The 71489-nt window shown below is 43.4% G+C and overlaps 2 protein-coding genes across 9 annotated transcripts; both read right to left on the reverse strand.

Moving 5' to 3' along the window:
* Window positions 1-8918: 8918 nt before the first annotated feature.
* FLCN (folliculin) lies at window positions 8919-28262 on the reverse strand. 6 transcript variants are annotated; one of them, XM_082706849.1, is made up of 13 exons: window positions 27657-28234; window positions 26466-26625; window positions 22883-23155; window positions 21355-21501; window positions 19442-19663; window positions 18048-18208; window positions 16639-16730; window positions 14902-15092; window positions 13301-13414; window positions 12373-12496; window positions 11294-11425; window positions 11084-11189; window positions 8919-10202 (listed from the first exon to the last, which is right to left on the reverse strand). In XM_082706849.1, the coding sequence occupies exons 3-13, from the start codon at window positions 23129-23131 to the stop codon at window positions 10001-10003; spliced, it is 1740 nt and encodes a 579-aa protein (XP_082562975.1). In that variant the 5' UTR covers window positions 23132-23155; window positions 26466-26625; window positions 27657-28234; the 3' UTR covers window positions 8919-10000. The 6 variants fall into 6 exon arrangements, with proteins under 6 accessions (XP_082562975.1, XP_082562976.1, XP_082562974.1 ...); XM_082706850.1 differs by having other exon boundaries at window positions 27781-28018; XM_082706848.1 differs by lacking the exon at window positions 26466-26625 and having other exon boundaries at window positions 27781-28262.
* Window positions 28263-32550: 4288 nt separating this feature from the next.
* On the reverse strand, window positions 32551-58318 carry COPS3 (COP9 signalosome subunit 3). 3 transcript variants are annotated; one of them, XM_082706853.1, is made up of 12 exons: window positions 58134-58318; window positions 54657-54786; window positions 52558-52670; window positions 52415-52464; window positions 50163-50255; window positions 48465-48644; window positions 44575-44715; window positions 42722-42895; window positions 40717-40803; window positions 34469-34582; window positions 33190-33270; window positions 32551-32877 (listed from the first exon to the last, which is right to left on the reverse strand). In XM_082706853.1, exons 1-12 carry the CDS (start codon window positions 58186-58188, stop codon window positions 32824-32826), a joined length of 1272 nt encoding a protein of 423 aa, XP_082562979.1. In that variant the 5' UTR covers window positions 58189-58318; the 3' UTR covers window positions 32551-32823. The 3 variants fall into 3 exon arrangements, with proteins under 3 accessions (XP_082562979.1, XP_082562980.1, XP_082562981.1); XM_082706854.1 differs by lacking the exon at window positions 54657-54786 and having other exon boundaries at window positions 58134-58300; XM_082706855.1 differs by lacking the exons at window positions 52558-52670; window positions 54657-54786; window positions 58134-58318 and having other exon boundaries at window positions 50163-50323; window positions 52415-52436.
* Between the last annotated feature and the right edge of the window lie 13171 nt (window positions 58319-71489).

Genomic DNA, 71489 nt, shown 5'->3' on the forward strand with positions numbered 1-71489 from the left:
GTCTCTCTCCATCAAAAAAATAAATAAAATCTTTAAAAAAATATATTAACCTACAGATCCAAGAAGTTTAACAAACTACATGTAGCTCAAATGCAAAAAGACCCCAGAAAGAAGGTGAAAATATTAAAAGCAGAAGAGAAGGGGTGCCTGGGTGGCTCAGTCAATTAGGCGACTGACTCTGGATTTCGTTTGGCTCAGGTCATTGATTTCAGAGTGGTGGGATCAAGCCCCATGTCGGGCTCCATGCTGGCTGCAGATCCTGCTTAGAATCCTCTCTCCCTTTGCCCTCTCAACATCTCTCTCTCTCTCAAAATACTTCTACTACTACTACTAATAATAATTAAAAAAAATTTAAAGCACAAAAGAAAAGCAAGTCATGTATGGGAAAAGAACAAGGACCGCATTAGCACAAGCAATTCACATTTGACCAGTTATCAGAAACCATGGAGGAGAGAATGCAGCGAAGTGATACATTCAGAGTGCGTGAAGAAAGACAAAAAACTATCAACCAAGAATTCTAAGCCAGTGAAAATATTCTTCAAAAATGAAGGTGAAATAAAACCATTCCCAGGTAAAAAGGGAGAGAATTCCTTCCCAGCAGGCATGCCCTCCCCAAACCACTGAAGATCTCCTTCAGGCTAAGGGAAGAGGACACCCGCTGGAGCTTAGACCCACAGGAAGAAATGGGGGAACTGGGAATGGTGAAGATAAATGATTGTGATTTGTGTCTTATCTTTTCTTCTCTTATTTTCTTTTTAGCACACAAAATAATTTAAACAATAATTATAGCACTGTATTGTTTGGTTAATGTATACAGATGTAATACATATGATAATAATAGCACAAAGCAGGGAGGAGGAAATGGAGCTGTACTGGAGTAAAGTTGCTATATTTTTCAGAATTAAATCAGCATTAACCTGCAGTAGCTCGTGATAAAAAAGAAATTTCAAGATGTTATTTGTCCGAGAGAGAGAGAGAGAGAGAGAGAGCACAAGCAGGGGGAGCGGCAGACAGAGGGAGAGGCAGGATCTCCACCGAGCAGGGAGCCCAGTGTGGCACTCGATCCCAGGACCCCGGGATCATGACCTGAGCCAAAGGCAGAGGCTTTAACCCACTGAGCCACCCAGGCACCCCTAAGTTGTGATAAATTAAAAGATGCATATTTTAATCCCCAGAGCAACTTAAATAAATAAGTGAACAAACAAATGAATAATAAAACTTTAAAAAAGAGGTTTAAAATAAGAAATTAAAATTATGTACTAAAAATATTCTTTACTCATTCAACAAAAAAATGAGGACATTAAAAACAGGAGCAAAAAGACATGAGACACAGTATAAATATAATTATGCCACTGATTTGTACTCTTCTAAATAGTTTAAATGGCAAATTTTAGGTTACATATGTAACCACAGTAAAAACATTTTTAAGTCTTGAGGCGCCTGGGTGGGTCAGTCGTTAAGCATCTGCTTCTGCTCAGGTCATGATCCCGGGGTCCTGGGATCGAGTGCCACACTGGGCTCCCTGCTCGGTGGAGATCCTGCCTCTCCCTCTGTCTGCCGCTCCCCCTGCTTGTGCTCTCTCTCTCTCTCTCTCTCTCTCTCTCTCTGCCAAATAATAAAAAATAGATAAATCTAAAAAAAAAGATTTTTAAGTCTTAAATATTTTCTGTATGTCATATAGAAACATATAGGCATACAGAAATGGACATAATAAGAGATACAGAAAACAGCAAAATGGCAGCTGTGCATCTAACCACATCAAGGATTCCATTACATGAGGGTAGACCCAGAACTCCAAATCAAAAAGCAGAGAGTATCAGACACACTAAAAAGGCAAGCTCATACATATGCTGTCCACAAGAGACACACTGGAGACTCAAAGACACGAACAGGTTCAAAGTAAGAAGATGGGAAAATATGCACCACTCAGATGGCAACCATGAGAAGTGGACCCGCCATATTGACAGCAGATAAAACAGACTCTAAAACAGTATCCAAAATAAAAAGATAAGACACTAATTTTAGCAGGAGTTAAAAAGAGGTGTTAAATACTACTAGTATTTAATGGGACGTTCTTTTTTTGTTTGTTTTTAAGAGTTTTTATTTATTCATTTGACAGACAGAGATCACAAGTAAGCAGAGAGGCAGGCAGAGAGAGAGGAGGAAGCAGGCTCCCCACTTAGCAGACAGCCTGATGTGAGGCTCGATCCCAGGACCCTGGGATCATGACCTGACCCCAAAGCAGAGGCTTTAACCCACTGAGCCACCCAGGTGCCCCTGATTATGTTATCTTTGTAGTAAGTTTTGAAATCAGGAAGTGTGAGTCCTCTAGCTGTGTTCTTTTTCAGGACTGTTTTGGCTATTTGGAGCCCCTTGAAATTCCATATAAGTTTTTGGATGGGTTTTCCTATTTCTGCAAAGAAAGAAAAAAAAACACAAACAAAAAAAACCCCACAACACATTTTTGGGATTTTTATATGGATTGCATCGGATCTGTAGATTGCTTTGGGTAAAATTGACATTTTAACAATATTAAATCTTCCAACCCATGAACTTATTTATGTCTTCTTTAATTTCTTTTCAATTTCTTGTAGTTTTCATTTTACAGGTTGTCACTTCCTTGGTTAATTCTTAAATATTTTATTCTTTTTGATTTTATTATAAATGGAATTGTTTTTGTAATGCCATTTTCAAGTTGTTCATTGTGTAGAGAAATGCAGCTGTTTATTGTGTGTTGATTTTGTATCCCACAACTTTGCCGAAATCCCTTATTAGATCTAACAGCTTTTTCGTGGAGTCTTTAGGGTTATCTCTATATAAGAGCATTTCATCTGCAAAGAGAAATAGTTTTACTACTTCCTTTCCAATTTGGATGCTTTTTCTTTTTCTTGCTTAATTATTCTGGCTAAAACTTCCAGTACTGTGTAAAAGTGGGTATCCTTGCCCTGGTCCTAATCTTAGAGGAAAAGCTTTCAATCTTTCACGAGTGAGTATTAGGTGTGCTGCAGGTTTTTCATATAGAGGTTTTATTGTATATTATTTATAATATATATTACACATGATTTTGTATTTATTACATAATTATATTTTATTCCTATTTTGTTGAGTGTTTTTTTTATCATCAGTGTTAAATTTTGTCAAATGCTTTTTTTGCATCAGTTGAGATGAGTGTGGTTTTCTCCTTTCATCTTTTTTTTTTTTAAGATTCTTTATTTATTTGACAGAGAGAGATTACAAGTAGGCAGAGAGGCAGGCAGAGAGAGAGGGGAAAACAGGTTCCCTGCTGAGCAGAGAGCCCAATGTGGGGCTTGATCCCAGTACCCTGGGATCATGACCTGAGCCGAAGGCAGAGGTTTTAATCCACTGAGCTACCCACCCAGGTGCCCTCCCCTTTCATCTAATTGACATGGCATATTATGCTGATTGTCTTATGTTGAACCATCCTCACATCTCAAGAATAAATCCCACGTGGCCATGATGTACAGTCCTTTTATTATGCTATTTGTTAGTATTTTGTTGAAGATTCTTGCATCACTGTGTAGAAGGGATATTCATCTGTCGTTTTCTTGTAGCTTTCTTGTCGTTTTCTTGTTTTCCTGGCTTTGGTGTTGGGATTATGGTGGCTCAGAATCCACTAGGAAGTATTCTCTCCTCTTCAAGTTATTGGAAAGTTTGAAAAGATGTGGTATTAGTTGTTCCAGTGTTTTGTAGAATTCACCAGTAAAAAGCAGGACTTTCTTTCTTGGGAGATTTTTTATTATTATTATTACTGATTCACTCTCCTTACTAGTTATAGGTCTATTTGTATTTTCTGTTCTTCATGACTTTGTCTTGGTAGGTTTGTGTTTCCAGGAATTTGTCCATTTCATCTAGGTTATTCAATTTGTTGGCACACAGTTGTTCATAATGCTCTCTTATAATCATTTTAATTTTATTATTTATTATTTATATATATATATATATTCTTTGTTAGAGGGAGTAATGTCACTTTATTTTTAGATATGTATGTTATTATTTATTAGAATAGGTATAATGTCACTTTCACTTCTGATTTTAGTAATTTGAGTCTTCTCTTTATAATTCATCTAGCTAAAGGCTGGTCCATTTTGTTAATCTTTTTGAAGAAACAAATTTTGGTTTCATTAATTTCTCTATTGTCTCTCTATGCTCTATTTCATTGATCTCTGCTTTTTTTTTTTTTAATCCAGAGGCCAGAGTGAGGGAAAAAGAAAGACACAATAAGGAAGAAACAGTCTGATCTTTCTTATTCAGGTTTCAGCTTCCCTGTGAAGTGGGCCTTCCTGCAGCTTCCAATTCAATATCACATTGTTCTCTCATTGCTCTCTCTTGTTCTAGTCACAGTGAATAGTCTCACTTGTCTAAGTTGTTTGTTGTTCAACTTTCTCACAAGATGTTAAGTTTCAAAAGAGCAGGGAGCTGTATATCTAGTCCCAGAATAACGTGTGGTGTTCTTAGGCACTCAAAAATATTGTTGAATGGAGGAATTCAATCAACAAGAAAAAAGAAAGGAAAAGAAGAAGAAGGAAGTAAATAGTGTCACACATAAAAAAAAAGGACAGGAATCGAGAATAATAAACCACTGACTCAGATGTCACTCAAGGCACCAAACCCTCAGCTGTCCCAGAAATCATTCCTTACCAAACAGTTCAAAAAGAACGTTTTGAAAGAACTATGCTTACTACGTAGTCTATGCATTGCAAAATCTTGTTGGATTGAAAGTCAGAACATCAATTGCATTTTACACATAGCGCTATTTTAACTGAAAAGGGGTAGAAGAGACACAACACTTTTTTGTTTTTAGATCTTTGTTTTGCTTTGTTTTAATGTAAGCAGTTTTATCTACAAATTTCCCCAGGACTGCTTTGCTGCATCCCATGTTTTGGTATATCGTGTCTTCATTTTCATTCACCTCTGAGTATTTTCTAATTTCCCTTATGAATTCTTCTTTGTCCACTGATTGTTTAAAAGCACGTTGTTTTGGGGCGCCTGGGTGGTTCAGTAATTTGTTTCCAAGTCTTGATCTTAGCTCAGGTTTTGATTTCTGGGCCAAAAGTTCAAGCCTGTCAGGTTCCGTGCTCAGTGGGGAGTCTGCTTAAAGATTCTCTCCCTCTGCCCCTCCCCCACTTGTGTGCTCTCTGAAATAAAATCTTTCAAAAACGAAAAGCATGTTGTTTAACTTCCACAATTTTGTGAATTTTCCCGTTTCATCTTACTGGCTTCTAACTTCATCCCACTGTGGTCAGAGAAGATACTCTATATCTTTAAAAATCTACCGAGCTTTAATTTGTGACATCACATATGGTCTACCCTGGCAAATTACCCAAGTGTCCTTGAGAAGAGCATTATGTGCCACTGTTGTTGGGTGGAGTGCTCTGTGTCTGTCTGTTAGATCTGGCTGGTTCATTGTGCTTGGCCCTCTAGTTCCTTATCTTCTGTCTCATTCTATTCATTACTGAGTAGAGTATTTAAATCTTTTATTATAGAATGGTCTATTCATCCCTTCAATTCCACTTTTTTAAAAGATTTATTTATTTGATAGACAGAGAGCACAAGTAGGCAGAGAGGCAGCCAGAGAGAGAGAGGGGGAAGCAGGTTCCCCGCCAAGCAGAAAGCCCAATGCGGGGCTTGATCCCAGGACCCCGGGATCATGAGCTGAGCCAAAGGCAGAGGCTTTAACCCACTAAGCCACCCAGGCGCCCCCAATTCCATTTTTTTACTTCATATATTTTAATTGTCTGTTGTGTAAATGTTTGTCATTGTCATATCTTCTTGCCATATTGAGACTTTTATTAATATAAACAACCCTTCTTTGTCTCTTGCAGACTTTTGTGATTCAAAGTCTATTTTACTTTGTATTAGTATAACCACTCCTGCTCTCTTTTGGTTATTTGCATGGAATACCCTTTCCCCCCTTTCACTTTCAACTGTGTTCTTGGATCTCAAATGAGTTTTCTGTAGAGGGCATTGAATTGAATCATGTGTTTTTATCCATTCTTCTAACCTCTGTCTTTTGATTGGAGGGTTTAATCCATTTACCTTGATTACTAACAAGGAGGTGCTAACTTCTGTTATTGTGCTGTTTTCTATACATCTTATAGGTTTTTTTTTTTAAAGATTTATTTATTTGACAGAGATCACAAGTAGGCAGAGAGGCAGGCAGAGAGAGAGAGGGGAGGAAGCAGGCTTCCCGTTGAGTAGAGAGCCCGATACTCGATCCCAGGACCCTGGGATCATGACCTGAGCCAAAGGCAGAGGCTTTAACCCACTGAGCCACCCAGGCGCCCCCATCTTATAGGTGTTTTTTTTTTTTTCTCATTTCCTATACTCCTGTCTTCTTTCAATGCTTTTTTTTTTTTTTTGTAGTGAAATGCTTAAATTCCTTTTTAATTTCCGTTTGTATATAGACTATAGCTATTTTTTCTGTGGTTGCTCTGGGGACTACATTTAACATCCTAAAGTTAGAATGCTCTAATGTGAATTTATAGCAGATTAACTTCAATAACATACAAAAACTTGACTCATTTCCCACTCCTTTTGGTTGCTGATGTCACAAAATTACATCTTTATACACTGTGTACTTCAAAATATAAACTAATAATTCTTCTAAATGCATTAGTCTCCTACATTATGTTGAAAAAAAGATCTGGAATTACAAACTAAACTTAAAATAATACTAACTTTTGGGGCGCCTGGGTGGCTCAGTGGGTTAAAGCCTCTGCCTTTGGCTTCGGTCGTGGTCCCATGGTGGTGGAATCCAGCCCCGCATCGGGCTCTCTGCTCAGAGAGGAGCCTGCTTCCCCCACCACTCTCTCTGCCTCTCTCTGCCTACTTGTGATCTGTCAAATAAATAAAATCTTTAAAAAAATAAAAAATGGAAAAGTTATAATACTAACTTTTACATTACTAATGACTTTTTCTTTAAAAATCATTAGTCATGTTATTAGTAATACTAATTGATTTAGTATTGATTTAGAAAGTATTACTAAGTCATTAATAAGTCTTATTAATCTAAATTAATAAGTGGAAAACAAGGAGTACAGTTATAAGCAATTGCTACAATACTAGCTTTCATAACTGCCCAGGTTCTACGATTATTGAGATCTTTATTTCTCCACATGGCTTTGAGGTGCTGATGGTATCCTGTCATTTCACCTTCCAGGACTCCTGTGAGCATTTCCTGCAGGGCAGGTCTAAGTGGTCACAAACAGTTCCCTTTTATCTGGGGATATCTTGATTTCTACCCCATTTTGAACAGTTTTGCTGGATACATGATTCTTGGTTAATAGGGTTTGTTGTTGTTGTTTGCTTTAGCGCTTTACATACAATGGCAATGCTGTCCTCTGGCCTCCAACATTTCTGATGAGAAATCTCTATGTATTCTGACAATCTTCTGTGAGGGATGATTTGCTTCTCTCTTGTTGCTTTCAAGATTTGCTCTTGTCTTTTGGAAGTTTGATTAGAATGTTTTCACTGTGTCACTGAGTTCATTTTACTTGGGAGTTTCTGAGCTTCTTGTATATTTATGTTCCTGCTTTCACCAAATTTGGGTAGTTTGTTAGCCATTCTTTCTTTGAATGTTCTCTGCCCCTTTCTCTCCTGGGACTTCTGAAATGTACATGTTGATCCTTTTGATGGTGCCCCATAGTTCTCTTAGGTTCTGTTCACTTTTCTTCAGTTTTTCTTCTTCAGTTTTTCTGTTAGGTGTCAGTGATGTCCACTGTCTTATCTTCATGTTCACTGACTCTTTCTTCTACCTGCTCATATTGGCCTTTGAGCCACTCTTATGAATTCCTCATTTTAGTTGTAGTTTTCAGCTCTGGATTTTGTTTCTTTTTATTTCCATTTTGTTCACACATTTTCTTGGCTTTTTTCACATTTTCCTTTAGTTTTGTGAGCATTTTTAAGACAGTTGTTTTAAAGTCTTTGTTCAGTATATCTGCCATCTTTCAGGGACAGATTCTGTGGATTTCTTTTCTTTTTGAATGGGACATATTTTCTTTTTCTTTCTATTTATTTGAGAGAGGGAGAGATCACAAGTAGGCAGAGCAGCAGGCAGAGACAGAGTGGGGAAAGCAGGCTCCCCACCAACACAGAGCCCGAGGCAGACCCCGAGATCATGACCTCAGCTGAAAGCAAGGGCTTAACTGACTGAGCCACCCAGGTGCCCCACTTTCCTTTATCTGGCTTGTGATTTTTTGCTGAACAGTGGACATTTAAATCTAATAATGTGATAACTGAAAATTAGATATTCCTCCTTCCCCAAGGTTCCCTGTTTTTTGTCTTTTATTTTTATGGTTGTAAGCTTTCTCTTTGCCAAGGATCAGACTGAGGTATAAACTTAGATTTTTCTCAGGTCTTTTCTGAGCCTTTGCTTGCACATGCAGTTTCTAATTTCCCCTGTACATGCACTTGTTTTTGAATGCTGTTGCTTTTTTGTCTGAATTTCCTGAAAGGGGAAAGACACACGCACAACTGAAGGAAGGGGAAGGGCATTGGACCATTAAGTCTCCAGGCAGCCAGAGCGGGAGGGGCTTGCAACAATGACTGCCATGATCAGAAGCAGCAACCAGTGATCAGAGCACAGATAGCCCCACAACTGTAGTCTAGGGTTCTTTCCACCCACCACAGCTCCCATACGGTATATGCAGCCTGCTCCAGGAATGCCAGCACACCTGCTGGGTGGCTGGGTGGGGGACAGGTAGTGCTTCTGTGCTCTGAGCTGAAATTGATCAGAAGTAACCACAATGTACAGTCTAAGTCTCTTAGAATTTACAACCCTTTAGCAGACCTCAGTTTCAAAATAGTTCTATCACCAGTGTTATTTTAGTCATAATATTTTGTGACTGAACCCTCAAAAATTCTAGGTTATCAAATCAATAAAACCATGTAGTCAACAGTTTATAAAAATACATCTTTATTGTGTTTCAATGTTCCTGCATGATAGATACCCAGTCATATAAACTTAGTTTCCATGTTAAATATAAGTTAAGCAAATACACACACACACACACACACAAATTATAAACAAATCAGCAAAATTGCTGGAAAAATCCCTCCAAGCCATGAATCCTTATTAAAAGTGCACATTGGGATGATTAAACTATCTTAAGTCACCATACTCTGAGAATTGTTACCTGTAGCCAAATCTAAATGTTTAAAGAAGCAATAAAGGGCAAAGTGACTTGGAATAAAACTACAGTTGGTTTCTAAACTTCACGTCCAGTGAGTCAGGAAGTCAAATGGCTCCATCTGACATTTCAGCAAAGTATCATCTTTGTGTAAAAAAGATCAGGGGCCTGTCTGCAAGCCACAGGGAAATGTCAAAACAACCACAGGAGAGCATGGCCAGAAGACTTCGTAGTCACATGGTTCCAGAACATGAATCCCAAAGATGAGGCAGCATCTACTCCACCCCAGAAGCCACCCCAGCTCAAAACCAGACTGCTAACAATGACTACATGAAAATTCACAACTGCAGCAAAACATACACGCATTCATATTATAAAACCTGGAAAAGTCTTGAATTTCAGAATAGAAAGATTCAAACATGAACCTTGAGAGGTTTGTTACTGCGACCAAAATACCCAGGTTGGGACTGGCCTGGCATGTTTCCCTGTAAATTTTGAGATCTAAATCCTTGAGAGCCGTAAGATGCATGTTCTCCTCAGTCTTCTCTCTCAGGGTGCTCAAACACAGGGGACCCACTGTCCCACGTTTCCCACAGCCCCTTTCAGGGTTAGAACAATTCAAATAGCTTCTGGAAGGGTGCTGAAAACTACACCAGGTCCTAATCCCACACAGAGGGCAAAGTCTGGCCCCAAAAGTTTCCATTGCTCGCTAGGAAAGGGCTCCATGCCGGCAGTTCAGAGACGAAAGCAGTCTGTGACTGCCATCAGAGACCCGTCCGTGAGCTCAGCGGCAAAGATGGCCATCAGCACTTCTCCGAAGGTGAACATGGGATCAGATTCGCACCGTGGGGTCAATTACGAGGCTCTGAGGCTGTGGGGCTGCGGACTGTGGACATGAGGTGCGACTTGTAGGTTTTGCTCAGGCCCGTCATCCAGAACTTAAGCAGCTTGACATTGTCTTCCTCAGATGCTCCGAGAATAGTCAGGAGCTTCTGCGTATCCTCTTTGGGTCGACTGTCCACCTTGGTGAATTTGAAAAGGACCTTCACTTTGCTGAAAAAAACCAAAAACACAACTCTCAGACGCCACAGCAAAATCACCACAGTTCAGGTAGCGAGGCCTGAGGGCTTCAAGACCAGCACATGGAGTGGCCACTCACAGCTGTGTGCTCCAGGACTTCTCCCTGGCCCAGCAGTTCTAACCCCACGCCATAAGGCCGCTGCCTCAAAATGGGGGACCCATTTTCTTTCAATTCATTTAAGGACTTTGTTGCTCCTCAGCTTCACTGTATTGCTGGGAATCAGGACAATGTCTGACTGAACTGCATTAAAAATTACTAACAAATTTTATTAAGAAAATAAAGTAACTAGTTAACTTTAATAGAAAAGAAACATCTGTTATCTGGCTTTGGGTTTTTTTAAAAGATTTTATTTACTTGAAAGAGAAAGAGAGAGAGAGAGAGAGAGATGGAAACAGAGCATGAGTGGGAGTGGAGAGAGAAGGAGGAGAGGGAGAAGCAGCTCCCCGCTGAGCAGGGAGCCCAACATGAGACTCGATCCCAGGACCCTGAGATCATGACCTGAGCCAAAGGCAGACACGTAACCAACCACAGCCACCCAGGTGGCCCTGGCTTTCAGATTTTTGAAGTTAATTAAGCAGCAAAAAATAACTGCTTCTCTTGGAAGCAGGTGTCACAGGCATCTCATGCAGGAACATCGTGAGGACTAGAAGTGCTGACCTTGCACAAAGTCACTCAGCGGCCAAGATACTACTTGAACCCATGCTCTTAACCTCTGTTCTACCCCATTTCTCAGGGAGGCCACAGCCTTTTTCTGAAAATAGCTCCTGGTTCTTGCCAGCCGAACCCAACGCTCTCGGCTGGCCAGCACCCCCGTGGGGAAACAGACTCCAGGGGCCAGTGTGGGTGTGCTTACTTCATCCACTCCTCCTTGAGGCAGACAAGGCACTGGTCCACCACGCCCACAGACAGGTTCTGGTTGGTCAAAGCGGCTTCCATCTTATTCAGGATGGTGGGGCCAACTGGGAACAAGGGCGGGTCGTCAGCATGGGGTTGCGAGAGGCAGTCTCAGCGCTCTCATCCCCACTCACTGTGCTGAAAGGCCGGCCGGCCCGGCGGCACCCACCTCGGTCCGCAGCTACGGGACTTCCACTGGTCACAACAAACTCGTACTTGCTGAGGGACTGGTCCCCCTCGCAGCCAGCTGGGTGGAGGCCAGACCGGGGGGCTGCGTGGGCCTCGACGACGACAGCAAACTCTGCAGCAACACAAAGTGCAGGTGCTGGAAGCGTGCCTGTGCCCCGCAGGGACCTGCTTCCCGCTGCTGCCCTTCCCATCAAAGAGCGGAAACCCACCTCTCTCATGCTTGGCCACATCTTGCAGTATGTTTGTCAGTGGAGTTAAGGATTAATTCTTGCCTCAGTTAATGTATTACATTTCAGTAACTAATTATATATCTGAACTCACTTAATGCCAAACAGCCCCGTGACAGAACTCCCAGTGTCAGTCTCATTTTATGACAGGGAAAGAGACTGCTAAGCGCTTCCCGCACACCGCCAATACCCCGGTTAAGAATTTCAAGCTCATCTTCAAAACCGGGAGGCTGTGTTCCAAAAAAAGGTGCGCATCTCTGGGACTCAGGATCCAGCCTGGGACACTGAACGGAATGGCAGCTCGGGACTGCTGAGCCCCCAACGCTCTGACAGTCTACTTTCTGGCCATCTCTCAGAGTGAGCTTGGAGAAGCCACTGGCTAGCCAGGGGAGGCTGGGATTCACACCGAGGCTGACTCCTGAACTCCTCAAACTAAAAGAAAAGGATGCTCATCAGATTCCTGGCTCTCACTGGTGAATGTCAAGGCTGGATAGGATTTAAGGCACATGTAAGAAAACAGTCGCCTTCCTAATCTTGTCATCACCGGCTCAGCTCAGCATAATAACACGACAAACCTCTGACACCCATCTGTGCTGTTTCCACTCCGTGACTCTAATCTGCCTTCCACCGAGAACCACACCCAGTAGGCTACCCTCAGAGGCTGTTCTGTCCAACCCTCACCCGTTTTAAAGACAGAAAACAGAGGCCCGAAGCCACTAGGAAAACTGGTCCTCCTGCTTGAGCAGACAGCGTCCTCAGATCCATGGCTAGGACGCAGTTCCACTTCTGAGCCCAGAAGTGCAGGGCTCGGTCCGACAGGAGAGGGACGTACCTGAGGACAGCACGTGGGCGGGGATCTGCACGTGAGGGCTGAGCCCCAGGAAGTTGCAGCGGTAGGCCTCCTCGTACTGGTTGCTATAAGGGATGACGCGGACACAGCCCACTGGCAGCATCGTCTAGAGAGGACACAGTAACACAGACCTGCACCAGCTGAACATCCCCTGCCCGAATCCATCACCCACACCCCACATGCCCTCCGCAGCTCGGGCCAAGCCTCTTTCTTCCCAGAAGGCATTCCCGATCATGTGGCGCTACTGGGGTGTCTCTCGCGTGGCCCCAGATCCTAACCTGGCAATTGGTCATACGGGACTTGCGCTACCTCTTGCTTTGTGGTGTTAATCTATTATTCTTTGACTTCTGAGATGTCTGTCTCTTCCCTCACCCCACAAAGAGATTATAAACTTTTTGAGGGATTCTGGCATATTCACTTTGTGCCCTCGGCAGACCTAGGCAGATATCAGGCATGAATGAGGTTTCTGAGGACATAAACATCATCAGCCAGGCCTGGGCCTTGGCACCCACAACCCGTCTGAGGTGCAGACAGCATGGCAGATACGCTCCCACCTGACTCATCAGGAATGTTCTGTGCACAGGGACGTGTGCTGACCAAAAGCTGCTTTTAGGGCAGCTGTGAACCATGCAACGGCTTCTTAGAGGGATCTGGGGGTGAGGGCAGGGGAGTGATCACTCTACCAAGGCAGCACAGACTCCTTCCACTGGAAATAAGTGCCACTGATGACTGCCACTTTCAACAGTGCAGAAAAAGCACGGATCTCAGATTCAGGCATGCACGTCTGGGCTGAGCCATCCCTGCATCCTAACATGAAACCCACCGTCGGGATTTTAAAAAAAGAAAAACAAAAAATCACCAGACAGACACTGTCCCACTACAAAACACTTACAAGAAAAACTACTCTTACCCGAAGAACCTCAAAAGCTGACTGGACAAGGTCTGCGTCTCTGCTTTTCCATATCACTTGATTCCCCATGAGAACATGCCAGGCCAACATGCGAAAAGACTGCGCACCCAGAACCTGAAAAACACAGTTCAGTGCGTTCTGCCCTGAATTTTCTTTTGTGCAACTGAAGTTATCTGTGTGTTCTCTTTGTGATGAAGGAAGATGGGTCGCGAGAGGGAAGGACCAGCTGACTTGCCCATGGTCAGGAGGAGGAAGGCGGAGGTCTGGATGAGCCCCTGGCAGCCCGATCCCAAGGCCCTGGCACACTGTAAGATCCCAATTTTATTTTTAAGAACTCAAAGCAGAGAACATGTTAGCAATCTGTAACATTCACTTTTTCTCTCATTACTTTGCTAAATCATTTCCAAGTTTGGGACAAGCAGCATGGCACTTCAGGACCCAGGATGGACCGGGGCTCTCCCACAGAACTCCAGTACACACCACCACCAGAAATACCACACAGATGCACCATCAACCCAGTATCTGCAGCCCCAACTCTCTAACGGTGTCCTTGATTGCTGTTTTCTTTCAATCCAGGAGTCACCTGAGGACCAACAACTGTTTCATTTATTCTGCTGTCCGTCCTATTTGATGCTAGAACAGTCCCTCTCTCCACCTGACTTTTTATAACTTCTCTGACACTGGTGTTTCTGAAGAGTTCAGTCTGTTATTCTATGACTTATAATGTGGCTTAAAAAAAAAAAAGGGACGCTAGAAATATACTTTACAAAACTCCTATAGTTTCAAAACACTCCCACCTCCCATGGGACTGAAATTCCTTCTAACTTTAATCCACACAAGCAACAGACAAGGATGACCTTAGCCAAATACATGATTTTGGTAGGTCAATGTTCCTCATTCAGAAGGCCCACAGAACATCTGCCGTTTAATCAGTCTTTACACCATTTTTCAAAAAGAAAATAACTATCTTTTGTTAAAACTCATGTGCATTGTAAAAATAGTCACAGAGAAACAGGAAAAGGGACTGCCCTTGTAATCTTATCTTCTCGTCTGACCAAATATAACCAGGGCCTACACTGTTGTGTGAGACTCATGTCTCCAATCCGCATGTATACAAACATGCGTACCAGCCTACATGATACAGTGGATGTTTTCCTCTCTGTACTCAAGGACACACCACTGTTTGGGTGCAATTCCTATGGTTGGACATCAGATTCTCCCCAATCTACTGTACGAAGGGCCAGCATTTCCAGTCTGCTAAGCGTCCGATGCTGCATGCAAAGCAGAAGTGCTCTGAGCAGTGCTTCCTTTAAAAGGTTCCGGCGTGACAAGATCAGAGAAAGGACCATGAGAAGCCAACCATGCGGGCTTTCTGTAAAACAGACACCTAGTCATCAGTAGAAGGGGAGCACTGTGCCTGGGGCCAAGGCAACCCAGCTGTCTTTGGCCAGCCACTGAGGGTTTCTGGTTATTCCTAACCAGTCAGTCCCCACTGGGTCTGAACGTCATGGGCCTAAAGGACAAAGTGTACTGGATGAGAAGGTGGGGACTGGGCTATTCTCTAGAGTTTCTGAAGGTGGGTCCATCCCTTGGTCACCTACCTGCCTCATATGCCGAAGGGACTTAAAGACGGACAACTTCCGGGGCTGCCAGTTTCCACAGTCCGAGAGCAAGGACAAATCTGTCGGGCACTTGGTCAGCTCCCGCCCTTCAGCACCCTCTGACAGGACAGGGGCTTTCTCCTCCTCTTCAGCCTCAGAGTTGTCCCAGCTTTCAGATTCCTCTTCCAAGTCTGCAAGACAGACCACAAAGACATTTATGAAACATGTGATCCTTGGATGGGACAGTGTCGTGGTGTCCACCTTAGTCCAAGGCACTCCTGATTGCTGGTTTGGGTTGGCTACCTAGACTGTTTGTCTTCGGAGCCCTGGGGGGAGCGGGGAGGAATCAATCTGTTTATTTACTTAGCCCGGAGCCTCACACTGCACTATGAAGCGGGCACCCATGAGACTATGAGCTGTTTAGGACTGCGGGATAATGCAAAGCAATGACAAGAACGAGCCTAGCTCGGTCACTGCACACTTCCTCGCTCAGGCACTATTCTAAAGGCTTCCACACATTATTTCATTTCATCCTTTCAACTGCCCTGAGGTCAGTACTATTCTCCCCATTTTACAAATAAAGAAGTATTTGTTATTCCCATGAATCTGTGACAACCACAAATAAGGACATCTCTCCATGATCCCAATGAGATCCACAGGGAGGAGGCCTTGTCTGGTCACACAGAATGCATGAGAGCAGCAGAGTCAAGATCTGAAGCCAGATCTGTCCAAATCCAAAGTGTGTGCTTCGACCTAAAATAAAGTCCAACCCGTGACAGAGAGCCCTGCATGCCTGCACATGTATCCTTCCCAGAAGCTCCCACCAACAGACTATCCGTACCATCTTCACTAGCCTAGAAATCTGAAATCTCAGTAAATGGTTCTAGGCCCTGCTGATCTGCGAGGGCATGAAGATACATTGCAAAGGTTTTATCTTTCGGAATATACTCTGCCCTTGCTGAAACTACTCCATTTCTCCCCCTCAGGAAAGCGCACTGAATCCAAGTGCATGTAAAGTCACCTGAGTGCGGGAATAACCTGGAAACAGCTCCAATTCATTAAGAAGGCCAATTATTTGCGACCCATAGCATGTCAAGTGTTATTAGTATTACACTACACACAACGCACATTGCAAATCTGGTTTACCCAATCCCAACGCTGAGGCTGCTGACCTAGGTCACCAAGAATCAAATCATCTCCGGAGGAGGACCACAGACAGGGCCGAGACCAGAGGTTCCTAGGCCGGTACATACCACAGCAGAAAACCCTTAAAAACACACAGGATCCTGAACCCCAGACATGAAGCTCTCGTCAAAAACCTGGGGAGCATTACCCAGACATTGGTGAGGCTTGGGAACAACCCTTGATGGAAACCCAGGGTCTACCTAAAGCATAATACTTTATTATTGTTCAAGTGTCTAGAAAGGGCAAGAACCTGGGGATCCTAAAACAGGGACGAAACCTTCCATCAACCCATCTTCTCTACAGCCTAGCGGCCCAAATAGCAGACCTTCCTGGGTTGCCCAGGGTGATAGATTCCTTCACATGACTGTCAAGGAAAAGGACCCAGGAAACTACAATAAAAACACTAAGGCTAAATGGCAAGCTCTTACAGATGCTCCCCCTGGGTTACTGATCCTAGGGTCCCCGTCACCAGGGTGGAGGGCCGGATGGCTGTGAGACAGCCCCTACAGCCTCCGCAGGCAGAGACGTGCAGCACAAGCACTCCCAGCTCACCTGCAAGCTTCTCCATCTGGACCAAGGTGTCCTCAGTGGGCGCGCCCTCCAGGAGCTTCTCAGTCAGCCGGCTGCCGCACGCCTTCAGGAGCCTGCAGAACAGAGCACCACCTGTGATGTCTTCTTGCCAGAAGGAAACAGAACCTGAAGGCTATCACACCTTTTGATCGCACTCCTCGTTCACAGAAAATATGGGCACAAAAGATCATATTGCACACACCACAAACACAGAATCGGCCAAATCCAAAAGGACAATTCTACACGACAAGGGACTCTGATTCTCCAACAAAAGCCCTGGGGAAACCCGTGGCAGAGGCATCAGAGAAACCGCTCCAGACTTAAGTACACAAGGTGCGTGCTGTGAACTGGTGACCTGATCCCACCTGAAAACTCAATCCTGAGGCAAAACAGGAAAACCAAATACGGATTGGGCTGGATGATGCTAAGGAATCTGTCAGTTTTGTCGGATATGGTTTTACATTTGAAATGCTACAACTAAGATTTGCTTTAAAAAATATTTCCATTCTGTCTGCCTGTGCTCGCTCTCTTCCCCACCCTCTCTCTGATAAATAAATAAAATCTTTAAAAAAAAATTTTTTTTTTCCCAAAAGCAGGCGGCAGTAAAAGCAGTGAAATGTTGCAACCACTATGGCTAAATGATGAAGGAATGCAGCTCATTGCATTATTTCTTCTATTTTGGGTCTGAAAACCTCGCCAGATGATTTTATGTCAGCATGGGAGACAGGGACTCTCTAGTTCGCAGGTCCTCAGGAGCTACCCTCAAAGACCTCCGTTTGAGGTTCCTCCTCTGCGCTCAGAACTGAATTAGACAATGTAGAGCCACGGCTGCATGAGGAGGAGGATCTGAGGGCGTCTATGGGAGAGGTACATCTTGCAATGGAAGGAAGAGAAACAATTTGAGGCCAGAGGACAGACTGTGGTGATTGTTAGAAGAGGGAGACAATTCCTCCCTCCTGACTAGGCAGGTCAGAGCGCCACAGCACACTCCTAACAGCCTCTGCTAGAAGGGCCCTAGCAGCCTGCACCGAGCTGCCAGGGGACTGCAAACCTTGGACCACTGCAGCCCTGAATGACGAACCCCTGAGAAGCTCAGCCAGAACCATCCAGGCCAGTCACCCAAATCCTTGACCCACAATGCTTGTTGGAGACAAGAAAGGGAGATCACTGCTCTTGGTGCGAGAGCATCACCTTAAACACTTGGGGAAGGGAGTGCCACCTAAATCCATTTTCCGCATGCCCAGGGGAAGATGCCCAGAGGAAAAGGAGGCAGGTACAGCACAGAGGCCCCCAGGGAACTCAGCCAACAACAGCTTCCCCAGATTCATGCAGCACCCAAGCAATGACTGCTCTCATTCTAACGGGTGCTAAAAGACTGCAAATCTCGTTACCAAGCAAAGGAGGTGTGAAGGCATGCCCACAAGTTGTCATCGCTTGTCAGGGATGTCAGCGAACGGGCCGCGTTGCCATTGCGCTGGTGCAGGAAGGGCGTGAAGGCCGTGTTCATCCTCTGGGCGCGCTGTGGGCAGCCAAACTGCTCTGCCTCAAACACCTGAAATGCAAAGGGAAAGGGTGTTCTTTGAACCGAACAATGACAGCAGAGCAGCGCAGAGCCAGCTCATTCATAGCCAACTTCCCGGCTCCTGCTCCGGAAGACTCTGTCCCTGTTCTGCTGCCCTGATGCATAGAAAGTGCCAGTGGTCTCCTCATTCCAAACAGAATGGTTTCTGCCTCACAGCTTGATTACAAGCCACCGATTTCTCCTGTACCCTATTCCACAACCAACGCGCCGAGCACCTGCGGGTACTCAGGAGGCACACATGCTTGCGTGGCCACTACTGTTATTCTCCACATACTTTCAGTCTCCCCCGGTCCCAGCACATGGAGGCTTTCACTGCAAGACCTTGTGTGTGTGTTTGGGGGCGGGGGTGGGCATGTGCCCCATCCTGGCACTGAGGTGAGAGAGAAACGAGGCCCTCCAGCTCCATCTATGCCCTGTCGCAGGAAAATCCGCAACTTTCCAACATGGCTGCCACCCCACCTGCTGGGCTGACTACAACGAGGTCTCCCAGACCCTGCATCGGACCAGAATACGACTGACAACAATAAATCGACACCGACAAACAGTAAACAAATACGACCGACAAACAATAAACAATAAACTGTCGGCGCTGGTGGCTCAGTCGGTTGAGCTCTTGATTTTGGCTCAGGTCATGATCTCAGTGTTGTGCAATCAAGCCCTGGGTCAGACTCCTAGCTGAGGATGGAGGCTGCTTGGGCTTCTCTCTCTCCCTCTGCTCCCACCCTGCTCTATCAAAACAAAAAAACACCCAAATAAAACAAAACGAACAAAAACCCCAAATCCTGTGGTTTTAACCCATTGAGGTCTGGAGGCTGTTTGTCATCACAGCATAACCTGGCCCATTCTGAGAGATGCGATGCCACAGCTAGAGGTCTACGCTGGCGATGGGTCTACAACATGACTCGTGCACAGGCTTTCAGATGAAGGTCAGAGGAAGCAAAGACGCCAGGAAGGAAGCAGGACATGTGAGCATAACGAAGAAGCCAGAGCCGAACAAGAAATGGGACAACAGTGGACTCGAGAGAGCCACTGAGTGAAGCAAGCAGGACTGACTGCCGCAGCCCGACTCTGAAGTAGGAAGACCACAATTCAGACACAGCAACAGCCGCCAGACCCGGAGATCATAAAACCACCCTTGCTCTGACCCCGTCAGTGCCAGGCTCCTCCCCCACTGCCACCCACGCTCCCTCCACGTGGGGTCACCTTGAGCGCCTTGCCCTGCAGCTCATCAATGATCCCTCGGATCTTCCCAAGCAGGAAGGGCCAGGAGTTGATGAGGTAAATCCGGTCCATCATGATGGCGATGATGCTGTACCAGCGCTGGAAGCCCCTGGCCAGGCTGTCCTTGATGAAGAAAGTGTGGCTGAACACGAAACCATGCTGCTCGTCCCCAAAGAAGATGGGGCCTTCCCGGCCAGGGCAGACCTGCGAAAATCAACAGCCATTGCAGGACACAGTCCTGTGCCTGCTCTAGTGACACAACTCCTCCTTCTCTAACCTAGCTTTCTGCAGTAAGTAACTGGCATTAATTATGGGAAGAGTGGGGGAGGTGGGGACAAGACAAGAAAACTGCTCTCATCTGCTCCTGGGATCAAACTTTCTAAAGATAACATTTATTACCATGGATTGCAAGGGCCAGTCAAGTAGGTTCATGACTTTTTTCTACCCTGAGCCATGAAAAACTCCTGTTCAAATGTTGTATCTATTCTGGACCCCAATCTGCCAACATCACTCATTCAGAATACACTGGAGAAGATCAGAGCAGTCACTGTAGTCCATACAATAAAATGTGCATACTTTACTTACAGGAGAAAAGTTAGGTCTCTCTCGAGACACATTCACTCTTCACACACAATTCACACAATTATCTGCCTCCAGAAGATTAGCAGCAGGAAACCAGAGGGAACCAGCTAAAGACAGGCACCCTGCCACCATACGTGAGAACTGAGAGGAGGGCTCAGCATGTCCCATCAGGTGAATATGGAGAAGGGAAGATTTGTAATTGAATCATTAATTCTTCCTGACAGATAAAGAAAAGCTAAGGGGCACCTGGGTGGCACAGTTGGTTGAGCCTCTGACTCTTGGTTTCAGCGAAGGTCATGATCTCAGGGTTGTGAGATCAAGCCCTGCATCAGGCTTGGTGTCCAGCACGGAGTCTGCTTGAGATGCTCTCCCTATCTCCCCTCCCAATCATGCGTGCACAAATACGCACTTTCTCTTTCTAAAATAAATAAATCAATCTAAAAAAAAACCAGAAAATCAAAAAATATAAAAGCTAAGACTTGAATTCAACAATAGGACCCAGGTAGTTTAGGAACAAACTGATTCACCCTTCAGGAGGTATACATGGTAACCCACTAAAGAATATGATGATGATGGAGATGATAACCACATAACCTAGAAACAGTTAATGTCTTAGAAATATACTCATCAAGAACTGAGATAATGAGGGGCGCCTGAGTGGCTCAGTGGGTTAAGCCGCTGCCTTCGGCTCAGGTGATGATCTCAGGGTCCTGGGATCGAGTCCCGCATCGGGCTCTCTGCTCAGCAGGGAGCCTGCTTCCCCCTCTCTCTCTCTGCCTGCCTCTCCCTCTACTTGTGATTTCTCTCTGTCAAATAAATACATAAAATCTTTAAAAAAAAAAAAAAAAGAATTGAGATAATGAGGGATGCCTGGGTGGCTCAGTTGGTTGGGCTCAGATCATGATCCCAGCGTACAGGGATCAAGTCCCACATCGGGCTCCTTGCTCAGCAGGGAGCCTGCTTCTCCATCTGCCTCTGCCTGCCACTCAGCCTGCCTGTGCTCGCTTGCTCTCTCTCCCTCTCTCTGACAAATAAATAAATAAAATCTTAAAAAAAAAATAATTGAGATAACAAAAGTCTGGTGCTTGAATGATAAGCTAGCAACCATTCAGAACACTGAAGTCTAGCCCAACTTACTCCAGAGTTGGAGAGAACCAGGGCTGCTGCGCGCTCCCTACTCAGTGATCACCCCGTCCTCTTCGTGAAGGACTGACCTCTGCCTTCTTTCCTATAACTGGTACTGAACCTGTTCAGGGCGTCTGGGAGAGTGTGTCATGTTCCCACAGAGCTCCCTCCAGGGTCACGGTGCTCACCTCACAGCTCAGGCTCCGCACGCAGGCCTGGCGGACGATGCTGAAGAGCTGGGGGTGGTTGGGGTGCTGGTGACTGACATATTTAATCGAGGTCTCTTTATCATGGCTGATATACCCAGGATGTCCGGCAGCAAGGGACCGGCAGCCCTACCACGGAGAAGGAGAAGAAAACCAATTAGTCAAGAAGTAGGAAACAAACTTTCTTACACACACCTGAACAAAAAAACCCAATCTATTTTCACATAAAAATAACTGCCTTCTAGAGTTACGCTTCTCAAGATTTCAATGTTTCCCGAATAGGAAAACCGAACACTGATCACAAAGACCATCAATGTATGGGTAGGAGATGTCAGAGTAGGAGGAAGAGACCAGATCTCTGGGCACTGCGTAGCAGCTGTTATGAAGGGCTCTGCATACACTGTCTCGTTTAATCCACAGTGCAACCCTATGTGATGATTACAGCCAGAATTCTCACGTTCCAGAAGGCAAAGCTGAGGACCAGGGTTGAAAAGTGGCTCACACAGGGAGTATGCTAGCCTCTGTCCCTGGTCCTGACACAACCACTTTGCAGGGGCCTCAGGAGGCCGCCTGCATTCCCTGGGGTGCGGCACCCTGAGAACATAAACTCAGAGCCTGTGCTAGGGAGTGGACTGGACTGGGGGCCCTGGCTCCTGCCCCCCCTGGAAGCCACCACCACACTGGCACTGAGGCCATGCATCCCAGAGGCTACCCCCACCCAGAGAATGCACAAGATGGGATGAGGCCAGCCCCTCTCTGTGAGATGCGGGACCCTTCCTGTAGCAATGCCAGCTCAAGGAATCTCTCCATCCAGCACTCTTTCTTTCCTTCCTTCCTCTCCTGCAGAGATGTCAGACTGGCTCGAAGCGGCAAGGCTCTCCCGACCTTCTACTGCCTCACAAGTGTGTCCAGCAATAAAGAGAGCAATCTTGCGCATGCAGTCTGCCTCTCAGTGCAACCGAACTACAGTGGCTAGACTCCCCTCCACCCTGCAGTGGCAGGTCTAACACCATTCCTGATTTCAGGGCCCGACCCAGGTCTGTCACACAAAGCAGCAGCCTGTTGAGGGAACCTCAACTTCATTCCCTAGAGCTCACACAATGACACTGAAAGTAACAGCCAGGCCCCCGTGAGGAGGACGCTTTCCAAGACACTGGACTGAGGGAAGTGGAGCCGAGGACGGGCTAGTGTGCAGATGGGAGCATGCAGAGGGAAGGGCCGAAAAGCAAATGGCAACTGTCAATTGTGTCAACTGCTGGCACAGGATGCGTGGAAAAAGCTAAAGCTGGGATCACGGGAAAGAACTACAGGGACACAGAGAGAAGTGATCACATTCCATAGGGCCCACGAAGAATGGTCTGCACACATCATAGGAAGCGCACACCATTCTGTGAGGTCATGTCCACGGTTAAGTTCTACAGGGTCTTCTGCCCACCCTCCAGGTCAAATTCACATCAGCATGAATCCCAGTCAAGAAAGAAACGTCTCCAATACCCTGAGGGACACTTGCCTCGCACATGTCTGACTTTTTGGGTCCTGGGCTGCTGGACTCTGCGCTGGCCCCTTCCGCGGGACTGTGAGCGCGGATCCGACTGCTCATTTGAATGCCACCTTCCTCCTCCTCGGCCTGCTCCCCCTGGCCAGGGCTGTCCCCATTCCCAGCCCCCTGAGGAAGCGGGGCGTGCAGAACTTCCGTGCAAAAGAGAGTGCGGGGGCCGTGGAGCTCACAGAAGTGACAGAGAGCGACAATGGCATTCATGGTGTCCTGGAGACAGCAGGAGGCCTGTGGGGGGGAGAAGAGGAAACATCATCAGCTGGCCAGCCTCTGTTCACGCCGCAGAACGCACCCGCTGCTCTGGAGCACAGGGACTGGGCGGGTGTCATCAGCAGGCTTCCCGGCCAGCAAGGCGGGTCACCCAGCTATCCAGCCAGCCAGCTGGCCTCAGCAGACAGAATACAGTGCCTGCCTACTAGGGGTTGCAGTGGAGGAGGGAGAGTATGATCAAGGATCACACAGAAAACCCTTCAGTTAGAGCTGTGACAGGGCTAGGAGGTGGCCAGCCCAGGGAAGAACACAAGGATGAGGGACAATGCGGCAAATATGACACAGATCAAGGGGATCTGGAGGCACTCATTTATTCTGTCAACAGCTGCTGTGCTGGGTGATATGATACTGCCCTCATGGCGCTTACCTTCTAGGAGGGGAGGGACACACGACAAACTGCTTGCTCTCCTGTGGTGACAGCTTTGGGAAGAAATGTATGGCAGGTGGGGGTGGGGGGAGACTCAATGGAGGAGGTGCGATGTGATTTTGGATGCAGGGGCTCTCTGAGTGAGAGCTGAAGGGAAGAAGGGAGCCATGGGCTCAAGGAGGGGGCATGTCAAGGGGTGTGTCTACAGCTGGGGGATAAGGGCAGAAGATTAAAAGCAGGTGGACTTTAGAGACCCTTCTAGGCCGCAGTGAACACTGATTTTCTTCAGACTGGAGACTCTCTGACAGGTTCTGATGAAAAATATGATAAATGTGAGTACTAGACAGTGGCCAGGATTCAACCCTTCTCTTTTGGGGACCCTCTCCCCCATTGTGGAGCCAAAGAAGATATCTTCTGTCCTCATTCCCCGACATGGGTGTGACCAAGGCGTGACAGTCAGACACACCTGCCCAGAAACCCGAACCCAGTGCTCCCATGTCGGGGAGTGAGTCGCAGGTGACCGCATCCTCAAAACCCCACATGGTCTGTCACCGCATCCTCCCAGCAGCCTCCCTTCTCCAGGCTGCTCGCTAACTCTGCCACCCACCCGGCATCTTGCAGACCACCTCTCAGCTGACATGAGAGGTGGTCTGCTCCCGTCTGTGCTCCTGAGGAAGGGGTTGGAGCTCGAGTGACAATGGGAACAGCAGAGGCCAACACAAAACAGACAACTCAAGACAAAGTCAGCTGGGCTGATGTGAGTCAGGCAGGCGGATCAGAGGGGGACTTGCGGGTGCCTGGCACGCAGGGAGAGCTGGGGCACAAGATACTGCTAGAGAGAGGTGGGCAGTGGACAGAGTTTGAGAGACAGTAGGACATTTAGCTGGAAAATCCTGAGAGCTCCATGGAGATTCTGGACTACAGAAGCAGAGAGGGCTGCAGAGGACGAAGGTCCAGGACACTCCACAGACCTGCCTGACTCACCATCTCACCACTCACTTCTTCCTCACACGTCCCTGTTGAAGGCCTCCCAAACCAGCTCCCCAGAGCAGCTGCCCACTTACACTGCATCACTCTCTCCCCTCCTCCGCTTTATTTCAGTTCTCCTAGAAACTGTATTGTTCGTGTTTCCCTGCATGAACCTTCCCTAAGATGGGGGTGGGGGTCTAGTTCCTGACACACACTGGGGGTGTGTACTGAAGATGAGTGGGTTTAGGAGCTGCCCACAGAAGAGAGGACAGTTGCTGCCACAGAAAGCAGAGAGGTCCTCAAAGATACCTATGGGCAGAACAGCTTCAAGAGCACAAGCATGGGAACACCGGATTCTGAGCACCTAGTGTCATGAGACCCAAACAACCCAAATTCACTTTTTTTTTTTTAAGATTTTATCAAACAGCCAAATTTAAACAGAGGTTCCACCAGGCTCACTCTAGTGAGATCAAGGAAAATGACGATTTAAGCATGTGCTGCGGAAGAGGAGCGAGGCAACCAACAATGGAGCAAGAATCCCAGAGGAAGAAGCTTTGAGACCCAAAGGCAGAGGCATTAACCCTGGAGAGGGGCCATGTCTTCCCTTCAGAGGCATAAAAGGGAAATAAGGTTCCCTCCAGCAAAACACCTGCGCGAACATGGCACGAGAAGGGCGCACCCCGTTTACCACAGAGCACCCACACGAGCCTCTATGCTCAGCAAAATTACGTGTGTACCATCCCGCCTAGACAAGAGCACACAAGGCCATGTCCAAATGAGTCGTGCACGGCAGCAGCGGCCACACTGCAGCTCTAAGGCCTGACATTTTCTAGTAAGAGAGAAAAAAAAGAGCAGATTCTAAGAGCAACGCACTTAGCAGCTTACTTGAAGAGCCACCATCAAGCAGCTTACTGCCAACTTAAAATCAGACCCGGTTTGGGGGTTCCCGAGGCTCTGAATGGCTTAGCAGTCTTCCTGCCTTCTGCTCAGTGACAGCAAACTGGCACTGCAGCCGAACTCTGAGCTGAACTTCTGCACCCCTATGGCGTTATTTCATAAAGAATGTCTTTAAACATAAATATATTTACTTCTTTTAAAAATACAAAATATTTACAAACATTAGGTCCTTATTCTTCCTACTTCAGGTTACAAGGGACTGCCCTGGCAGCACCAACACCATGCCAAGTTAACCCTTCAGACCTTAGGCCTACGAGTCTCCCTCCTCCTGGAATGGGATGGACAGACCAGAGGTGAGGTCGCTAAGCTACCTCTCAGCATCCATGGTTAACACAGCAGACTTTCATTAATAGTTTTTTGTTCTGTTTTGTTTTTTTAAAGAAAAGCAGTTCCAATCACGAGTACCACAGCCTCAGACAGCTAGTGGAAGACAGGGAGGTATCACTTAACTCCAAAACCACACAGAAAAAAGTCTGTCTCCAGCCTTTACGTGCCAGATGATGTCAAACATCTTTCTTATCCCAACAACTACCCTTAAGCTGAGAAACAGAGGCCAATCCGCACCTCTGTCAGGTTAACCCCACAACATGTGCAACAGAATTCTGAGTAGCAGGTGATCAGTTCCTCTACCCAGCCCACTTCCAATTTGTACCAGATGTTTATGGAAGAAAATAAACTGGCTTGAGTATGCCTAACAGTTCTTCCCTTCCTTCTAACGAGCTTTCCAGAATCCAAAGCAGCAGCAGTAATCTGCCCCCACCCCTTCAACTTTATACTCAAAGCAAGACCCAAATACGTCAAAGGGGTGGGGCCCTTTTCATGGTGCTGGCCTGGCCCTGGGTCTATTTCATTCTCATTTCCTGTGTGGTCTTCTCATAGGACCATGGAGGCTCAAAGAGTACTTTGCCAATAAACACAGCATCACAACGGCTCTTAGCCAGCAACGAGCCCCAGAATTCCCTGCTGCTTCATTACCTAGTCTTCTTCAGGGGAGTCTCATTAGGTCAGCAGCTGCATCCCAGCAAGTCCAAGGTAAAACGTTCCACAGGGGATGACTTCCAACTCAAACCCATTCACACCGCGGTGGCTCCAATATTTCTACCAGCTTCACCTGGATTTCTGTTCATGAAGTTCCCTGATGACACGTGAAAGGCAAACACAGTCACGTACCACGATTTCTCAATCTCTTCATAACAACGTTGACAATCCAATGCCGGGAGCACTTTCCCTGCTGTGCCAGGGAGTCCCTACTGCCACTCTGGCTCGTCACCAGGGGTGGTGCCAGCTGTCCACGGGCTGGAGAAGCAGCACCTCTTTTCAGCAAACTCTTTCCTCCTACTTCTCTGCCTCCAGTGGCTGCTGCTGATCACCTGGAACCTCAACCCACAATGCGCCAGTCTTTGGGTAAATACTTTCCTCCAGGTGATAAGGCTGTGTCCAAAGAGACCCGCAAACTGGAAAGAAATGTGGTCTCCTACCCGCGATGGAGAGCACTGATCTGGGCCTATCACTTCATCAGAGTGCGGGCCTCAGAACGCCAGCCTGGGAGAAAAGAAGTCCTGACACACACCCTCTTCCCTAAACCAGAGGCAAGGCAAAACCTGGGTTGGGGGGGAAGGCGGAGGGTTCAGTCTCCTGGTAACATTAAAGGGGAAGGAATCGGGGCATCTGGGTGGCTCAGTGGGTTAAAGCCTCTGCCTTTGGCTCAGGTCATGACCCCAGAGTCCTGGGATCGAGCCCCACATCGGGCTGTCTGCTTAGCGGGGAGCCTGCTTCCTCTCTCTCTGCCTACTTGAGATCTGTCAAATAAACAAAACTCTTCAAAAAAAAAAAAAAAATGGGGGGAGGGGAACGAATCAACGACTCTGACGGGGTCTGAACCCAGGTCACGTTCCTCATCCCTTTACCGTCCGTGGATCTGCCCCCCACCCTACATCTCAGGTTCTTAGCCACCCCCTTCGACTCTGGCCCCTCAGCACCCCGGTCGCCAACACCGCACACCAGCTCGAAGAGCGGTGGTGCCCCAAAGCTACCCCGAAGGCTGTCAGGCTTAATCCAAGGCCCGTAGGCCCGAACCATTCCCCTTCATCGCCCCCCGCGACTCCCGCCCGCCGCCCCGACCCGTCCCTTCCAAAACCCTCCTCCCGGAAGCCAGGCTCTCCTCACCCTCCACGAAGCCGCTCCACAGCCCGGGTTCGAACGACTTGGACAAGCCAGGTGGCCGCTCCGGGGACTCGCTCCCACACGGGCACTACCCAACCCCCCGGACGCCGCAGAGCCGAATTCCCACCTGCGGGGAGAGCTCAGAGCCCGGCTCCAGCGCTCCGGCCGCGGCGCACCTGACAGCGTCTTCCTCACAGGACTCGCCAAGCGTGTCCTCCTCGAGCCTGTCGTTCCCCGGGCGCCCGGCCCCGCCGGGACGCCAGCCTGGCCCCGCGAGCCTCCCACACCTCCCGTCCGCCCGGGAAGTCAGCTTCGGTCCCGTCCGCCTCACTCACCCGGGACCGCCTAGGCGCGGAGCCCGAGGCGCGTGACTCGGCCGGGACGTACCATCCGCCCACCCCACGGGGGGGGCCGCGGGCTGGCCAGGCGCGGATCTGCACCGCAAAGCGAGGGGAGGCATTGTCCAGCCCGCACACCTAAGAAGACCACGAGAGCCGGACAACTCCGAACTCTGGCGGGGAACCTGAAGCGGCTGCCCGACACCGGCCTCTTCCGCCGCCTGATTTCCGCGCCTCCACCCACCGAGAAGTACGGAATGGTTCCAGCCGCACCGGCCGGGCTAGTGGAGGAAACCATTTCAAGGCGGGGGGGGGTAATACTTAAAATTAAAAAAGCATTTCAAAAAGAGATTTGAGGGAAAATGTAGCCAGCCTAGTACACGAGGTCCACATCGAATAGGAAAAGAAACATAACGTCTCGGCTTTATAGAGAGCGGGGCAACAGCTTGTGGTTTCACCGTTGGCTTTCATTAAATTGCCGATGAAACCCGTCTTCTGTGGGACGTGCGGGCAGGTGGCCGGGAGGGGCCGTCACGTGACGTGAGGCTACCAGGCGACGCGGTTGGAAAGCTAGGTGGGTAACTCGGGTTGTGGGGGCCGGCTGACTGCGCATGTGCGTGGCACACGCCTACCGGAACAATAATCCGTCCGAGGTTTTTTAAAACTATGAGTCAGTTTTTAAGTAATACATATTTTTTAACACCTGGGCACCTGTTAGTCAGCCTGTCCACTTAAAGATTAATTTTGAAGCCCTCAGTGCATGCATGATGTGATGTGGGCCCTCTGAGGGAAGAGCTAGAGGGACTTGAATCGCACTCCGGACGGCAGGAAATTCGTTTGAGCTGCGAGACGGTGCTGCCACCTTGTGTCGGGTCGGATCAAAGACAGCCGACCTCCGCTCTGGGCGCCTGTCCACGGAGTCCTGGTGCTTGTGGCTCCCGCAGGCGGTGTCCAGAGGTGGTTGTCGTCGAGTGTTGGGGAAATAAGCCCCCACCTTTAGGAAGTAGAAGTAGCCGGTTGTTCTGTTCTGTTTTGTTTTGTTTTGTTTTTTAATCACCACGGTCACTTCTTTCTTTGAATTTCCGCGTTACACTGAAGAAAGGAAAGAATGAAATTGCAATTTGTTTTCTGTCTTCCTTTAGTGGTGTGATAAAAGATTAAGGAGTGTGGGAGTTAGGCGGCTAGTCGTTGTCTTTTTATGTTTAGTCTTACCAATCCAATTTCTTGTGATATTGGACAGCACAGACTTAATATTGGCTTGTAAGTCGCAAGATAATTTTTGAACCAAACAAAGAAAACCCGCAAGGATATACTGATTTGGAATTCTGTTTTTTATTTTTGCCGTCAACAGTTCAGACACTTGAATTTTATTGAGTTTGCAAAAATTCTTGGAAAGCCTTAGCGGAAAGGTGCAAAAACTGTTTGCAGCCTTCTGGTGTGGCTGGGCCTTTACAATTTCTAAGAGAAAACATCATTTCAACATTTGTCAGAGTGGACAGGATTCACCTTGAAAATGGCCACAGCAGCAATGCTAAATACAAATCTGCTTTGGTGTTTTAATTTAATACTAGTTGCTTGTTAAATATTAAATACCAAGCGCTTCCTTTCCATCTAATAATAAACTTTACCACGTCATTATGGATTCACACTTGTTAAATGCCTTTTACAATTAGCAGAAGTTCTCTGCTCTCAACTTTTGATTTTAGGAAAGGGTAGGATTTTTCTTTGTTTACCACCGTTATTTCAACTGCCTATAAAAGCTACCACTGATTTTTCCTTTTCACAATAATTGATTTACACAGACATTAACCCATTCATTTATTTTCTCCAGGCCTTTTGCAATTGCTCAGACTTGTGTACAAATAATGTTTTCTTCTACAAATTGGTTACCATTTCAAGTCGCACCCCAGAAACTTAGAATGCAGAAAGCCCAAACTGCATCTTTGAAAAGCAAGCAGGGGGTAGAGAATTAGAATACAACGGACCCTTCACATAACTTGAGGAGGGAACTTGAATGAACACCAACATTTCAGCTCCTAAAAACCCAGGACTTAGGTTTCCCCCTCTCCCAAACTGTTTCTTAGAAAAGTATTTGTCCCTGATTAGATTACAAGGCACTTCTCTGTTATTAAGGCACCTTTTACAGTACTATTCTATCACCTACTTTTGTTTGGGGTTTTAGTTTGCTAAAAAAAAAAAAAAGGAGGTGCCATCCATACAAGCAGAAAAATCCCACTGCTTTATTGCCCATTGGTACCATTTTAAGGCTCAGAAAATATCTGCCACCATTTAAAAAACATGCAACCAGGTGTTTCTTTAAATAATACCTTGTGCTAGTATATCCCAAATTGGAGCTAATGCAGATTAAGCATACACATTTAAGAAATTTTATACTAAAAGTTAAAACTCGTCCCTTTAGGTAATTTACTTGGTACCAGTAGAAATAGAAGCATAAATAAATACCTAAGGCAAATACCGACGTCTAAGGGCAATTGTTCTCATTAAGCCAGAGTATTAACATTTGATATGACCACGAAAAGACAGACTTGAGGAAAGTCTGCGGAAACCTGGTAGGTCTGCTAATAAACACCAACCCAAGGCTACATCCCTGCCTTACTTCCCTGGGTGCAAACTCACCATCTTCTGGTGCCATCAAAACACAACAGGTATTCCTAAGCAAACCTTTTCGCAAAATAATTTGCTGCTGAGAATTAACTCAGAGAAACAGCTAAGGGTATCTTAACTATTCTTGCAAACAGTTTCAGCAAGCTGACTACTCAGCAAACAGATTCCGGTTAACTCCAAAAAAACAAAACACAGGCATAGCCAGGTCACATGTTTTCCAGAGACAGCATGTGTGAAGTCTTCTCTTAGTAACAAATGAGGACACTCATCTCCTTGATTCAAGATTTTCAGAAGTTACTCCTGTCAAGAGAAACCACTCCCTAGTTTCTTTAACAGAAATAATTTAATAGATGCCTTAACCAGGTGTTGGAGAAGCGGGGAAACATCTCACCGAGGTAGACACTGCAGAAAGTAGATACCACCTGTAGGGTTTGCGGGACAGGGGGAAGAGGTTGGCATTAACAGCATTTAGAAGGCTGGAGGTGCCCAGCAGAGCTGGATCCCCAAGCTACATGGGCAGGTGAGGGAGGTGTGCCTTCTGAGGTCAGCATCTCTCAGTGGGTATGTGGAGCCTAATTCTAGGAGCACAGGAAACACAACAGGGGCCTCACTGTTGCACCGGACCAGGGACAAAGAGCTGTTGCTGGGGTTTTACTCTTCAACGGGAAGCAAACAGCGGGGAGCCCATGCTTTTTTCTTCCCTAGCCTTCCATTCTGCCTCTTGCTGGCAAAAGAAACGTGGTGTGCAGAGGTCTTGCCCCAGAATCAGAAAATTTGTTAAGGTGGGTATGAAGCTAAGAGCAGCACTAAGGAGGGGCAAGGATGTGTGGTTCACAGATGGCGGGGTTTTAATGAATTATTTTAGGAAAAAATGAACCATGACCACTTCATTAGAATCCCACAAGAGAATTATTCTTAAAGTCGTCATGACTCATAACTACTAGGATTCTCAAACACATTTTAGGTGATTTTAATTTAGATCCAGGTAAATTAGAAAGTTGTCCAATTTATTTTTTAAAAAGTCTGTAATTCACTAGGCTGATAAAAAGAAAATTTTGTGAAATATTTTTCCTTTCCTAACTATAGATCCACATAAATGTAAGCGGGAATGACGTGGCCCACAAGGGGCACTAATTTGAGCTAGAGGATTTCACAGTTTTGATGAAGGGTTAAATCCAGCCATCTGTCTCTTTTCGAATCTGATTTATTGGCATTCCCGGTCTGTGGCTTCTTTCCTGCCGCAAAGCAGAGTAGGTGCTGCCCCAGTCCATATGACCCCAAAGCCTCTTTAGGGACTTTTTACACAACTCATGAGGTGTCACTTTCTGTGAAAAATGAAAACGTGACTGATTAGACAAATTGACATTTTAAAAAGTGAATGTTTCTAGCAAGAGAGAGACATTTTTAAGGACCAAATTCTAATTTAATCTGATCACACTTTACGAAGACCCCACACTGTTCCCCGGCTTAATCAGTGAGTCCTCATCAGACACATTTTCAGACTTTTGTCAAGAGACTCTGAACATAATAATCAAAAGGCAGCCCTGTAGCTTAACTGAAAATGCTCCCGGAAGAAAATGCAAGAAAGTCTGGCATTGATCTCATAAAAAAAGCCATTCCCAAGACTACAGAAGAGTAGCACACACCACAGGTTTAGCGCAATAGCATCTCCTGAATTGAGTTCATTGTCACCAAAATGCATTTTGATTCTATTTATGAAAAATTAGCTTCTGTGTTATGAACTGAACTCTCCCAGACTTTTTTTTTCCTCTTTAAAGGCAACCAATATCAAACTTCAGATTCAAATCTTCCAAAAATCCCTGGTTTAACATTTCTGTTCACAATGAATATATCCTTTAAAAACTTTCAGAATATATCCTTTAAAAACTTTCAGAGGGGGGAAAAGTGATACAGAAGACACATCAATGTTCGAGTAATTTAAAACAAAAAGGTAGATTTAATGCAATAACAACATTAATCTGAGGATAAATAAATCCACAACAGACTTTGAAGTTTGGATTTTTTTTTTTCCTTTCGTGGCAGAGAGAATGGTTTTCTTAAAGCACATAGGACTGAAGATGTCAAAACAAAATGTAATCTCTTAATGTCCAGGTCAAACAGGCTTGGTCCTCCCTGCTGCCCTCCTAACACGTGCCACTGGCCAAGGTGATAAATTTCTCTCATCTAACTCAGGATGGATGTTAGTTTCAAGAGTAACTAGATGGTTTGTTTCCAGAATCATCTTCTTGTGATCCCATGCTCTGTAAAGGAGAGAGACAATCCATTTATGTTTGCTCTAGTCAAAGGTTTCCCACCAGCCCCGAACAAGCACACCCACTCCTTCCCAAGGACAGTCACCCTGTGTGCAAATGAAGAGGCTGTAGTTTGCAAACTTCCAGACTGTAGTTTGAAAATGCTCTCAGTGAATCTCTCTGTGAACTTAGTGACAAAGATTTTCAAGAAATTTGGGCAATTAAACATTTAACCTCAAATCAAGTTCACATTCCTGATGAGGAAATACCTCTCCTTTTCTACCCAAGCCAAGTCGATTTAATGACGGGAACGCTAGTCACCTTTTGTACGAACTGGGGGTTCACGGTGATCTCCTGATCCATGGCCTTCAGTCGCTCATCCAGCTCAATGCACTTCAGCATCTGGTGAGAGACACATTTGAAGGTTGTTAGTGAGTTTAGGTCCATTTACCTCCTTTTTAACCTTGAGTATTAATATGGGTCCTACAGGTTCACAGTCTCATGATCTGAAACACTGGGGCTACACAGGTTTTGGAATCAGAATTTTTTGAATGCAGAAAGTTAACAGAATATAACTTCTACATATTAACTAACACCCCCGCGGGATCTAGGGAGGCACCCCATAATCAAACACATTAATATTTGAGAAGTGAAACCTAAAAATATGCACACTAAGCAGGATAAAGACCACACATCATTTTGGGTGAAATGTGCCATCACACTGAGTTACCAAAAACCTTCAGTTTTCAGGGGCTTTTGGATTTTAAACTGCAAAAAAGGGAGTGTGGGAGTATACTATGTTACTCTTCATTGCTTTTAGGCTTCGAGATTTATTTATTAAAAAAAATTTTTTTAAAGATTTTATTTATTTATTTGACAGAGATCACAAGTAGGCAGAGAGGCAGGCAGAGAGAGGGGAAGGGAAGCAGGCTCCCTGCTGAGCAGAGAGCCCAATGCGGGGCTCAATCCCAGGACCCTGATATCATGTCCTGAGCCGAAGGCAGAGGCCTTAACCCACTGAGACACCCAGGCGCCCCTAGGCTTCTGAGATTTAATGTTAGACGTAAGAAATGCAGACTGGCCACACAGTCCCAACTCATGGCTTGAACCCAGAGGGGCACTAAGAGCAGCACGATCTCAAGAGCCGCAAAGGGGACCCTGCTCCAGCCCTCAGCTGCTGCCTGGGAAAGGCGGCATGGCCCTCCTCTCCCAGCTGCCCCGCTCCCTCCCACCTGGACCAGGAATCTCAGTGCACCTTCCTGCAGGAATGAGGCTCTACATAATAAATGGTGGTTGGGTGTGAATAAAATTGTACCCATTGTAAGACCCTAAAGTGTTTTAGTAGCTAAACTAGGCTCTGGTGAGCTGACAGGAAATCCAACCCACCATTTACTTATAATCATACAATCTGGGAGAAGTTGAAGCAATGCCTGTTTTCAAAGTAACTTTCTAGGAATGAAGATGTTCCTAGAAACTAGTTGGGAACTACCTGTAGTTAAAACGAAAATTGTCCTGGAGCACAGAGGCAGTATTTCAAATAGAGCATCTCAAACATCAATCAAAACAAACAAACAAATCAAAATCTGGTGTTCGTATTTACCTCCTGGTCGATGTTATGAAGCATGGCTGGGTTATTATATTTTTCAGGGTTATCATGGAAACTGACCATACCATCCTTCTGATTAATACTTGCAAAAATTTCACCATCCTCTATCTGTCAAAAAAAGAAATCAGGAAAGTAGTTTAGACCCAGATACTTTATATATCTACAGTGTTTCAATATAATCAGGGGAAAGGACAAATAGCAATAAATTTGTATGTATTTTTAAGCACTATCTGTTCATTCAGTATTTACTGAACACCTACTACGTGCTTAGCACCATTATAGATGCTAAGGGGTGCAAAACACACACACATCCACACACATCTGCCCTTGCAATTTTTTTTATTGAGGTAAGTTTCACATAATATAAAATTAACCATTTTATAAGTGAACAATTCAGGAATGCCTGGGTAGCTCAGTCAGTTAAGTGTCTGCCTTCAGCTCAGGTCATGACCCTGGGGTCCTGGGATGGAGCCCTGTGTCAGGCTCCTGCGTTAGGCTCCGTGCTCAGCAAAGAGTCTGCTTCTCCCTCGTTCTCTCATTGCCACCTCCACCCCTACCTGCTTATGCTCTCTCTCAAATGCATACATAAAATCTTTAAAAAAATAATAAAGTGAACAATACAGTGTAATTTGTAATGTAACAACCACTTCTATCTAGTTCCAAAACATTTTCGTCACCCAAGAGAAAACCCTGTATCCGTTGGAGTAGTGTCTCCTTTTCTCATCTTCTTTCGCTCCTTACAACCACCAATCTACTTGTGGATCTGTGCATCTGCCTGCTCTGGACATTTCGTATAAGACACATGGACATATCATACCAGACCGCATATGCTTCTTTTGTTTCCTGCATCACCCAGCACAGTGCTGGCAAAGGGCCTTGCATCTTCACCTGCGAAACCCTAAGACACCCTACTATAAATTCTCTTTGGCTCCTTGAGGAAAATTTTTCTGCTAACGCTGATTCCAAGGTATTTTCAAGGTCTATGTTTGTTTATTTGCCTCAGTGACTGGGGATTTATTTGACTGGCCCTTAGAGCCAAATCCTGTCCAGAAAGTTAGACAGTGAGAAACCAGGAAGTCTCATGAAGGTATTATTAGGATTCTTAACACATTGCTCCACATTTAAGCTTTGGAAAGGACAGATGCTACTTATGTAACGGCAACCAGGCTCACGTAGTCAACATCACTCTCTGTGTGATCACAGACAGCCAACTCTTTAAAACACAGGTAGACAATCATCCTACGATCTCACTGATATGAGCATTTTGAGAAACAAGACAGAGTATCATAGGGAAAGGAAGGAAAACTGAAACAAGATGAAACTAAAGAGGGAGACAAACCATAAGAGACTCTTAATCTCTGGAAACAAACAGGGCTGCTGGGGGAGTGGGTGGAAGGGAGGGGGTGGCTGGGTGGGGACACGGGGCAGGGAACATGTTTTGGGGAGCGCTGTGAATTATGTAAGACTGATGAGTCACAGACCTGCACCCCTGAAGCAAATAATACATTAGATATTAAAAACAAAACAAAATAAAAACAAATACGTGGGTGGACTATACCCGAATAAAACCCAAACCTATGTTTACCACAGTAGTTCTTTTCGTAGTAACCAGAACTAGAAACAACCCAAATGTCCATCTAATTAACGGGAAAGTATACTCACACAGTGAAATACTGTAGCCCTGAAAATGAAGGAAAGCACATGCAACATTTCGCTCATAATATCAAGCAAAAAAAGCAGACCCAAATAAGTATGTCCTGTACACATCCTTCTGTATAAAGCTAAAAAACAAATACAAACTAAGATGTGAGAAGTCAGGGTAATACCTTTCTAGCCAGGGGCAGGGCTGGAAGCAGGCAGGAGAGATGTTCCTGGGGTGCTGAAACACTCTGCTTTCTGACCTAGGTGTTGCTTTCACCGATGTCTTCTTTTTGTGGAATGTGTTTGGCTATACACTGCAGTGTAAGTTTTCTCTGTGCAGGCTGTATTTCAAAAAAATGTTTCCTTAAAAAAATCCCTAACATACAATCTGAATAGGCCAATATCTATTAAAGAAATTGAATCTGGGGCACCTGGGTAGCTCAGTGGGTTAAGTGTCTGCCCTTGGCTCAGGTCATGATCTCAGGGTCCTGGGATCAAGCCCCGCATCGGGCTCTCTGCTCAGTGGGGAGCCTGCTTCTCCCTCTCCCTCTGCCTGCTGCTTCCCCTGCTTCTGCTCACCCTCTCTCACTGTGTCAAATAAATAAATAAAAGCTTTTAAAAAAAGAAATTGAATCAATAAGTAATAACCTTCTAAAACAAAAAGCACCAGACCCAGAAGGATTCACTGGTGAATTCTACTGAATGATTAGGAAGAAATTATACCAATCTGTAGTCTGTTTCAGAGAACAGAAGCAATACTTCCCAACTTATTCTATGGGAATACTTCCCAACTTATTCTATGAGGCCAGCATTACCCTAATATTAAAACCAAAGATATTACAGGAAAGAAAATTTGAGACCAGTATCTCTCATGAACACACATGTAAAACTCCTGAAGAAAATAAAAGCAAATCCAACAATGCATCAAAAAGAACCATACAGGGGCACCTGGGTGGCTCAGTGGGTTAAGCCTCTGCCTTCGGCTCAGGTCATGATCTCAGGGTCCTGGGATCGAGTCCCACATTGGGTTCTCTGCTCAGCAGGGAGCCTGCTTCCCCCTTTCTCTCTGCCTGCCTCTCTGCCTACTTGTGATCTCTGTCTCTCTGTCATATAAATAAATAAAATCTTAAAAAAAAAAAAAAAAAAAGAAGAGAGAGTCCAGAAATTGGCCTATGTAAATAGTCAACAGATCTCTGACAAAGAGCAAAGGCGAGACAATGGAGCAAAGGTGGCCTTTCCCACAAATGATACTGGTACAACTGGATATCCACATGCAAAAACACAGACCTTACATCCTTAACAAAAATTAATTCAAATGGGTCACAGATCTAAAGGTAAAATGCAAAATTGCAAAATTCCCAGAAGAAAATGTAGGAGAAAACCTAGATGATCTTGGGTGTGATGGTAACTTTTTAGATATAATGCTAACGACACAATTCATGAAAGAAAGAATTGATCGGCTGGGCTCCATTAACATGAAAAGCTTCTCTCTGAAAAACACAATGTCAAGATGAGAAGACAGACCGCAGATGGGGAGAAAGCATTTGCAAAAGGCACATCTGACAAAGAACTGTTATATACAAATACACACAGAACTGGCATAGTTGGCTCAGTCAGTGGAGCATGCGACTCCTGAACTCAGGGGTCGTGAGTTCGAGCCTCACGCTGGGCATAGAGATTAGCTTTAAAAAAAAAAGAAAGAAAGAAAGAAAGAAAGAAAAAGATATACAAAGAACTCTTAAAACTCAACAACAACAAAAAAACCAAATAGATTAAAAAATAGGCCAAAGACCCAAACAGATACCTTACCAAAGAAGGTATATCAAATGCTACCGAGGACGAGGGCCAATCGGCCCTCTCTTTCATTGCTGGTGGGAACGTAAAATAGTGCTGCCACTTCGGGAGAGTTTGGCAGCTTCTTACAAAACTAAACATAATCTTACCACATGACCCAGCAATCAGACTCGCTGGCATTTACGGAAGCGAGCTGAAGACATACATCCACACAAAACCTGACATGGATGTTTACAGCTGCTTTACCATAATCGCCAAACTTTGAGAGCAACCGAGATGTCCTTCGGGAGGTGAACGGATAAACTGTGCCACATCCAGGCAATGGAACGTTACTCAGCACTAAAAGGAAGTGAGCTATCAAGCCATGAAAAGACACTGAGGAACCTTAAATTTTGATACTAAATGGAATAAGCCAATGCAGAAAGGCTACATACTGTAGGATCCCAACTACATGACATTCTGGAAAAAGGAAAACTATGGAGACAATAAACAAGATCAGTGGTTGCCACGGGTGGGACAGAAAGGCAGCGCACAGATTTCTAGGGCAGTAAACAGAGCTCTGCGTGACACCGCAACAATGGCTCCATGCATGTCATTATACGCTTGTCCAAATCTACAGAATGTACACCTCCAAGAGTGAGCCTCACGTAGAGACTCTGAATGACCATGCGTTTGGAGAGGTCCAGCAACTGTAACACAAGCGCAACTCCTGTGAGGGCTGCTGTTAATGGGGAAAGCTGAGAATGTGCGGGGTGCATATGGGAAATCTCTACCTTCCCCCTCAATTTTGCTATGAACTTCAAACAGCTCTAAAAAATTTTGTCTTATTTAAAAAAAAAAAATCCCTGCCCTCATAGACTTTATACTCTAGAGCGAGTCTTGGGCTCACACCGTTGTTGGGCAGTATGGATCTCCTGGGCCGGATCGCTGTCTGCTGTGTGATGGTCCTCCGCATTGCAGGATGGAAAGTGGCATCTCTGGTCTCTACCCACTAGATGTTAGCACCCCTAACTGTGACAACCAAAATATCTTCAGACACTGGCAAATGTCCCCTGGCAGACAAAACACTCCTGGTTGATCCAGAGCCTGTGAGGCTCTGTCTGGGTTGGTCACACAGGGTTCAAAACCCATCCCTCTCCTTTGATCCCTCAAAGCATATCCCTAGCTCATGAGTCCGTGCAGGTGTCATACACATTCGTGTATTTCTTCTCACCCACCCAAGAATGAGTTTCCTGGGGGCACTATGCGCACTCAGTCTGTGTAAGCCCTGCGGGGTTTACTTAGCAAGGTGTTCTTGACAGGCATTCCAAGGTTGGTCATGTCAGACAGATTTTGTCTGTTTGGGACGCGTGTGTGTGCTCTGAGAACTGCGCTGAAGAAAAATACCTCAACATCTGTACGTTGCATTATGGAAGTAAAATACTCCATTATCACAAGGGAAAATCGTTTTACTATGACCATTATCCTAATCCTGATATGGCAGCACTCCTGAAATCAGAGGGGAGATCATTAGCAGAAAAATATAAACTGCTGCCTTGCAACACTCAAGATTTGCCTGACCTGGGTGGAGGATGCAAGTCTGGTTTGATGGATCGGATCAGAGCCACATATTTTCAAAACTGAACAGGGAGGTGGATTACAATTTATCAACTTGCTGGGTCACCATATACTTGTTTATTTATTTTTAAAGATTTTATTTATTTTTTGAGAGACAGAGAGCATGAGTGGGGAGCGGGGGTAGAGGGAGAAGCAGCAGACTCCCCACGGAGCAGGGAGCTTGACCTGGGGCTCACGGCAGACACTTAACCAACTGAGCCACCCAGGTGCCCCTACCATGTACTCATTTAAATGATGCTTATCCAAATTTGGGGAGTGGAGAGATGTAACTGGGACGTTACCAGCAGGGATAACCGTAATATCTGATTTCTGAAGGCAGGTACTGAGATGGGGCCTGCTTTAGCCCCATTTATTGCCGCCATTGCTCTAAGTGTGATCATGAACGATGATGGCCCACAAGGAGGGGCTCAAGTCAGATCCCAGTCAACGGCTGTCACCCTCTAGCTGAACAGGACATCCTTGATGTGGGCAGCAATGCCCCACCCTACACAGGGGCACAAGTTCATGACTTCCTCATGGATCAGCACATTGAGCAGCACTGCTTTATGACTCTTGGTACATGTAAACTATTTCACAAGTGTTTTAAAATTTTAACAGGACACTCCATGTGTATCATATCACGTATCATATGAGTACATAAGACTGAAAAACCCCATAGCTTTTAAGGAAGTAAACCAAAATGTCCAGAGGTTGACTCTGACTTTTTTTGGATGTCCCGCTCTTTCTTTCTTTTTTTTGTTTTTAAGATTTTATTTATTTGACACACAGAGATCACAAGTAGGCAGAGAGGCAGGCAGAGAGAGAGAGAAAGAGAGAGACAGAAGCAGGCTCCTTGCTGAGCGGAGAGCATGATATGGAACTTGATCCCAGGACCCTGGGATCATGACCTGAGCTGAAGGCAGAGGCTTTAACCCACTGAGCTACCCAGGCACCGCCCCCCCTTTTTAAAGATTTTATTTATTTATTTGCCAGAAAGAGAGCGCACAAGCAGGGGGAGTGGCAGGCAGAGGAAAAAACAGAAGCAGGCTCCCTGCTGAGGGATCATGACCTGAGCTGAAGGCAGCCACTTAACCAACTGAACCATAGGCATCCCTCTCTCTCTTTTTTGGTATTTCCTATAATGAATATCTATGACCTTTATAGGGACAAAAATTCACTAATTCAGTTTTTAAAAGTGAAAGCACACTCACCATGTGTAGGACATATTTCTCTGCCTCCTGAGGTCCAGATAACTGCACACGACTTGCCATATCTTGTAACGACAATGTTAAAAAGGTCTGAAATTCAGAAGTAGAATTAATCACAGGTAAAACAACTGAGGACATACGTTTTATTAAATGTGTACAGAACTCTACTTAATCACTGAAAACCTGCTTTCCATGACTGTGCAAAGTAATTTTTTGTTGTGAAGATGACTTGAAGTTGATGAAGCCTGTGGCTGTGGTCATCAGTTTCCTAGAGGAGTCATGACCTCCAGATATGTGTCCTGCACACACTTCCCTCTGTGCCTGAGAGACTTACACACTCGTACACACTCAGTTATTTACTACAGCACCATCTGCGAGAGCAAAGGCCTAGAACCACTTAAATGTCCACTAACAGAGGGCAGGTTGGTGCAGTCCGGTATAATTGCACCAACAGACTCCAACACAGTTGTTAAAAAAAAAGAGAAAAAGCAAGGGTACTTCTCATGGACTGAAAGAGAATCTGAGATGATAATGTATACCATTAAATATAAAAAAGGAGAATGAATAGGGTGCAAGGTGCAGTGTGTAAATGAAGGGAAAGAGAATGTGTGTATCTGTGAGAGAGGGCGGTGTGCGTGCATGTGTGTTCTGTGCACAGAAAAGCTCTAGAAGTCCACCCTAGAAACTGGTAATGCAGGTTGAAGAAAGAAGAGGGGTGGGCTAGGGTATGGAAACCAGATGGAGGTTTTTGTATCTTTGAATGTTGTATTGTAAATGTATTGCCTATTAAATGTAATTGACAATATCACAGACATTCTTCAAGATTCAAAGCTAAAATGTGTAAACCACGTGGGGGATTAGGAGGAAGCCAGTATTTACCTCTGCTCCATTGGAGACTGGAAAATGTCGCCTTTTGGGAACACATTAAGAGAAATCTTTTTTAAGGAAAGCTGGCATTATTTATAGCAATGGCCTTTTCAGAGCAGGGCATGTTAAAACCCCGAGGCTGAAAATCTTTAATAAGCCAATCTACATCTACTTTAAATCTATATCTACTTTAGTTCAGAGAGTAGCATCCAAGAAAATGAAATTATTGTTAATTTTTAAAGAAGTACACAGCAGTTTAACCCAAGTGAAGACTTAAATTTCCTATATCCTTGCTTGGCCTACTTGGCTCCAAGACCTCCCCTCCTTACCACTCTCTGGCTTCTCCAGGTCCTCCCACTGTCATATCCTCCACCCAGAGCCCAGCAGCCTTCCCACCACTAGGTCGCCTAGCAACAGACACCCCCTATTCTGGCTCCTCTGCCTCTACACCCTGTCCCACTGCTGCATCTGACTAGACTCCTTCTCAGGAGATAAAAGCAATCCTATAGCTTGAAGCTGCTCTCCGTTTCCTACTACCTGTAAGCCTGGGCCTTTGGAAGTCACCTGAGATTTCATGTTTCCTCTATACTTTTTTGTACTGTTTCAACACTTGGTAATCAGCATGTTTCCTACCATCTGAAACCATCAGCTTACTTCCATTTTCAAACCAAATATGGCGTGACTGGCCTACCTTCTGCACAGAGCCCATTCAGCTGTGCCTAAGTGGCAATGTCAGGGTAGTGCCACGTCAGGTAAGAAGTTTGAACAGAGATTACACAGCCCGGGTGGCGCCACACTGGTCACAGGGCACTCGTGTGTGCATCATTAGTTCCACGCCCTCCACCCACGGCACTGTTTACCTCTCAGGCTACCTTTCTCTGCCTCCCCATGGAGCCGTATCTCCTACCTGTCTTCCTTGTCACCTGTTCCTCTTCTCAAATACCCTGCTCTAGCCCTGGAAAGACCAAAAGGTATAAATCAAACACTTTCTAAGTCATCAGTTGTAAGAGCTGTTGCTTAGGAGAGACGTCCTGCCACACTCTGTCCCTGTCTCTGCTTCCTCAGCCCTGAGGAGAAGGAGAAAAGAGGGGGAGGCCCCAGGGGAAGAGGAGAGGCCATCTGAGGGCGCCACTTGCCTCACCTTGGTTAGCCTCTGAATATTCTTCTTATAAAGAGAAGACAGGCACTGCTTCACCAGGCCCATGTTGTTGTCACGAGTAAAAGTCTCGCTGTGCTTGTTCACCAGGTTGCGGAGTTCTGAGGGATTATTGGTTGAATAGACTTGTGCTAACTCGTGGTACGCATTGCTAAGAGGCTACAGGTTTAAAGCAAAAAACTGGATTAAAGCAGTAGAGATATACACTTCGTATAGGAAGCAAAAGAAGACGCTACTATGTTTTGAACAAGTACATTCAATATCCTTTTCTGTTCCCTAACAAGTTATAATTTACCCAAGGCGAATGCCTAGTTTTTATACGTGATTACACTGGGGGAAAAAAAGAAGGCAGAATCTTCCAGCACTCTCAAATCTCTTGCACACTTTCTCTCTCTCTCTCTCTCTCACACACACACACACACACACCCCTCACTGGATGCAACAGGACCATCTGTTCTTTTTTGATAAGAGAAAAGAAGACAGAACAAGAGAACTAACAGCGGCTGAGGGCCTGCTAAGACCCTGAGCTGCCTTAGGGATTTTACAGACATTATGCTCTATTTGAAATATTAAGAAATCGGGGCAGAGGTCTGAGAGAATGAGGGGTGGTCATGAGGGGCACAGGCAGAAACTGGGTTCAAACCTCTGTCTCTACTCTGAAGTCTGTGCTCTTTACTGAGACTGACAGCCTCATAAAAAAACTACTAATGCTTGTGAATGACATCCTGCAGTCATAAAGACATACTTTATAAAAACACTATTACTGGGACATCTGGGTGGCTCAGTGGGTTAAGCCTCTGTCTTTGGCTGAGGTCATGATCTCAGGGTCCTGGGATCGAGCCCCGCATTGGGCTCTCTGCTCAGCAGGGAGTCTGCTTCCCTCTCTCTCTGCCTGCCTCTCTGCCTACCTGTGATCTCTGTCTGTCAAATAAATAAATAAAATCTTTAAAAAACAACAACACTCTCACTAAAATAGGCCAGCTCAAGGGCCACCTGAAGGGGCCATGTAGTTCTCCAAAACAATCTGAGAATGGCTACCCTAAACCTACTCTGCCCATCACTCTTCCATGGGATTCGAGGAACCTCTCTTAACCACCTCTTCCCCCACCCCAATCTGTGACGGGGCAGCCTAGAGCCCTAAGAACCACAATAAGGGTCTTTAGCAAAGAACACTGAGCTATCTTCAACAAGACAGCATAAAAATCTTCTCACTGAAAGATTTTCTAATTGATATCCTGAAATTTTGAGTTCTATACAACAAAGAACAGGGTTAAAATTGTTATCCAAATGACTGTGACCTCACGACCTCTTGAACTACCCATTTTTATTATAAACCATGAGTATGTATTGCAAAACATTTTTTTAAAAATAATTGTTTTTTAATGTGATTCCAAACCTGGGTCTTCAGTGAAAACAAAAGTTCCGTGAACAGAACTTACGGTTTTTCATATAGGGGCTCTAGAAAGATTTCCCACGCTTGGGCAGATTGAGTTCAATAAAATCAAAACTGCCCTTTTAGCATTTCTGCTAAACTATAATGAAGAATAACAATGACAAAATTAAACAACCTTTATAGAAGCCTAAACATCTATGGCAATAATCCCTCAAAGCTAAAGGTTGAAAACAAATTTCTAAGAAACATTCCACCCCAGTCAGGTGATCAGAGGGCATATGGCTCCAGACAGTAAGTGTCTGCTATTAAGTTTATCAAAAGTCTGCTAACTTGAAGTTGCTGGGAGAGCTATGTCATTATGAAAGAAAATTACAGAATTAGTTATCATTATAATCTCCTTATAGACTTAACAAGCCACCTAAGACGTCAACTCAAAAAAACTCACCTTAATGAATCTACCCACAATTTGAGATGTATACTTCGGTAGCTGTTGTACTTTTCCAAGTAATATCAAAGAAACTAGAATATACTTTTTATAGGATTCCAACATGATGTGACTGACCGCCATGGCAGGAGTAGTTATAGCCTGAGCAACAGGAGAGAGAGCACAACACAGCAGAAAGGGAATCAGCCATATGTATCACTTGAATTAAATAACAATTCTTCCACATCCTGTATTTTTAATACCATCTTTCTTGAGATGTGATTCTTATGCTGTAAAATGACCCTTTTCAGGTATACTCTTTGAGGCTTTCGGTATATTCACCATGCTGTCCAAAGATTTATGACCGTTACATAATTTCAGAACACTTCATCTCTCCAAAAAGAAACCCCACACTCCTCAGCAGTCACTCCCTATTCCCTCCTCCCTCCAGCCCCTGGCAACCATCATTCTACTTTGTCTCTATGGATTTGCCATTCTGGACATGTCGTAGAAATGGCATCATAATAAATATGGGGGCTTTTGTGACTGGACCGGCTTCTTTCACTTGTTGTCAAGGCTCATCCATGTTGTAGCAGTTACTTGGTGGCTGAATCATACACCACTGCATGGCTGGACCACATTTTGTTTACTCTCCTCGGTTGATGGGCATTTGGGTTGTGTCACCGCCTGGCCACTAAGAATAAGGCAGCTGTGAACATCAGTATACAGATTCTGCTGGAACCCTGTGTCTTCGCTTCCCTCAGGTATATTCCTAAGAGTGGAATTGCTGGGTTGTGGTGGTAAGTCTAGGTTGAACATTTTGAGGAACTCTGGACTGTTTTCCATGGTGGCCACACCATTCTACACTCTCATGGGCAGTTTGAGGATCCCAAATTCCCCACCTGCTGGTCAACGCTAGTTATTCTTAACTGTCACTTTTTCATTCTAGCCGTCCTACTGGGTGTGAACTGATACCACACTGTGGATTTGATTTGCATTTCCTTGACCACTAGCCATGGTGAGTATCTTTCATTTATTTTTTTTTAAAGATTTTATCTATTTATTTGACAGACAGAGATCACAAGTATGCAGAGAGGCAGGCAGAGAGGAGGAAGCAGGCTCCCCGCTGAGCAGAGAGCCTGATGTGGGGCTTGATCCCAAGACCCTGGGATCATGACCTGAGCTGAAGGCAGAGGCTTTTACCCACTGAGCTACCCAGGGGCCCTGTGATGGTATCTTTTCTTGCATTTATTGGTCGTGTGTCACCTTTGGAAAAATGCCTATTCAAATCCATTGACCATTTTTAATTTTCTTTTTTATTTTTTATTGTTGGGTTGTAAGAGGTCTTTGTATATTCTAGCTGCAAGTCTCTTTTCAGAAATGGAATCTGCAAATATCTTCTTCCATTCTGTGGCTGCCTTTCCACATCGTTTCGCCCGGATTTATGAAGGTCATAATATCATACCCAAGTCAGTGCAAATATTTCAAATCAAAACCCAAACCGCTGAGCCTGTGAGGAATTTAGATTCTACAGAAACAGTCACCTAAGTGCATGCACATACACGTACAAGGAATCCTGCCACAACACGGCTCTGACAGTGAAACGTACATTCCCGCTAATCAAGGACTAGTCATTCAAGTAGGTCAATGTGTGATGTGGCATGAGAAGGTGCAGCTGCTTTCACTTCTTGCTTCTATAATGCTGCATGATCTGATTTTTTTCCCGTAAGTACATCTTCCTTTTGGAATTTTTTTAAGCAGTAAAAAAAAAAATCTGTATCATCTTCTAAAATTAAGGTACTAATGCCATCTATAGCTGCCTGTGTGTTAATCAAACACAGCTGCATGAAGCAGATGAACACTAGACAATGTTTGTCACTAGTGCAGAATCTGGATATAAACACGCTTTCAGGGATAAGGCAGCTATCTATATCAGAAATGTTTTGTTTTTAACATTTCAACTACTTGTGCTAGGGCTTTTTTCCCAAGTGCACTAGTTACTTGCCTGCCTTTTTAAGGCCCTCATCATCTTGGTATTTCTGGCTCATCAGTATGTTACCAGCTACCATACTGGGCTATAAAACGATCATTCACTCAGTGGCTACAAGGTATCTTTATCATTTTGGGAAGAACTCAAACTTTTGACTCTGTACTCTGAAACTCTAAAAGAGAAGTCACCTTGAAGATTTTTTTTTTTTTTTTTTTGACAGAGAGAGATCACAAGTAGGCAGAGAGGCAGGCAGAGAGAGAGAGAGAGAGAGAGAGAGAGAGAGAGAGGAGGAAGCAGGCTCCCTGCTGAGCAGAGAGCCCGATGCGGGACTCGATCCCAGGACCCTGAGATCATGACCTGAGCCGAAGGCAGCGGCTTAACCCACTGAGCCACCCAGGCACCCGAAGATTTTTTTTTTTTTTTTTTAAGATTTTATTTATTTATTTGATAGACAGAGATCACAAGTGGGCAGAGAGGCAGGCCAAGACAGAGGAGAAAGCAGGCTCCCTGCCCAGCAGAGAGCCCAATGCGGGGCTTGATTCCAGGACCCTGGGATCATGACCTGAGCCGAAGGCAGAGGCTTTAACCCACTGAGCCCCCCAGGCACCCCTACCTTGAAGATTTTACCTGACCAGACATCATTTTTTGGAATAAGCTCTATATCTAACATGGAGCTTGAACTCAAGACCCCGAGATTAAGAGTGGCACGTCCTACTGACTGAGCCAGCCAGCTGCCCCTGACAATACACATCCTTTAATGACACCATCTAGGCCCGGCAGCACCTTCTGGTGACTCTTCCCTCTGTCCCCTTAAGTATTTATCAACCCCCCACTCACTGAGGCAATGTTCCGTCAGAGACACATGCCACGCACGCCTATTTATGTGTTAACATTTCAACTAAATTGTGAGTTCCTTTATCCTTTATTACCTTAATGTGTGCTATGAATGTAATAAGAAATATAAACTTCTGGGACGCCTGGGTGGCTCAGTTGGCTGAGTGGCCCAGTGGCTCAGCATCCTGGGATCGAGTCCCACATCGGGCTCCTTGCTTGGCAGGGAGCCTGCTTCTCCCTCTGCCTCTGCCTGCCTCTCTGTCTGCCTATGCTTGCTCACTCTCTCTCCCTCTGTCCCTAACAAATAAATAAATAAATAAAATCTTTAAAAAAAAAATATAAACTTCTGACAAATTTCTTAAAATACTAGTATTAGCCAATGTTGTATCTCTTTCTCAGAATCTAAAAAGTTCTACCAAATTCTGTATCTCATTGCACACACCAGTGGCCATTATAAAGACACAAAGCAGGAAAGGGTTTTCCACATAAGAATGTTTCACTTATGGGGTAGCTGGGTGGCTCAGTGGGTTAAAGCCTCTGCCTTGGGCTTGGGTTATGATCCCAGGGTCCTGGGATCGATCCCCGCATCGGGCTCTCTGCTCTGTGGGGAGCCAGCTTCTCCCTCTCTCTCTGCCTGCCTCTGTGTCTACTTGTGATCTCTGCCAAATAAATAAATAAAACCTTAAAAAAAAAAAGAAGAGTATGTTTTACTTATGAAAATAAATAAAATTCAACAGAACTCCACACATGGTTTTAGAACAAAAAGACACTTCGGACATCATTCAGTTCGCTCTCTCCTCTTTCTGCAGAGCTATAAAGGTCAGGTGATATACAGAACTTAACCTGAATCAGACAGGGTGTGAACGGCAAGCCTCGATCAGACCCCATGCAGCAGAGCTCCTCCCTCCACTGCCACTGCCCTTCAACTTAAGGAACAGTTTGCCACTGTTTACTTGAAGACAGAGAAACAGTGTTTGAAAGGACCTCTACCCAAAACTCAGAGGCCCAACGTCAATCCACTACAGCTGTATACATCTCTGATCACACAAGTTCAACACAACCTTGGGGAATTTAGAGAGATGATTACCTGTTCATAAAAGTACAGTGCTCTTTCGAAGTTCTTCAGCCCGGTGTAGATCATCCCTCCATAATAATAGTAACATAAAAAGTGCTTTGCATCATAGGCTCCATTCTCTTTACAGATATCCATCATGTCCACATCAAGGTATGGAAGGGCAGGCTTAAAGCATTTTGCCAGCAAACAAAGCTGTGAAAAATTTTATATTACATCATCATTTTAATTGTACTTGGCAGGCTGTAGCAGAAGGAGCAAATTCATGATTCCAGAAAGGTCAAGAAAATATTTTAAACCATTTTATTGATTAAAAATGTTCTAAATGTTGACACAGTACCCCATTTTCTTAAGCATTCAGAATAAAACAGCATTTCTTTATACAAGGGCAAAGCAGCTATGAGATAAAGTACTCCACAGACGAATGGAAGCACCTATTCATAGCCCACCTAGCACCCATTCTGTTCACAGATGCCCAGACAAGTGAGTCCTTTTTCTCTTTAAAGAGAAGAGAAAGAGGGCGCCTGGGTGGCTCAGTGGGTTAAGCCGCTGCCTTCGGCTCAGGTCATGATCTCAGGGTCCTGGGATCGAGTCCCGCATCGGGCTCTCTGCTCAGCAGGGAGCCTGCTTCCTCCTCTCTCTCTCTGCCTGCCTCTCTGCCTACTTGTAATCTCTCTCTGTCAAATAAATAAATAAAATCTTAAAAAAAAAAAAAAAGAGAAGAGAAAGAGATCAGTATGGAATGATAAAAATGGAAGTTTCTCTTCAATTATTTCTTTTCAATTGCTAAATCCTGTATGTAAGTAGAGGGAATTGCTCAATTTGAACTCAAGAAGGCAAGCACACGGCAACGTCCTGTGACTGCGCAATGCTGGCACAGGGGCGGATCTAGGTGTAGACACAGAGCTGTGCGTTTAGGACCACGCACTTTACTGTGTGTACATGATACCTCAATCACCACAGGCTTTTAAAAGCTAAAAAGTAAAGAAAAGCACCTTGATGTGATACTAGACTATGTGTTTGGAATAATCCGGGTGCCATGTTATTAAAGACAATCTACACCCCATGGGGCTGGTTGAAACCCCCCCATCCCGGTCTTATGGAATACTCTAGAGCTGTAAAGCATTGAAGTGGAGTCCTCTCTAAGACACAGTGAGTAGAAAAAAGACAAGAGTTCATACAGATCATTGCTATTTGTGTTAAAAAAAAAAAAGAGAGAGAGAGAGAAAATGCACACATTTGCTTATGTGGGCACAAAATATCTTCGGAAGGATACACAAAAAACGAACACGGATTTCCTCTGCAGAGAAGAGATGGGTGGCTAGTGAGCAGGGTGGCAGGAAGACTTCATTCCACATCTTCCCTTTTGCCTTCTGGGCTTATAACCACACAAAATAAAATGAGCAACACTTCAAGGTGCAAGAAGTTACCTGTATTTGTTCTCAGGGTCCATTATGCCTTAAAAAGAAAATGACTTGGGACATTCTTAACATCAAACCCAATAATGACTCAGTTTCCTCACATCACAAACCTACTGGCTGAGCCCCACTCTACAGTGTGTGTTCAGCAGCCGCCAGCTGAAAATTCCCTTCCTAACAATGTTAGTGAGTATATTTTTCAACTTCTAGAACCTATCACAGTCTCCACCAATAATGCCCCATGACCAACCTCCCACCTCTGCCTCAGGGTGACTCGCACTCCTCGGTGGCTCACCTGGCAGAGATCGGCGTGTATTGAGGTCAGCTGGTTTGTATTCATCTGCATCTTGTCTATGGCTTGCTTTAGGATGCCAATTCCTCGCAGGGGCTGTCAGAAATGACATCTCTTTCAGATAAGTTCTCAAAGATGGCAGCACATTGGATCTTATGTTGTCACTTACAAATAAAAAATAACACTAATTGATAGGTTCCTTTAAATAACAATATGAGGTTTCCATACTCTTTCAGGAAATTTCTGTCCCTAGTCAATCAGTAAACATTTTCTTAAGCTATTTCTTACACTATTTTAGAGTAATTCGGCACGATTTTTTAAATCATAAAGCTTTTTTTTTAATGCAAATTAATAATCAAAAGCAGTATTGCCCAAAAAAAAGGAGTATTACTTTATCAACAGTTCATTATATTTATACTGAAACAAACAAAAAAATTCCAAGTTATTTACAATAAAGAGCCTATGGCTTAGTAAACTTAGCTGTAGAGAAAGATGTCGGCATCTTCCCACAGGGCAGTCTAGGGATCAGCCCAACATCACCATCTCTTACCTGATAATAAATTCCTATTGAAACTAATACCATAACTTATAAACAGACCATTTCTTGCCTTGATTATAAATAATAAGACCGAGTTTCAAGTGAGGTAGTCAGTTTCTGGACAAGAGATGTGACTCTAAAATCACTAAATAACTTAACGTGGGTTTTTTCAATAAAGACTTTTTTTTTTAACCATTTCTTTCAAACCACAATTTAATATTCTGACAAAACACCAAATAGTTCTTCCTGTCTTATCTCCTTCCAAGCACTATCTGAAAGTTCAATTTCAAATAGTAATTTAAAAGAAAAAAAAAACCCAAATGAAAACTTGTATCACGGAAGTTAAATAAGGACCAAACATCTGTTTCAGATTAAAGCAGATGAAAGAGACAGGACAACCCAATGCAATTCATGATCGGAGATTTTCTTTTGTTGTAAAGGACGTCAGGGAAACCAGCAGCAAAATCTGAATAAGATCAGTAGATTTGTTTAAAGGATCCTGACACCAATCACTGTATTCTGGTTATATATGAGAATGTCCTAATTTGTAGGAAACAGTCATTGAAGTATTTTAGAAAAAAGCAGCAAAGTATCTGCAATTTTCTTTCCAATGGCTCAAAAAACAAAACAAAAAAGCCAGAGAGAGAAAAGATGGGACGCCTGGGTGGCTCAGTTGGTTAGGCAGCTGCCTTCGGCTCAGGTCATGATCCCAGCATCCTGGGATCGAGTCCCACATCGGGGGTCCTTGCTCAGCAGGGAGCCTGCTTCTCCCTCTGCCTCTGCCTGCCATTCTGTCTGCCTGTGCTCGCTCTCTCCCCCCCCCTCTCTCTGATAAATAAATAAAATCTTCAAAAAAAAAAAAGAAAAAGAAAAGGTAAGTAAGTGCGGTAAAATAATACTAACATCTGGAGAATCTGGGTGAAAGGTACATGGGGATTCTTCATATTATTCCTGCCACTTTTTGTAAAGCTAAAATGTCATAACCAAAAGTTAAGAGTTCTAGCAAACAAACAAAACCCCAGTATATTACAACAAAACGGGCGCACAAACAAAACCCCAGTATATTACAATAAAACGTGCGCTAGGATAGTAATTCCAGAAACATCCACCTGCAGTAGCAGGCTGCCCTGAGGCACTCCCGATGGAGCCTCACCCGATGGAGGAGCTAGCTGTCCCCACAGCCAATGCTTGGCTACTACACCCATTTGCCAGGGTGCTCAGTACTAAGCTGGAACTTTAACAATTCAGTTCACTGTGTAAGTCAGATTTTAAAATGTAACCAGAGGGCACCTGGGTGGCTCAGTGGGTTAAGCCTCTGCCTTCAGCTCAGGTCATGGTCTTGGGGTCATGGGATCGAGTCCTACATCAGGCTCTCTGCTCGATGGGGAGCCTGCTTCCCCCTCTCTCTCTGCCTGCCTCTCTGCCTACTTGTGAGCTCTTGCTCTCTGTCAAATAAATAAATAAAACTATTTTTTAAAAATGTAACCAGAGGGGTGCCTGGGTGGCTTAGTGGGTTAAAGCCTCTGCCTTCGGCTCAGGTCGTGATCCTAGGGTCCTGGTATTGAGCCCTGCATTGGGCTCTCTGCTCAGCAGGGAGCCTGCTTCCCTCTCTCTCTCTGTCTGCATCTCTGCCTGCTTGTGATCTCTGTCTGTCAAATAAATAAATAAAATCTTAAAAAAAAAATGTAACCAGAAATACTTGAATAACATTGCTTACCTGTTTCCTTTCCACAAGTGCGTTTGTCAGCTGATGGCAAAGCCCAGCAACTAGAAAGAGCAATGACAAAATGTTGACAACATCAATGGCTAGTCAGGCAAAATGCATTCGGTGGGAAGTAAACAAAGTGTTACTGAGCTTACAAGTGTCTGTTGCATATCGAATATGCTCCCCATTACAGGTGCTGATGAAAAGCTGAACCTGTGAGAACAGCGTTTCGAAGTCAGGAACACTAGGCATGGAAAACTTCACAAATCTGGAAGAAAGAGAAAAGCATCAATCCATCCTGATATTTCACTGTGGAAACGAAGAAGCAACTGAGGCCGGAAGGTGAGCCAATCTCCAGTGCTCAATGAAGGTAAATGAGCCACAATCTTTTAAAAAACTAAGAAATGCACTGACCTAATTCTTGGCACAATCAAGAACAGAAAACTCCCTCAAATGAGGCCAAACACCATGTGGTCTAATATTCACGAGGGAACTGAATATAAATTTCTACCCCTAAATTTTCAAAACCATTTTTTTTAGAGCACCAAGGCGCTTAGGGCTATTTACTCATTTGAAAAGCAGTTGTTGTTGTTCTTGCTCTGAGGACAGACTGAAGGGGGACAAGGACTGAGAGCACCAGACTGGCTAGGGCTGCGGCCCCGGGTCACAGGGTTCTGTGGTCCATCTGGGACAAAGAACCAGCTGATGGGAAGGCCAGAAAGGGGGGGGAGGGAGGACATGGATGATCCACCCTGAGTCACTTGGCAGATGGGACCTTTCAACGACACTCTGAGAGCGGGTCAGAGACAGGTTTGGGGAGGAAATCAGATACGTTACTACTGCTCCCGCACTGCGTACAAGTAATCTACAAGCTCTTCTATTTTGCAAATAAATGAATTGCTGAAACTAACTTCAAGAAAAATGAGATGGATATTACTGCTTGAACACACCTGCTTCTACATGTTTCCATTTGTTCTCCTGTCTATGTGTTTATTACCCGACTTAACTGTGTCACCATGTATCTGTAACCAAACTTCTCGTCAAAATGTATCTCAAACGATCTCATTTGGGCTTCAAAATTGGTCCCTATGGCCCTGTGGTTTCCATTTTATTAAGTACAAATATGAAGCCCAGGGCCCCACAATTTGTAACTGAAAGCTCATAATTCAAATCCAGGGTACTCAGAAACAAGTTCAACGTTCTCTCCAGGTTTTAAGATATACCTTCAAGTTTCGAAATGCTTTCCTGTACTTGACTTCCCTTGATACTCATCAACATGGAAGTATGTGTGTGCATAAAACATGCGTGCTATCTGGTTTTAACCAGCAAACACACACAGTAGAAATCTTCAACTGCCAGCATCATCCCAAAAGAACCTTCTGCAACGGTAGAAATGTGCTGTCCAACACAGCAGCTATGTATGGCTACTGGGTACTTGACAAATGGCCAGTGGAACCAAAGGGTTCACATTCATGAATTTACGTTTCAAGAGCCACATGCGGCTAATGGCTACCATATTGTAGCCCACAGCTCCAGACTTATTCTGACGGTCTCCTCTCTAAACTCTATTCTAACACATCTTTGCCTAAGAGTTGCTGGGCCAGTGAGCCAGACCCCTGCTTGAAGTCCATTTCCTCTGGGTTTATTTACAGTGTTTTCAACTTTCACGACAACCATAACATCCCAATTTGTAATACTAAAACATCAAGAGAAAAAGAATTCTGTCAAGCACACAGAGTTACAAGGAACCCTAAATGAAATAAGATCTATTTAATTTGGTCTTGACCAGCCTGGCCTTGTTTGAAGGGAATTGGAAGCAATGTTGCTTTGGATCATTGGTAATTTCACTCGACATGTCCCTGTGTTGACACCGTGCCCTGTGCCATCACTCTTCCCTATTTGCTTTTTGAGGTAAAAAATGTGGACAATTCGACAGATTACATGAAGAAAGTATTCAGACACATGCAAACCATAGAGCCCACAATTGAGATAGCTGTTTGATTTTTAAAAATAAATTTCAAAATGTGTATAAACATAAACAACAATTGAAAAATTATAAAACTGAAAATACAACACACCATGATTAGCTGGGATGAGGAAAATGTTAACTATGGTGACTTAAATGCATACTTGTGCAAAAGAGCGCAATGTTGTTTACACGGTTTACTTTTCTACACCAAAAAAAATGACAGCCAGAAAGTGCAGAGCACTCAGGTTTAGCAAGCACAGAACTGTAAAAGAAGATGCCCCTTACAAAACAGCAAGGACGCCTAAGGAGTGCTCTTGTACATCCAGAGCCCCGAGCACAGTGTCCAGATGGGATAAGTTCTTTGCAAGGAGTTCCCCACTCTTGTTGATCAGTTCACAAAGCTGAGTCATTTGCCCTGGAAAACAGGAATAACACTATCATTCAGTTACGGCACTAAGAAACTATAGAAACTCTAACCACAGACTTCATACCCCAGCAAACTATAACTTTATGATTTCTTATAGCTCCCTCATTTCCAACGAGGACTCAGAAAGGCCAGAGATGTGAAATGGCCTTGACTATGACCTCAAAACTAGACCTCCGATTTCCCTCTGGCCCCTGAAAGTTTGCACATTCCGTCCGTTCTCTCTTCCATTCCCCAAGTCAGAAATGTACACATTACTATCACCACTACTCTCATCTCCCTCTCTGTATCCAAAACGTCACCAAATATAATTTTACTTCCTAAGTCTCTTAGCTCCATTCCTTTTTCTCTCCCCTGCCTTAATTCAGACCCTTATCATTTCTTGGCCTGGACTACATCATAAATCTTTGAAACCATCCCCCTGCTTCGCTCTTTCTCTCCTCCAATCCATTCTCTATACTGGTACCTGTGGGATCTTTCCAAAATGTAAAATTCAATCAAATAACTCCAAATGATTTAAGAAGTATAATCCCTCAGCCAGCTAACAGGGCCCTGAGCTTCCCCAGCCTTACCCTCTGCTGCCCTCCTCCTTTCAACACACACACCTACTCTGGTCATGCCAAGCTCAGAAAATTCAGACAACATGTCATGTTCTCTGTCATGTTATGTCTCTACACATCCTTTTCTCCATGCTTGGTCTTCCCTCCTTCACTCTGTTCCCCTGGGTCTTCTTCTACCAATTCATACACTTCATTCAACAATCAGTCTGGGTCTTCTTTGGACCCTCCTATCATTCCCTCTCCCCCAGCTAACTTGAAAATGTGTTCTCTCTGTGTCCTCTCTGCATCACCTGGGGTTGTGGTGGTTAGGTCATTTAACATAAAGTCAGGCCGATGGGCCGTGTCATTTCTCCAGTTTCAGAATACAGTGCTTACCAGCCCGTCAATCAACAGCCTGTTACTTAATCTCCAAATTGATCCACTAATTTTTCTCATATCCCCAAATGTTGTTTTAACAAAAGGTATAGAATCTAATTAGGCCTGAGTTGGTACTCTGCAGGAGACTCACTGATTTCGATGGGTTATACAAATAACAGACACCATGGCCACATTCTATACTTCCAAATGCTACTAGCTGTCTTTCGGGGGCAAGGGGGTTGGCATGTATGGGTTTATATAAGTCCACAGGCAACAACCTCTTGTCTCCTCCTTTATAATTTCTCTTTTGCATTTTGAACTTCAAGCTATACACATCAGCTATTTGTACTTAGTAGCCAAGGGACTTTTTTTTCCTTATCAAAAACTCCAAAAGCACTTAAAAGTATAATACTTAAAATCCAAGTGACTATAGCTAGGAGCTTTGGTAATTTTGTTTCTGTGGCTTCCCTACTGTAATTTAAAATTTTCACCAAAAATAAATATACTATTATCACATGCACTGCAAAAAAAACCAAACCAAACCAAACCAAAACAAAACAAAAACCTCATACCTGTGATCTAATTAATTATCATCTTTCAAGATAACACAAGTTGAATAGGGGAAATGCCATCATTTTATCACAAATCTCACTGGTAAATATGAAATAGCTTCTTCTAGTCAAATAATCTGCCTCCCTTTTTTTACTCACTACTCTAAATAAAACTTGAGATGGAACGAAACACACAGAAATAAGCATTTCAGTCCATTATTTCCCCCAATTAAGTAACCAATGCAGAGTTGAGACTTAAAAGCTGGGTCACTATGAAATCCTAAGATAGTTAACTAGTGCGGGCCAAGGAGAGAGGCAAAGGTAGTTCAGTGCCACAGGGTGCTTCTGACATGAGCCCAATCAGAGATGTGGCCAATGAGATTTCCTCTACTCAAAGAAAGCTGGATATTATGAAATTCCCTTTGCTTAAGGTCCACATTAGAAAATTCTGAGTAAGAACAGAAACCTCATAAACATTTACTATGCAGTGAGCATGAAGTACAGAAGCCACAGGCAGTGGAAGTATCATGTTCATCTCTGCCTGGCAGACTGTGCCTAAAGCAGTGACTTGCACAGCAAGCATACAAAGCTTTCAGAGAAATCTCACTTGACGCTAAACAGTTCCACTTTGTAAGTGAGAAAACTGGCCCAGGGAAATTAAGTGGCTTACACAGGAAGTGACTGACAAGATTCCAACCCAAATCTAAGTAGCTATAGTACATCCCAGGAAGCAGAAGCCAAATAGTTGGTGGCATAAAAAATGAATGAAAGAACGGTTTCTTCATTGCCAGAGACTGCAAGTCTGTGCCTTCCCTGTGAACCTCGTTTCCATCATGAAGGGAAACCAGAAATATTTCGTTAAGCATGGCTTCATACCCGATCAGTTAACTTAAAGTAACAGTGAGAGCACTCCTCCGTTTTTACAAGGGGAAACAGAGACTCAAGAGATTAAAGGTTGACATGTCCAAGGTCATGTAGCTCCTAGAACTTTACAGTTAACAGCTGCTGGCCATAATTTATAACTGCATCTACTGCACTGCATATAATAGGTACTGTTTCAAATGTTTGTACAGGCTTCCTCTCATTCAATCCCAACACTTCTTTGAAGTAGGGACATATTTTTATTTTAGAGATGAAGAAACGGTGTGGTTAAAGGGCCCTTCACAGCCTTCAGCTAATTACTTTACTTCTGAGTCCAGCATTCTCTATTCAGGTGATGAGATGAATGAACCAAAGGGCATGAACATTTAAGTAATACTGGTCACCATTTCACCCCTGGAAATGGAGCCCTACAAGCGAGAGCTCGCTCGGCACTCTGCCGGACTAAAACAGGCGCGGAGGCTTCCCGAGGGCGCGCCGGCCGGCAGCTGAGGGGCCGGCCAAGGCAAGCCTCCAAGCCAAGGCACCCAGAAAGGATTCGTCTCGCGCCTGCTGCCCGAGGCCTAGTCCAGAGGCGGCCAGGCGCCACTGTGACAGACGAGTCTGTGCACCAATCACCACAGAGAAGGGAGGTCGAAGGGCCAACCGGCGCTCGGGAAGGCGCCAGCGGAAGTCACGCCCCCAAAACTGTCAAGAGAAGCGCCCGGGTGGAAGGGGCCCTGGCCGGGGGGAGGAGGGTCTAGCCAGCCCCAGGGACGGGAGGCGGCCGGGTCGCCGAGCGCACGGAGCGGCAGACGAGAGAGCAACGGAGACCGAGAGCGCGCCCGACCCCTCCGTGATCTGAGCGCCACAACCGCGAGCCCGGCCCCGGAGACCAGGCTCGGGACGAACAGGGAGGTCCCAGCCGTCCGCGCTGGCGGCTGGGGTTGCAAGCCCGTCCCCGCAGCCCGGAGGGCCCGCCCAGGCCCAGCCCAGCGGCCCAAGGCCTCACCTTGAGCCGAGAGCTGTCGGACACTGTTCACGAACTGCTCCAGGGCAGACGCCATGTTTCCCCGCGGCGGCCCGAGCAGCAGAGGCAGCTCACGCGGGAAAAGGCGGCCGCTCTGGGAGGAGGGGCCGCACCGATCCTCCACAGGGCCTCAACAGCGACCCGACGTCACTTCCGCCGGCTCAAGCACCGCGAGAGCACACCTACCTGGGAACCAGTTACTGTTCCCATGGAAACAGTTCCGCTTCTCCCCGTAGCCAGAAGTTTGCTTTCTTTTCCTTTTCTCTTTAACCCGTGCGCTTGTAAAGTTTCTCCTGGTATTTAATGGGGCGATGGGCAAAGGAAGAAATTAAACTTGTAATTAGGCCTATATTTCTCGCATTTTGCTCGGAATGGCCGTCCCATTTTCCACCCGGCCAAATCCTTCAAGCCTGGCTTAATTCCCACCTCTTCCATGAGGCTCTTCCTGTCACGAAGACTGGAACCAGGCAGGTAGCCTGGATTCAAATCCCTTTCCTACTACTTACCGGCTGTGTGATTTTGGACAAGTAACTTGGCCGTCCTCTGCCTGTTTTCCTCATCTGTAAGATTCTTAACAATGACCTCAGGCACGGAAAACACCTAGAACGATGCACAGCACAGAGTGAGAACTGCGTTTTCATTCAAGGTATATGTTGAATGAATGAGTCTCCCCGTCTGGAATTGATCTATCCTTCCTCCAGTTGACTCCCAAAGCACTTTGTTCCTCTCATATAGGCAGATCCAGTCTGTTGCAGAAAATTGTCTCCAAAGTCCATACCATAGCCATTGCTCTTAACTGTCATGGAGTTCCTTAAATTCGAGCATCTGCCCTACTTACCTGTGTATCCTCTAAGGGCCTACCATAGCGTTTGGTGCATAGTAGGGACTGAGAAAATAAGCATACATTTTAAATTTCATCCAACATTGGGCGCCTGGGTGGCTCACTGGGTCAAGCCTCTGCCTTCAGCTGGGGTCATGATCTCAGGCTCCTAGGATTGAGTCCCACATTGGGCTCTCTCTTTGGCAGGGAGCCTGCTTCCTCCTCTCTCTCTCTGCCTGCCTCTCTGCCTACTTGTGATCTCTCTCTGTCAAATAAATAAATAAAATCTTTTAATAAATAAATAAATTTAATCCAACATTTATTAAGCATAAGCAATGTGCTGTGCTAGGTGCTAGGGATACACTGGTGAGTAAAAACAGTCATGATCCTTCTTCCCTGAAGATAATGAACAAATAGAGACCTAAAAAAAGGGGGTAGTGCTCTGAAGGAATGGAGCAAAGTTCTGTAGGATCATGCAACAGAAGAAACTGACCTAGCCTGGGAACAATAGGAAAGGCTTTCTTGAAGAAATGATACCAGCTGAGCTCTGAGAAAAAGACTAGGAGTTAGTAATGTAAGGGAAATAGAATTTTCCTGCAAAACAGCGTATGGTCAGACCTTGTGGTGGGAGGCAGTTTGCTATCTGACATCAATGAACTGAAAGGAGCTCATGAGAGTTGAAAGGAGCTCATGAGAGTGGTATGAGATGGGGCTACACGGTAGACAGTGACCACATTAAGTCAGCTGTCTTAAAGATACAGGACTTCTTGAGAAGATTGGGAAATTAGAGTTTTATATAAACAAGTAGAATCGTTGGATTTGTATTTAGAAAAGGCTGTCTGGCATCATATGGATGATGTTAGAGAGCCACTTAGGAAGATATTGTAGTAGTCAACATGAAATATAATAATAATTGTATCTTGAAAGCATGGATTGAAATAAATTGGTGAATTTGGGACATATTTAGATGAATGGCTTTAACACATGCACTCTAAGATGGAAATGACCCTGAATGTTCTCTGGCAGCATTTGGTCCTTAATCTTTGATCTTGTAACACACAAGACAGATATTTTGACTTATAGGACACACGTCTATGTATGTACATGGATTTTAGTGAAAGTCAAAAAATGTTGCAGAGGAGTAAAGCACTACAGTAGTTTAAAATAGCCGCAGATACTAATCCTACTTTAAAATGTGTTGTCTATTTATATTGTGGTAGCTCTTCCCCCACGTAGTTCTGCAACCAGTAGCATCAGCAATATCTGGGAACTTCTTAGAAATACAAATCCTTGAACCCCCGCTCAAGATTTGCTGCACCAGAAACTCTGAGGTCGTGCCCTGTAATCTGAGGTAAATAAGCAGATAATTCGATGCATGCTAAATTGAAACAGAGAAGCCACAAGACAAATTACACTAATTTCAAAAACACCTAAAACTTTCTACCCATCTCTCTTCCTCTCCAGAATGAAGTGACTAGAAGAGATGTGCTTACAAGGGTAGCCTTGAATATGTTCTTTGTGTCTTTTTAAAAGCTAGTCATTTGTAAAATCTGGCAATTACTTGAGACACACCTTACAACAAACAGAGGCCCAGCAGTTGGTGGAGATGTTACATTTAATCATTTGTTTCTTCTCCCTTTGAACACACATCTCCTTTGTGGTTAATATGTGTCAAGTCCTGTGCTAGATGCTGGGGATATGTCTGTGAACAAGACAGAAAGTCCTTGCCTACCCAAAGTTCTGATTTGAAGAGTAAGACACTAAACAAGCAAATGAACAAAATAATTTCAGATAACACATGCTATGAAGAAAGTCACATAGTGATTGAACATAGAAAGGTTAGGAAATATTCTGAAGTCTGAAGGGTGACAGGAGCCAGTTAAAAAAAAAAAAGTCCAGGGGAATAGAAATCAAAAGAAAGAGAAACAAACATGGTTTTCTTAATACCTAAATAAGCTTGGTGTGTTTCTGGAAAAGAAAAAAAAATGCCACTGTGGCTAAAATATGGTGAATGAGGAAGATGCTGGTGTGTCTCAGTTGAATACTGCTTGTCTATAACAATAGTAATAATCTCAGAGATTTGTCTAGTGTTTTCAATTTGCAAAGCATTTTCAATTCCAGTAGATATTTGCAAATTCATCACTGAAATGGCTTTTTAAAATATTTAATTTTTTAAAGTAATCTCTACACCCAATGTGGGGCTTGAACCCACAACCCAAAGATCAAGAGTCACTTGATCAGTCACTCACCAACTAAGCCAGCCACATGCCCTTCACTGAAATAGCTTTATCAAGTGAAGTAACTTCAAAGAAGGGAATAGTAAAATAAATAAATAAATAAATAAATAAATAGGAAAGGAATAGTCGATAATACTGAGAAAAGCAATGTCAGGCACTTGTGTAAGCACTATACATATACTCCACTTCTACTTGGAGATCCATGTGGTTCTGGGGGAAACTGGGGAGACCTGTATACCTTTGAATTGTTTGGATAAATATCCAGTGTGATTGCTGGATTGTAAGGTAATTTTATTTTAACTTTTTGAGGAAGCTCCATACTGTCTTCCACAATGGCTGCACCAATTTGCATTCCCACCAACAGGACACAAGGGTTCCTTTTCCTCCGCATCCTCGCCAACACCTGTTGTTTCTTGCGTTGTTGATTTTAGTCATTCTGACAGGCATGATAATATCTCATTGGACTTTTGGTTTCCATTTCCCTGATGATAAGTGATGAAAAGCATCTTTTCATGTGTCTGTTGGCTTTCTAGATGTCTTCTGGGGAGAAATGTCTGTTCATGTTCTCTGCCCATTTTTAAATTGGATTATTTGTTTAGGTGTTGAGCTGTATCAGTTGTTGTTGTTTTCTTTTAATAATTTATTTATTTGAGAGAGAGAGAGAGGAGGGGCAGAGGAAAAGGGAGGGAGAAACCCCAGCAGACTCCTCCCTGAGCTTGGAGCCCATCCTGGGCCCCATCCTACTACCTGAGATCATGACCTGAGCAGAAACGAAGAGCCAGAAGCCCAAAGGACTGCACCACCCAGGGTCCCAAGTTATATCAGTTATTTATATATTTTGGATACTAGCCCTTTATTGGATACATTATTCTCAAATATCTTCTCCTATTCAGTAGGTTGTCTTTTAGTTTTGTTGATTGTTTCCTTGTTGTGCAGAGCTTTTTATTTTGGTGTAATATCAATAGTGTATTTGTGCTTTTATTTCCCTTGCCTCAGGAGACATATCTTGAAAGAATTTGCTGATGTCAAAGAAGTTATTGCCTGTGTTCCCTTCTAGAAATTTTATGGTTTCAGGTCTCACGGTTAGGTCTCTAATCCATTTTGAATTTATTTTTGTGTATAGTGTGATAAGATGGTCCACTTTCATTCTTTTGTATATTGCTGTCCAACTTCCCCAGCATCATTTCTTGAAGAGTCTGTGTTTTTCCCATTGGATATTCATTCCTCCTTTGTCAAAGATTAATTGACCATACAGTTATGGGTCCATTTCTGGGTTTCCTATTCTGTTCTGTTGATATATGTGTCTATTTTTCTGCCAGTATCAAGCTTTTTTATTACTACAGCTTTGAAATATAACTTGAAGTCCAGGATTGTGGTGTCTTCAGCTTTCTTTTTCAAGATTGCTTTGGCTATTTGGGATCTGTTGTTGTTCCATACAAAATTTAGGATTGTTTGTTCTAGTTCTGTGAAGAATTCTGTTGGGGGATGCCTGGGTGGCTCAGTGGGGTGGGCCGCTGCCTTCAGCTCGGGTCGTGATCCCAGGGTCCTGGAATCAAGTCCCATGTTGGACTCCTTGCTTGGCGGGGAGCCTGCCTCTCTCTCCACCTCTGCTTGCCTCTCTGCCTGCTTGTATGCTTTCTCTCTCTCTCTTTCTGACAAATAAATAAATAAAATATTAAAAAAAATTCTGTTGGTATTTTGATACTGATTGCATTAAATGTGTAGATTGCTCTGAGTAGTATAGACATTTTAATGATATTTATTCTTCAAATGCATGAACATAGAACGTCTTTCCATTTCTTTGTGTTGTCTTGAATATCTTTCATCAATGTGTTGTAGTTCTCAGAAGACAGGTCTCCCATCTTGTTAGTTAGGTTTATTCCTAGGTATCTTATTATTTTGGGTGCAATTGTAAATAGGATTTTTTTTCTTAATTTCTCTAGGCTGCATCTTATTCTTTCAGAGGTTAGGATTGTACTACTTAGCACTCTTGAGTCGCAAGTGACAGAAAGCAGAATTTAAGCTGTTTTAATTTTAGAAGGGAATTTACCAGCCCATGTCCCTGGGAACTTCAAGGGATGAACTAATTGAAGACTCAACAACAATGACAACAATAACAACAACAACAACAACAACAACAACAACAACAATACTTGGCAATGTTGAATAACAATCTGAATATTGTTTCCATTTCACTTACATTTTCTTACTTTCCATTTCTTGGATAAAACTTTTGTTTTTAAATTGAGGTATACTTTGCAAAAAATTACACACATTTAAAGTTTGACAAAATTCTGATAAAACAAATAAAAATTGATAAAACATTTTGACTTATGTACCCACCTACAAAACTATCTCCTCAATGAAGAGAGTAAATATATCCATCACCCCCAAAAGTGACCTTTTGTAATCTCTCTCTTCCCCATCATTAATTGGCTTCAATAACTATAGATTGGTTTGCATTTCCTAGAATGTCATATCAATGCAATCATGCCGTACATATTCTTTTTTGTCAGGTTTATTTTATTCATCATAATTACTTTAAGACTCACCCATGTTTTACATTTGTCATTAGTTTGTTCCTTTTTAAGTGCTAAATAATATTCTATTATATAGATATACGACATTTTATGTAGCACAATGTTGATGGATACACTTGGGTTATTTCCATTTTGGGGCTATTACATAAAAAGCTTTTCTGAATATCCATGTGCAAAATTTCATATGAACATATTTTTTTCCTCTTGGGTCCAAAGCCAGGAGCGGAATAGATGGATAGTAAGATAGTTGTATGTTTAACTTTTTAAGAAACTGCCAAAAGGTTTTTTAAAGTGTTTGTACAATTTTTCTTCTCTACCAGCAGTGTATGAGAGTTCCAGTTCTTCCACACCTTTGTCAACATTTGCTATAGCCAGTTTTTTAAATTTTAGCCATTTTAATGGATATGGAGTGATATCTAATTGTGGATTTAGTTTTCATTTTCCTGATGACGAATGAGGCTGAGTATCTTTTTGTGTGCATATTGGCATCTATAGATCTTCTTGAATGAAATATCTGTTTCAGTAATCACCACTGCTGTAATGGTACTCTATAAATTTTGATATGTTGTATTTCAATTTTCATTTGAATCAGAATACTCTCTAATTTTTCTTTTGATTTATTCTTTGCTCTGTGGACATTTAGAAGTGTGCTTTTAGTTTACAAATACCTGGAGATTTTTCAGAGCTCTAATTTAATTCCACTGTGTTCAAAAAGCACACTTTGTATGACTTGGTTCCTTTTAAATGTGTTGAGGATCCTTTTACAGTCTAGAATATGGCCTATCTTGATAAATGTCCCATGCGCACTGAACAAGAATGCATACATTACTGTTGTTTATGTAGAGTGTTATAAAAATGTTAATTAGGTTAAATTGGTTGATAGCACTGTTCAAGTCTTTCATATCCTTTGTGGTTTTCTGTCTACTTGTTCTATCAGTTTTTGACAGATATTTAAAAATCTCTGACAATAATTGTGAATTTTTCCTTGAAGCTTTATACATTATAAGAAGCTGTTTTCTTTTATCTGTTTTATAGTCATTTAAAGACAAATATATAATTCATTTAATGGAATTCACTATTTTAGTGTATTTAGTGTAGTCAGTGGGTTTTAGTATATTCACTGTGTCGTGCAAACAATCACCATTATTTAAGTTCAGAGTGTTTCTATCACCCGCAAAGGAAACCACATATGTATTAGCAATTAGTCCTAATTCTACCCTCCCCCAGCCCCTGGCACCCAGTAATCTACATTCCATCTCTGTAGGTTTGCCTATTTTCTGCTGTAAACCCAATCCTATACTGGGTGGCCTTTTGTGATTGGCTATTTCACTCAGCATAATGTCTTCAAGGTTCATCCATGTTGTAGCAGGTGTCAGAATTTCCTCCTTTTAAAGGCTGAAAAATACTCCATTGGATGGATATACCACCTTTTGTTTATTTACTCATTCATTAATGGACACTTGGATCGCTTCTGCCTTCGGGCTACTATTAGTAATGTTCTTTAAACATGGGTGTACAAATATTTGTTCAAGTCCTTGCTTTCAATTCTTTGGGATGTATTCCCAGAAGTGGAATTGCTGGATTATACAGTAATTTTATTTTTAATTTTTTGAGGTACTACCATACCATTTCCCACTAGCAGTGCACAGAAATTTGATTTCTTCATATCCTCTCCAACATTTTTTATTTTATATTTTAAAAATAAATTTTGTGATAGCCATCCTAATGGCTCTCACATGGTATCTCATTGTGGTTTTGATCTGCATTTATGTAATGATCAGGGATACTGAGTATCTTTTCATATCCTTTTTGGCTATCAGTATATATTCTTTGGAGAAATGTCTATTCATATCATTTTCCCATTCTTAAATGTCACTTGCAATGTTTCTGACACAAAGCTTGCTGTCAACTTTATCTTTGTTCCTCTGTAAATAATGTGTCTTTATTTTTCTGGAGGCTTTTAAGATTTTCTCTTTATTACTAGTTTTAAGCAATTTGGTTATGATGTGTCCTTGTTTCCCCAACCAAAAGGACTCCAATCATGCATAACATAGAGACAACAATATAATTGACAACATAGGGTTAGGGTCCTTCTGGTCAGGAAGCAGAAAAACATTTGAAAAAAAATGGCTGGAAACTTTCTGAATTTGATAAAAACTATAATCCTACTGATTCAAGAAGCTCAAGGAACCTCAAACCCAAAATAGATGAAGCAAACTACACCAAGGGATATCCCCCTGAGACTGGAAGGTATTAAGGAAATCATAGACACCAAAAAAGTGATCCCATTAAGCTGTATATGAATTCATGATCTCACCTCCAAGTACTGCATGTGTGAATTTCACCCTAAACTGTACACCAAAATTTTGGAAATTGAACTATGGGGTAGACAACCTCCCAGGTCTGAGACTGACAACTAGGTGGTGCACATACAGGAAGATCTGAACAGCACTGTAGCAGCTTTGAAAACTGAGCTAATGAAGTTGTAGTGCCCAAAAAGTTGCTAGAAAATAGAGAATTGAGCTAACATGTAGAGCAGGTCAATGGCCTGCTAAAACAAAGCAAAGCAAAACAAACAAACAAACAAACAAATAAACAAAATCAACATTTCCCATAGGATTTATATAGACCCAGGGTCTCATAACACAATATTCAAAATGTTCAGGATACAATGCAAAATTGCCTGCATATTAAGAACCATGAAAATATCAAATTATTTGAAAAGAGATTTTATTTACTTATTTGAAAGAGAGAGAGAGGGAGGGAGGGGTAGAGCACGAGGGAGAAGCAGGCTCCCTGCCATGATGCAGGACTTCATCCCAGGACCTAGAGATCATGACCTGAGCTGAAGGCAGATGCTTAACTGACTGAGCCACACAGGCACCCCAAAAATGTCAAATTCTAACAAGAGGCGAGACAATCATCATGTCAGCTCAGAGGTGACACAGACGTTGGGATTATCAGACAGACTTTAAGTTCATTATAACCATGCTCCAAGAAAAAGGGTGAGCACACTTGAAACAAATGGAAAGATAGACAGGGTTGGCAGAGAAATAGAAGATTTCAAAAAGAACCAAAAAGAAATTATAGAGTTGAAGAACACAATAACTGAAAGAAAGAAAGAAAAAAAAAGCTAACTAATAGAATGGAGATAAGGGGGAAGGGATTGGTGAACATGAAAACAGTTTAAGCTGAACAACAGAGAGAGGGAAAAAAAAACCTAAACTAAAAAACAAAAAAAGTCACAAAGACCTATAGAACAATACCTAGAAGGTCTAATGTTTATGTCATTTGAATTCCAGAAAGACAGTAGGAAAAACACTATGTGTAAAAAGTATTTGAAGAAATAATGGTCTGAAACATTCCAAATTTGGCAACAGATTGAAATTACAGATTGAAGAAACTCACCAAAATCCAAACAGGATGAACAGATCCATCCCCAGACACATCACAATTAAACAACTGAAAATAAAAGACAAAATCAATATTCTAAGCAGCCGGAGTAACAAAGAACTAGGTATAGGGAAAGAGTGATTAAAACAATTCCAAATTTCTCATCAAAAAACATGGGGATCAGAAGATGTGGGACAACATTTTTCAAGTGCTGAAAGAAAAGAACTGCAAACACCTAATTCTACATCCCACAAAAATACCTTTCAAGAATTAAGGCAGACTAAAGACATTCTTGGAAGAAAGAAAATGAAGAATTTATCACATATAGACCTGATCACCTGGGTGGCTCAGTCATTAAGTCGTTAAGTCATTAAGTGCCTTTGGCTCGGGTCATGATCCCAGGGTCCTAGGATTGACCACACATCCGGTTCCCTGATTGGTGGGAAGTCCACTTCTCCCTCTCTCACTCCCCCTACTTGTGTTCCCACCCTCACTGTCTTTCTGTTGAATAAATAAAGTCTTAAAAAAAAAAAGAAATCTGAAAAGAGTTCTTCAGATAGAAAATGAGGGATACCAGAGGCAAACCTGAAAAGGTAGGAATGAAGAATAACAGAAATGGTGACTATCTAGGTAAAGCCTTTGTTTTTTTTCTTAAATGCTTTAAATTTTTTCTTCTTAGATTCTTTAAAATATATATAATGTTTGAAAACCAAATTTATAATATGGTCTGTGAATAGCAAACACAACTTGGAAAAACCAAAACAAAACTGGAGGTATCACAATTCCAGGCTTCAAGTTACAAATCTGTGGTAATTAAAACTGTATGGTATCAGCATCAAAATAGACACCTATATCAATGGAATAGAATGGAAAAGCCAGAAATAAATAAATAAATGGAAAGCCAGAAATAAATAAATAATCAACTATATGGTCAGTTAGTCTTTGACAAAGGAGGAATGAATATACAATGGGAAAAAGACAGTCTCTTCAAAAAATTGTATTGGGAAAACTAGACAGCTACATGCAAAACAATGAAACTGGACCACTTTCTTCTACCATACACAAAAATAAATTCAAAACGGATTAGAGACCTAAATGTGAGACCTGAAGCCATAAAAATCCTAGAAAAGAGAACACTCAGTAATTTCTCTGACATTAGCCATAGCAACATTTTTCTATATATGTCTCTTAAGGCAGGAGAAACAAAAGCAAAACCAAACTATTGGTACTACATCAAAATAAAAAGCTCTGCACAATGAAGGAATCAATCAACCAAACTAAAAGGCAACTTACTTAATGGGAGAAGGCATTTGCAAATGACCTATCTGATAAAGGACTAGTATCCAAAATATATAAAGAACTGATACAACTCAACACCTAAAAAACAAATACTCCAATTTAAAAATGGGCAGAAGACATGAGCAGATATTTCTCCAAATAAGACATCTAAATGGCCAAAAGACACATGAAAAGATGCTCAACATCACTATTCACCCCAGAAATGCAAATCAAAACTCCAATGAAATATCACTGCACACCTGTCAGAATGCCTAAAATCAACAACACGAGAAACAACAAGTGTAGGCAAGAATGTAGAAGAAAAGAAACCCTCTTGCACAGTTGGTTGGAATGCAAACTGGTGGAACCACTGTGGAAAACAGTATGGGTAGTCCTCAGAAAAATAAAAATAAAACTAACCTTTGATCCAGTAACCTCACTATTGGGTATTTGCCCCCAAAATGCGGAAACACTCATTTAAAGGGCTATGTGCACCCCTATGCTTATTGAAACATTATTTACAATAGCCAAACTCTGGAAGCAGCCCAGGTACCCACTGATAGATGAATGGGTGAAGAAGTTGTGGCATATTTTATATAATGGAATATTACTCAGCCATAAAAATAATGAAATCTTGCCATTTACAACAACATGGATAGAGCTAGAGAGTATAATGCTGTACTATGGAAGTCAGCCAGAGAAAGACAAATACCATATCATCTCAATCATATGTGGAATTTAAGAAACAAATGAGCAAAGGAAAAAGAGAGAAACCAAGAAATAGACCCTTAGCTGAAGGGAGGTTGGTTGCAGGATGGGGGAAATAGGTGATGGGGATTAAATAGTGTACTTACCACGATGGAAAAAATGTATAGTAAGGTCTGATGGAGTTTCCAGTGTTTGTAGATGTAAAATGTGACAACCACAACGGAAAAGGGGAGGGTAAATGGACCAAATAGTGGTAAGATTTGTATACTCTACTTGAAGGGGTAAAATATTTATTCCTAGTAGTATATGAAAAGTTAAATAAATATTGTAATCCTGGAGTATATATTATAACCACTAAAAAGTGAAAAAAAACCTCAATAGAAACATGAAAAATAATAAAAATGTCAAATAATCCAAAAGAAGGTGGGAAATAAAACAGAGAATTGAAAAACAGAAGAAACAAACAGAGAACAAGTAATGAAATGGTAGGTCTAAATCCAATCACATGTACAATTACATTAAATATAAATGTTTTAAACATACATATTACAGAATTGATATTGTCCAAATGGATTAAAAAGCTGATCCAAGGGGCGCTTGGGTGACTCAGTGGTTAAGCCTCTGCCTTCGGCTCAGGTCATGATCCCAGGATCATGGGATCGGGCCCCGAGTCGGGCTCTCTGCTCAGCAGGGAGCCTGCTTCCCTCTCCCTCTCTCTGCCTGCCTCTCCGCCTACTTGTAATCTCTCTCTCTCTGTGTTAAATTAAAAAAAAAAAATCTTACAAAAAAAAGTTGATCCAAGTATAATTTACCTGCAAGAAACTCACCTAAAAGTTAATGCAAAGAAAAAAAATAAAAGGGTAGGAAAAGATATGCCTTGAAACACTAATCAAAAGAAAGTTGGAGGTGTCTGTATTACTGTCAAACATAGTAAAATTGTGTAAAGAGAGTTGTACATAGTATTCTGTTATTACCCTTACCGTATTTGTAGATTCTTTAGTGATGTATCTTACAAGCAAAATTAACAGAGATAAAGATAATGCTGAAAGAGTCAATTCATCAAGAAGACACTACAATCTCAAATGTGTATAAACTTAACCTCAAAATATATGAACGAAATTGATTTTAAAAAGTTGAAATGGACAAACCCATGGTTATAGTTGGAGATTTTAACATTGCTCTGTAAGTAACTGATAGAACAAATAGACAGAAAATAAGCAAGGAAATAGAAAAACTGGGGGTCCCTGGGTGGCTCAGTGGGTTAAGCCTCTGCCTTCAGCTCAGGTCATGATCCCAGGGTTCTGGGATAGAGTCCCACATCAGGTTCCCTGCTCAATGGGGATCCTGCCTCTCTCTCTGCCTACCACTCCTCCTGCTTGTGCTCTCTCTCTTGGACAAATAAATAAATAACATCTTAAAAAAAAAAAGAAATAGAAAAACTGAACAACACCATCAAACAACTTTATCTAATTGGTATTTCATACAACACTTTATTTGATAAGAGCACAATACACGTTCTTTTCAAATGCACATGAAACATTCTGCAAGACATACCATATAGTGGGTCATAACACAGGTCTTAACAAATCTGAACAAATTGGAATCATACGAAGCATGTTCTTTAAATAATGGAATTAAAGAAGAAATCAAGAACAAAAAGGTAACTGGAAACTTTCTAAGTACCTGGACACGGAAGAACACACTTATAAGCAGTTTATGGGTTGAAGTTGAAGTCTCCAGGGAAACCAGAAAATATTTTGAACTGGATGAAAATTAAAATATAATATATCAAAATTTCTGAGATGCAGCTAAAGCAGTGCTTAGAGCAAATAGTATGGACATTGTATTATAAAACAAGTTCTTAAATCAACAACTTAAACTTCCAAGAAAACTACAGAATAATATCATTCATGAACATAGGCACATAAAACCTCAACAGAATATTATCAAATTGAATTCAGCAATAGATAAAAAGTCATACAATGACTAAGCGGGGTTTATCTCAGGAATGCATGAGTTGTTCATTGTTTGAAAATCAGTGTAACCCATCATATTAACAGCCTGAAGGAGAGAAACTATATGATCATATAAACTGATGCATGCAGAGAAAGCATTTGTCAATATTCAACATGCATTCATGATTTAAAAAAATACTCTCAGAAGACTAGGCATAGAAAAAGGAACTGCTTAATCAGATTTTTAAAAAGTGCCTACAAAAAGCTCATAGCTAACATGATTCATAATGGTGAAAAAATGAATTCTTTCTCCCCAGATGAGGAAAAAGGCAAAAATAATTTTTAAAATCCTAAAACAAAACAGCTAATCAACTCCCAAATATCTTGATATTTAAAATCTTTGGGCC

This window comes from Mustela nivalis (assembly GCF_964662115.1).
Source record: "Mustela nivalis genome assembly, chromosome: 17".
Taxonomy (NCBI): domain Eukaryota; kingdom Metazoa; phylum Chordata; class Mammalia; order Carnivora; family Mustelidae; genus Mustela; species Mustela nivalis.

Excerpts from the sequence above, each read along its gene's own strand:
- COPS3 (XM_082706853.1), bottom strand. The coding sequence starts at position 58,188 with ATGGCGTCTGCCCTGGAGCAGTTCGTGAACAGTGTCCGACAGCTCTCG. Across the intron at positions 40,804-42,721 it reads ATATTCAGAGGCTAACCAAG|ACCTTTTTAACATTGTCGTT; the intron begins GTGAGGCAAGTG and ends TCTGAATTTCAG. Across the intron at positions 32,878-33,189 it reads ACCCCCAGTTCGTACAAAAG|AGCATGGGATCACAAGAAGA; the intron begins GTGACTAGCGTT and ends TCTCCTTTACAG.
- FLCN (XM_082706848.1), bottom strand. The coding sequence starts at position 23,131 with ATGAATGCCATTGTCGCTCTCTGTCACTTCTGTGAGCTCCACGGCCCC. Across the intron at positions 18,209-19,441 it reads TGCAGGGCAAGGCGCTCAAG|GTGTTTGAGGCAGAGCAGTT; the intron begins GTGACCCCACGT and ends TTTGCATTTCAG. Across the intron at positions 11,426-12,372 it reads CGCCCACGTGCTGTCCTCAG|AGTTTGCTGTCGTCGTCGAG; the intron begins GTACGTCCCTCT and ends GTGTTGCTGCAG.